General features: G+C 36.6%; 5 protein-coding genes and 1 pseudogene across 5 annotated transcripts; all 6 read right to left on the bottom strand.

Annotated features, from left to right (window-relative positions):
- Positions 1 to 2,815: 2,815 nt before the first annotated feature.
- Positions 2,816 to 4,765, bottom strand: LOC122589526 (L-type lectin-domain containing receptor kinase IX.1-like). The gene has a single exon (XM_043761828.1). The coding sequence runs from the start codon at positions 4,763 to 4,765 to the stop codon at positions 2,816 to 2,818; it is 1,950 nt and encodes a 649-aa protein (XP_043617763.1).
- Positions 4,766 to 18,399: 13,634 nt separating this feature from the next.
- On the bottom strand, positions 18,400 to 20,343 carry LOC122589515 (L-type lectin-domain containing receptor kinase IX.1-like). Its single transcript, XM_043761818.1, has one exon. It carries the CDS (start codon positions 20,341 to 20,343, stop codon positions 18,400 to 18,402), a length of 1,944 nt encoding a protein of 647 aa, XP_043617753.1.
- Positions 20,344 to 43,143: 22,800 nt separating this feature from the next.
- Positions 43,144 to 49,853, bottom strand: LOC122589497 (L-type lectin-domain containing receptor kinase IX.2-like). Its single transcript, XM_043761796.1, has 3 exons — positions 49,683 to 49,853; positions 47,032 to 48,491; positions 43,144 to 43,462 (listed from the first exon to the last, which is right to left on the bottom strand). The coding sequence occupies exons 1-3, from the start codon at positions 49,851 to 49,853 to the stop codon at positions 43,144 to 43,146; spliced, it is 1,950 nt and encodes a 649-aa protein (XP_043617731.1).
- Positions 49,854 to 50,143: 290 nt separating this feature from the next.
- LOC122589487 (L-type lectin-domain containing receptor kinase IX.1-like) lies at positions 50,144 to 52,177 on the bottom strand. Its single transcript, XM_043761785.1, has one exon. It carries the CDS (start codon positions 52,175 to 52,177, stop codon positions 50,144 to 50,146), a length of 2,034 nt encoding a protein of 677 aa, XP_043617720.1.
- Positions 52,178 to 53,336: 1,159 nt separating this feature from the next.
- LOC122589478 (L-type lectin-domain containing receptor kinase IX.1-like) lies at positions 53,337 to 55,420 on the bottom strand. Its single transcript, XM_043761774.1, has one exon. The coding sequence runs from the start codon at positions 55,418 to 55,420 to the stop codon at positions 53,468 to 53,470; it is 1,953 nt and encodes a 650-aa protein (XP_043617709.1). The 3' UTR covers positions 53,337 to 53,467.
- A 10,689-nt stretch (positions 55,421 to 66,109) lies between these two features.
- Positions 66,110 to 68,102, bottom strand: LOC122589468 (annotated as a pseudogene).
- Between the last annotated feature and the right edge of the window lie 3,987 nt (positions 68,103 to 72,089).

The following is a 72,089-nucleotide window of genomic DNA, read 5'->3' as shown; positions in this document are numbered from 1 at the left end:
ATAATCAACATAGGACCGATTTATGAGTATAACGAGACTAAACTGACCTACAATCTAAATACGTGCCGGATACCCTTTAATTACCATCAGTCCAAATAATAGTCTCTTTTGACTATTACCCCAGGAATTAATCTCCTTTTGGTCTATTCTCAACTTTTGTCTATTTTTAGACTATTACCCCAAGAATTAGTCTCCTTTTTTACTATTACCCTAGAAACGAGTTTTACACCAGAAAAAAACTCTTTTAAGACCTAATTGATGATTTGGCACCGTCAATTGCCCCATGAACGAGTTGTTAACAAAAAAGTATCATTAGGTCACATTAAACAACCAATCCTAATATCAAAACTCAATCAACTTACCACAAATGATTATCAACAACCCCAATTCATTCTCCAAACCCTACGACCCGAATTAAATCCATATAATTGATTCATATGATCAAAAATCAAAGAACAATAATCTATATTACCTGTATATAGCAGAAAGGTATGCAAAACATGATCAAAACACTCTCAAATCACCTAATCAACGATGAAATCGAATAAGGAGTTGATTGTGGCAATGAGGGAGGTTAGGGTTCACGGAGAACTGATTATTTTGTGTAATTAGAGGCTAATGACAGCTACCAAATCCTTAATCCCACTTTTGAGGTTTCACAATTGGCAAGATTAGTCCCTAGACTTTTAAATGCTACAAATTAGGCTAAAACCACCTATTGGAAACACTTACAACACATTAAATACTTCGAGCACCTCTAAAGGCATATAAAATATACCTTAAACATATTAACACATCAATCATTAATACATTAAAGCCTTACACATATAACACATTAAACACATCTAAACATTAAATCTCCTAGAGACTTAACGGACACGTTGTGTTGACTTAACGACTCAAGTGAACTGTTAATTAAAAAGTTTGGGATGTTACAAAAATCCAAACTTTTCTGAACTTCATTAAACTCGCTTAGTTCCTAGTCTACAGTCCTTGTGTTCAATCCTAGACTAACTGATAACTTTACTATACACGATAAGGTACACTGCATGTGTGTAGAATTATAACTGTTAGTATTTTCTTGTTTATAAATTTAAGAATAGATTTTGCACATCAGTACTCGTATTTAACTTGAACAAAAAAACTACAATTTGAAAAGGATTACATAATTTCTGCTTGTAAACTGAAACAAGCAGGTGTGAGAACATTTGCAAGCGTGTTGTACATAATAATAAAGGACTCTCAAACATTCACATGACCTTTTCGAGTTTCTTGACATTATCGGACATCCAAATATAATTTCTATATAAACTAATACTAATTGGTAAAACAATCACAATAACATCAAACCCATAACAAAAAACAAGCGATGACAATATGAGATACATTAAATCTATAATAAATTTCATTAAACGTTACTTTGAGTACGTTAAGAATTACAAAAAGAACGAAAGAAATAAAACAAGAATAAACAAAATACTGATCATACCAGCAGAAGTTACAATCAGCGGTTATGTTTGTTTAAAAGGCGTAAAACAAAGACTGCTTAACAAATCTCTACCGATGGATGTAATTCAACTTCATTACAAGGACTAAGTAGAAAAATACAATAAACTAATTTTAGCTAAACATTGAAACATTTGCCATAAGGTTAAACATGGCAAAACTGGTGATTGTTGAAAAGAAGGTAGCAACCCAAGACGTTGTGCAATCCAAAGCCATGTTGAATATTTTTTAGAAAAATACAACATGACCTATATGAACAAGTTAAACTATCATAATACAAAGGAAGCAGTAGTGGAAGAGAATGCTACTATTTAGTATAACTAAAAAATGGTTAAGTAAAGGCATTTAAACTTGAATTTACTTAGAATTTGGAATTTGGTCAGACAAAATCGAATGTAAATGAAATTTGGGATGAAAAAGAATTGAATTCGGAAATTGGTGAGACAAAACCGAATGTAATTAAAATTTGGGATGAAAGGGAATCTATATATATAGACAAAAGGGCCATTTGAATTACGAATTAATTTAAGTGTAGTACACCAAACAGTAAGATATTTTTCTGCACAAAATCATATACAAGATATTGTTTGTTCTTTCCCTTTATTGCTCATTATACAAACAGCCGACGGTATATACGCAATCACTTACATGACATAGGCCAAAGTGTGTATAAATCGATGTGGATAGGCTAACAACGTGCCAAGTCAGAAATTATGATGCAAGGAAAAACCCTACTTTACTATATGTATCGATATAGAGGAAAAATAATTGTAATACACATGGAAAAAAAGGTACAAAAGTACACTCCACAACTATTCGATCAAAGCTTTGGATTGTTCAGATCAAGCGTTCCTCCTCCTTCTATCTCCTTCTCCGGCTGCTGCGGCACCTTCTTCTCCGGCGAGACTGCCGCCGCCAGCCACCCCCTCCTTCTTCTCCGACTAGAAAACCACCGCCACCACCATCATCTCCGATCACCCCAACCACGGCGCCGACAGCAAGGGATTCACCTGTACTGTAGCAAGGGCGAGACAACTACCTACTTCTTCGATCGCCACCCATCAAACCCATACTATTCCCATATGCCCATCAAGTCACCGGAGATGTCACCGGAGGTGGTGGCGGTGGTTGTCTTTCCGGAGAAGAAGGAAGAAGGATGAGGTGTGGCGGTCGCTAGAGGAGAAGGTGATGGTTGGCAGGCGGCAGTCTCGCCGGAGAAGGAAGAAGGAGTGTACTTTTGTGCCTTTTTTCATGTGTACTACAAATAACCCTCCCCTATATATATATATATATATATACATATACACATTTAATTGAAGAGCAAAGGAGATGGAGAAGTAGTCGAAGAATCACTAAGTAATGAAGGAGTTGGAGGTGCATTAAAAGCAATTTTTGGCATTGATGGGAGTATTGGCAGGGAAGCTTCAGAGTTCAAGACTTGAATGGCTTGCCTCATTGATGGGCGTAGGTCTGCGTGAGGGTGTGCACACCATAACCCAACGATGACCAACCGCTCAATTTCTTCTGTGTAGTTTGAGCCAAGAGATGGGTCAATTGCTTCTAGAAGAGTTCCAATCCAATACAGATCCCAAACCCATTCAACCAAAGTTGTTTGTCTTTCCTCATCAGCCTTGTACCCGATTGCTTTTCGCCCACAAGCTAATTCAAGTGCAACAACTCCAAAGCTATATACATCAGTTTCTTTGCTTGCTTTTCCAGTCATCGCGATTTCGGGAGCCATGTAACCAAATGTCCCGGCCAACATGGTTGTCGTAGAGCTTTTGTCATGGTCAACCAACCTAGCTAACCCAAAATCACCAAGCTTTGCATTAAAATTGGAGTCCAACATAACATTGCTCGATTTGATATCCCTATGCAAAATACATTCCTTGCATTCTTCATGAAGATATGACAAAGCAGAGGCCAGGCCATGTGCAATTCTTTTCCTCTTGTCCCACGTCAACAACATGCTTTTCTGCTTAAACAAATGTAAATCTAAGCTTCCATTTTCCATGAACTCATAAACAAGCAGGAGCTCGCTTTTCTCATGGCACCAGCCCTTGAGTTCCACCAGATTTTTGTGCCTCAATCGGCTAATTATTTTAACTTCCGCAGTATACTCCCTAATCCCCTGTTCAGAAGTCTTGGACACCCTTTTGACCGCAACATAGGTATTTAGATCTTTCAAAAAGCCTTTATAAACCCCTCCAAAACCTCCCTCCCCAAGCTTGTTCGTCTCTGCAAAACCAGCAGTTGCCTGAAGAATTTCGTTGTAAGAGAATCTTTTTGGTCCAGTTCCCTCTTCAAAATCTTTGTTCATCTCCTCATCATATCGCACTTCATATCTTCTGTGTTTGTTCCTCCTGCATATACAATAATAAACAAAGACACCCAAACCAGAAAGTACGGCAACAACTATTCCAAGTATTAATCCCACCATATGACTTGGCCTTTTTTTCGGACCAGGGGTCGGTGCTTGTGCCTTTTCTTCATCAGCCTGTAGTTTTGAACTATTGAAACTCCATGATGTTACTGTTACTTTCTCAAACCGAATTCCAGCTCCTGCTGAAAACCCAAAAGTAACCAATTCGGGTAATACATCCCTTAGATCAATGATGTAACTAAGGTCAATTGCACCATTTACATCGTCAGTAACAGAAACACCAAGCGTTTTAGACACAGAATCATATGTTATGCTAGCTTGACAGTGTGCTCCTTCTGTTATATTGATCGACCATTTCTTAAACACGGAAGAATTAAGAGAGTTAACATTGATGCCTGCGTGATAATCATTTAGAGAAAGAGATGCCGGATCCCATTCTTTGTTCCAGAGAGTATCAAACTCAACTGCAACAAATGGATATATAATTTTATATGTTGAGCTATCAATCGGAAGACCCAGGGCTCCACCAGTTGTTGCCACTGAATTATTCTCAGCAAGGAAGAATGTGAAACCATCGGCATAATAATCTTCAAATGTACTTGACTCAATCACGAATGAGAAAGTGGTCGAAAAGCTGGCTAGCTCACGAGAGGCTTTGTCCCATATATGAAGCAATCTCTTGTAAATCCCCCGGCCTGCTATAAAAGTGGTATGATCAGGAATCAATTGCATTCCATTATCAGAGATAAAAGCAGCATCCATAGTAACTATATCTGTGTTCTGATTTTGTGGACCGAGATATCTAAAATCGAAATTGATTGGATCTGCTTCATTAGGGATGATCAAGACAAGAAGAATGCATAGTAAAATGGCCATATATATGATATATGATGATTATGGAAACTCGCAAGCTTTTTAGTTCATATTGTAATTAGCTAGTTGTTGGTATAAGCATTTTGTTTTTTATAAACATCATATATATGAAGGTTGACTATTTAAAAAAAACATTACAGTCCCTTTTGAGCTCATTTCCCAGGCACTTCAAAATCATAGACAGCTGTTTGCATACCTTACGTTAAATCTAGTTGATATTATTTGTCACTCTCGTTTAAAAGCTATACTTTAATGTATGCAATATTATTTAATTTCTTAATTGTTATTAAAAACATAAGATTGTGTTTCAACGTTTACTTTTACCAAATCCAAATTTCATGCTACTTTGTTTGCATTCGTCATCGCATCTTGCCATTCGTATCCTGACAAGCAGAGGCGAACTTACATGTAAATTACTCTCCCTAGTGATAAATATAAAAAATGCATACTGTATAGTGTATACATACCCGTATTAAAAAAGATATAGTATACTCTTATTACGTTGCAAAGAACTAATTAAAAAGTAAGATAAATTCATAACTACGAGTAATTTTTTATTATACACAACGTACAATCACTAATTCACTATTTGGATTTTGGACCATATGGAGGTGGAGAAACATGCTAAATTTGATAAGGCCAGCAAATGAATTTAGTAAGATTAATTAATATAAGAAAAATACTATCGTTTAACTTTTACAAGCAATAATTAAGCTTACACAACACACATCAGCAACACAGTACATTATCTCATTAGCGTTTTCCAAAAAGCTAATTAGCCGGAGATATGAATAGACTAGACAGACTTGACTTCAATTCTGGCTTCCTCACCTCCTCTTTTAGCACGGACACACTTAAATTTCTAAGAGAAAAAGATTGGGATTGGATTTTTAGGGTGCGTTTAGTTAGAGAAAACACTTTTGTTTTCCATTTTTTGTTTACAAGAAAACATGAAAAACATAAAACGCGTTCAAATTATAGTCTTCCAAAAATGTTTTTCATGAATACAGAATACACTGTTTTCCACTTTTCTATGGAAAAATACAAAACACTTCTGTTTTTTTTTTTTTTTTTTTTTTTTTCGTTTTCCATTTTTCATTTTCCATATTCTAAGTTTTGAAAACCTCAAATTATTTTTCATTTTCTAGTTTTTGAACGCGTTTTCAAAATTTTCATTTTTTTTAGAGATGATAAACTCTTTTCATTTTCTAAAACTAGAAAATATTTCCTACAACTAAACTTATCCTTAGCCTTAGAAAACATTTCCTACAACTAAACTTATCCTTAGCCTTCTTTTGAGGAAGCTTGAACAGATAGGATTTCTCAAAAGTTCTAGATAAACTTCCAAGTACGGGACATTGCAGCTGCGCGCGCATTGACCTTGGTCAAGATGGTAGGAAATATCAACTTTGGGCTGTTTTCTTTTATTGGGCCCAATAGACAGAGAATGAACATTTTTGGGTCAATGATGATAAAAATGTATTGTAGGATCAATGTTTACACAATATAATTTAATTCACTTATTGATATATTAATTTCACTATATATCTCTTTGATCATGCATCTTTAGCATTATCATGTATTTTAGTTTCTTAAAAAAACATGATTAATCCTATAAGTTTCAAATGTTATCATATATTCTAGTCTTATTTTCAAACATATCTTAACACCCTAATAAAGCAAATGCATGTTTTCTAGAGGGCTAAATTCTGTTTTTGAAATACCCTATGTAATCCTTGGAAATTTTCCACCTCTTACGATTCGCACTGCCCTATACACAACACAAACCCTATACACATGCTTCCCCCGCAGGCTCCACCACTCCACCACGTCTTCGCCACCATGAACACACCACCACCATAATCCTTCCGTTCTTATATTGTGACGATCACGCTGGATAGTTTATGGGTTTAATCTCATTTTCAAATCAGACTTCAATTATCACCATCTAAGTGTTAGATGTAAGGTTTAAAAGAATTCTTTCAAAATCTTTTATATCAAAAACAGTACATCGATAAATTATAAAAATTATATGGGTGTTCTTAAAATTTCATGTTCTTTCATTAGAGATGTCATTCGATATACTTTTGATGAATTTTTAAATCCGAGGTTGGACCCGTATGGCTAAGGCATTTGGCTATGACACTCGACATCTAACCTCCTATGACCTATCACATTCTATGACCTATCACCCTTATCATCTCATTGCCGCAACACGCGGGTGCTTGCTCTCGTTATTCTTGATTTATAAAGTTCCTGTGATTTTTAGGGTTCCTAAAATAAATTTATATTTATATTTATATTTATATTTATATTTATATTTATATTTATATTTATATTTATATTTATATTTATATAACTAATAAAAGAGTAGTTATCCTAGTTTTTTTTAAGTCATCCATATTAATTCAAAATATCTTTAGATTTTGCCACGTAAGATTTTTTCTACATGTCACCTCCATATTTTTTCCACAATATTTATTTTTATAATAATAATAATAATGCCAGTAAATTTATCTTTCATAGATTGTGTTTTTACATTCAGAAAGAGGTGAGGGCTCAACTTGTGTCTAAACTCCCATCCAACTTTATGTCAAAGTTTTTTTTTAATATATTGAATTAAGTAATAATAATAATAATAATAATAATAATAATAATAATAATAATAATAATAATAATAATAGTTTTTTGTCGGAATGGATATAAAAAGAGGGTGTTAAATGAAACTAGTTTTTTGAGAATTTTTTTTTATCGATCCGGCAATGGAAATGCCGGTTTGGTACATAAATCCTGGTATTACTTTTTTGTCAGCCAACAAATAAAAACCACAAACAAAATTTTCTTTTATCATCTAAAAGCCAAACTGGCATTAGGAGTGCCGGATCAGAAGCAACTACACGTTTTGCGAAAGTTTTGCCACGTACAAAAAGTGAACCAATCCGGCTTGCCTTGCCATTTTTCTTTTTAATCTATTACTTGTAAAAAAACAAGTATTGGCATTCCATTAAAACTTAAAAGAACTGATTTCTAGTTAGCTAAACCGATAAATTTAATTATTTGGCACTCCCTATTTAGAATAGTTGATTACACGCAATTTACCTGCTTATGTGGTCATCCCGTGGAACGTATTTGCCACTGCCGCTCACTACCACCAACCGTCACCGCCGCTGCCGCGCCATTACATCACCACCATCCTTGCCACGGGCGGGTACCGTTCTGTATATATAAAGTCTAAAATTTAAATACACATTATTTATAAGAAAGCTTGATAAATTGAATATTGCTTATTTTGTATGCTTGACGTTCTGGTTCATCATATGAACTTCATATGGTGAACTTTTCAGTTTTCAGTATCATATCTTGTACGTACAGTGCGTGAGTACATAAATGCATTCAATTATTATATTATACTTAACAAAAATGTGAAGGTCGTTGAATTAATGTTGACAACCCATATACATCTATATTATCTTACTACAACAAAATAGGCTTTTTAGGACCTTTTCCTGGGACGCTATTAAAAGAGAGTCCTAAAAAAATATGTAATAGGACCAATCAGTGTTTGAGGTCATATTATGATATAAGCAATTAAACGAGCGTCCTAAAAAACTGTGTAATAGGACAGATGGATGTTTGTGGTCCTATTATCATATAGCTTAATAGGACACTTAAAATGTGGGTCCTTAAAATGTGCAAGGCACGTGGGGTTACTTATCGGCATACCTGAGTTCCGTCAGCTTCAGGTATGGTCCGAGTGCGAATTTGTAAATCATGGGCATCATTAGCGTAATTTCGATATTGCAGGTATCAAACGAGTGATTTTGATCAAAGCTTTAGTAATTTACTCTATATTCTAATTGCTAGATACGAGTAGCGTGATATATGTGTATGTATCTATGTTCAAACTTACTATCTTTTTATAACTAGTTTTTTAACCCGTGCATTGCCGCGGGATATGTTTTTTACACAACAATATTTTATACTAAAATTTAATTATGTCTAATATTGTTGGATCAGGGATTCGCTGAGGGACTCAGCGAGCGGAGCTCATATATCTGCAAGCATAATCTATCTTCAAAGTCTAAAGGATATGTTCAATGACTCATCGTCCAGTATTTGTAAGTCAAATATGTGCGGGAATTTGAAGAATAGAAGAATGGTCCCAAGGACATGTGTTGAAAGATCAAGATAAAGACATGTGACCTGGTACTACTTCGGTGCAATGCAGTTTCTCTTTCAAACCGCTTTTGGAAAGAAACAAGATGAAGGAAAAAGACCTCTGCAGATCTGAATGATCCACCAATAGATAGTTAACAACCTTCATGTGTCAACATCTACTAGAGTAGTCATGTGATTCCTTATCTGCCTATAAAAGGAATCACTTGACCTAGCCACAAAACTAGTTGGTGTGTTCCACAGTTTTATTTTATTCTCTCTAAGTAATTTGTTAAGTTTTTGTGTGTTCAAAAACTTAACATATTTTTCTGTTTATTGTTTATTATTGTTATCAAACAACCATCCATGTTTTCATCGTTTAGTTTGAAATACATATAACTAAACAAAGTTCTTTACATCTCATCTCTATTCTTGTTACTTCGTAATTATATTACAAGTTAGTTAATAAAACACAAGTAGTGCATTCGAGGACCATCAAGTGGTATCAGAGCCACCGTTCCTAAATTATTGGAACAAGATCTGTTTGCCTCTTGTGTTTACATTATTGTTTTTTTTAATTAAATCTTAAATTTTTTTTAAAATGATGTCGTCTGTACCCACTTTGTTTAACACGCGTGACTTTGGTTACGTCTCTATTCCTCCAAAATTTGAGCCAAAAGACTTTGGCTCATGGAAGGAACGAATGTTACTACACATAGTGGGTGTAAAACCATATCTTATGAACATCTTAAATGAAGGTCCTTACATACCCATGTATGTTCAAAGGACACCAGGTGCTACACCTGATGCTCCTGAAATTGTGACTGATCTAGTTAAGCCTAAAGTCCAGTGGACTGAAGAAGAGCGAAAGCTCGTCAATCTTGACTCAAGATTGAAAAACATGATCATCACCACTCTTCCCACTGAGGTGATGAAACTAGTCATTAAATTCCCCACTTCAAAAGAAGTCTGGGAAAGACTAGTAAGCACTTATGAAGGGTCAGCTGACTTGATTAAAACCAAGAAAATTGACCTTACATGTGCTTATGAAAATTTCTTTTCTCTTCCTGATGAAAGTCTCGAGGGAACATATACCCGGTTCAAAGGGTTGCTCAATGACATGACAAATGTTGGTATTACCCATGACAATTTTGAGGTATGCCATAAGTTCATCGATTCTCTCCCTCTCAAATGGCAGAATCTTAGACAAATCCTCCGTACCACTAAAAAGATTCAAGAACTGGATCTTGAGGAATTGTTTGGCACTCTTCAATTTGAAGAGAAAGCCCTGGCTCAAAACATTAGACTTCTGCAGAATCTAGGAGACATGCTAGCTCCTCTTCTGCAACTAGCACTTCTGCAGACCCTTTAACTGACCCTCTTGCTCTCATCTTTACTGAGCCCATCTACCCAATGATGGTGCCAGCACCTCTTTTCTTCCAGCATCCTTTCAAGCTCTTGTTGAAGAGCTTGATGCTGAAGAGAAACAAGAAATGTTCAGTGATTTTGTGGAATTTGCCCTAATCGCTGGAAAGAAGTACTCCAGGAAATGGAACAACCGTAAGTTGGTTGCTCTATATAAGCCTCCTGTGGATAAATCACAGGAAGAATACTGGAAATGTGGCAAAAAAGGCCACTATCAAAAAGAGTGCAGGGTTTCTATCCCAACTCCTGCTGCTCCAAAATCTAACTCTTCTAAATCTGTTGATGAATACAGGAATAAGTATTATCAGCTCAAAGCCAAAATGGCTGAAACTAAAGAAGCCAAAATACCAGGCAAAGGTCTGGTCGCTGAAGAGCATGATTAGGCTGATTCAGATGACTCCGATGACGAGGAGTATGTTGACACCATGTGTCTCATGGCTCTGGCTGATAGTGATGCGCTGACAAAAGACCAAGTCTCAACAGGTCAGTGGGTCAACGTCACTATCAAAAAGGTACATACTCTTCTTTCATCTGCTGATGAGGACAAGACCAAAATTCTTGAATCCTTGTCATGTGATCTTCAGTTCGTAGAAACTCTGCGTGCTGAAGCTCACTCAAAACTCCTTTCAGTAAGTTCTGAATTGAGTGAAAAATCTGATAAACTCAACAGACTAAAGAATGTTCATGTTGAATTTCAGTCACATGAGTTGATGACTCAAAAGCTTCAGCTTGAGAATGAAAAACTTAAGCTTGAAGTCCTCAATCTCAAAAAGATTATGACCTCTTGGTCAAAAGCTTCTAAGTTTCATCATCAATGTCTTAAAGAACAAGTCCCTGCACAAGTTCAGGCAGTGATAGGTGGAGATTTTGAATCTGCTGCCTGTATCGCTGACATGTTTAAAGATGATGTGAAACCTGAAATCTCAATTCCTCCATCTGGTATTACTTCTTCTGAGGAAATGAAAAAGTGGTATTTCGTTAAAGGAAATGATTACCACACTGAAATGGACGCTGGATCCTCCACATCTCTCTCCAGCGACCCTTCAAATTTCTCTGAAGCTAAAGTAGTTAGCTCATCCTCATCCTCTAATAACATGTTTTCCCATAGAACATGGAACCTGCACAACCTGTGCACAGCAACCCTCAGAAGAAATATCTGCCGGGTGTATGGAGGCTGCTGTTCACCCACGTAATTCAGTGTCTGAGTGGCAACAGTGGCTCTTTTGATCAGGCCACTGCTGCACAAATGCAGATGATTTATGCGCTGGCTAATGGTCGCAACATTGACTTTGCCAGCGTAATTTTTGAAGACCTAAAAGGGAAAGTCACTCTAAAGAACAGATCAAGCTCTGTCCCCTTCACACGCTTTCTCTCTCTGATCTTCAAGAAGGAAAGGTATCTCCCTGAAGGGGCTCAATTCATTCTCTTTCCTAGGGTTGCAAGCTCTGTTTACAAGATTTCAGCTTGTGATCCTGAGCAGTTCGATTCTAAGTACGCTGTGCTCACTCCAGCATTGAAACATGTACTTTATTATGTTTATCCTGATGTCTATAGACCCAATCCTGCTGGAGCTGGTATGCTGATAATCCCCTAAGGAACCTCCAAAGCTCCCAAGAAAACCAAAACAGTTGTTTCTTCTTCCACTTCACCTCCCGCTGCTTTCCCAAAATAGCAGCAGCGAGTATCAAAGGGCAAAACTACTAAGGTTAAGAAGTCCTCACTGCCCAAGGATGATAGAAACCCAGCCAGCCCATCAGCAGCCTCAAAAAAGGCTGCTGACGAGAAAAAGGGTAACCGCAAGTAACCACCTCAAACTTCTATAGGCGAGGTTGGTGAAGATCAAGGGCCACCCCAGCCCATTAGAGTTGAGTCCACCGAACTAATCATTCCCTCTTCTTCTCAACGCTCTGAGTCGTTGTCAGCAGCCATATCACAGGTGATCCTAGAGACAACAAAGTCTACGGCTGATGATGCTTTGGTGATACAACACACTGAAGCTGAGGCACCCGGTTCCCCTACCCCTTTAAATTTTTCTGTGGAAGAAAGGATGGATGTTGAAGGTGGTATTGTAGAGGAAGGAGAAAATGTTGAAGATGGTGATGATGAGGAGAGTAATCTTGATTTGGGAGAGTTTGTGGCTGATGAATTCCAGCTGGATTCCTCCACCCAGGCTGATGAAATGGAGGCAAGTGATATGGAGGTTGACGAAGAGGCTGCTGTTGCTGATGAAAATGCAGCAGCCATCAATGATAATGTAGAAGTTGCTGCTGCTGAAAACATTGCAGCAACGACTACCGAAAATGTACAAGAAGCTGCTGCTGATGACAATGCAGCAGCTAATACTGAAGAGACTGAAGTGCAACCTCTTGCCACACCTGTCGATTCTCAGATTGTTGACAGGCTGGCCCGAGTTGAACACCAGCTAAATGATCTCACCAAGGCTGCCACAATCGCTGTTCAACTTAAAACTCATGAAGATGACAGATTGGTGAAGATCTTGGAGAACTGGTACAACAAGCAAAATGAAAACACTGCCAGCATTGAGACTATAAAAGAAAAATCTGTATCTATGGCTGCTGATCAAGAAAAACTACGCACCTATACAAATTCTATCAAAAAGGATCAGCAGGTCATTCGTGGACTCTCTCGATCGCTGTGCAAGATTAGACCTGTTGTACGGTTCTCAGCATAAAAGGCATGCAGCAGCAGTGAATCCGCTGCTGTTGAAGTAAAAACAGTGGCCGACCTGGTTTCTCGTCTTACCACCCAGGTTGAAGACAACACCAAGGCTATCAATGCCTTGGAAACCACTGTGGCCAGTCTTCCTCCCCCTCAAGTATCATTTACTGAGAAAGATCGTAAGTGCCAACAAAAACTGGAGCAAGAGGTTGGGGATATTAAGAAGATGCTATCCTAGCTTCTACAACAGCAGACAGCTCCAACGGCGATGCTGGAGGTAGTAGTTAATGTTACTACCTCCAAGGGGGAGAAAGTGGATGCTGCTGTAATGGCACTTGTCAGTGAAGTCGTGAACAAAGCTTTAAATGATATTTATGAAGCTTCAGCTGACAAGGTTGTAAATGAAGAAAACACTGAAGCGGCCACTGATGAACTGGCAATAGTGGCCGTCAGTGAAGAAAAGGTGGATTCTCCCCCTGCTGCTGCTGAGGGGGAGACAAGAACTGTTGAAGTTCTCCCTGCTAGTGTTGAGGGGGAGATGGTTGGAGAAGCATCTGCTGAGGGGGAGCAACAATTGATAGTTGTTGAAGCTCCCCAAACGGAAGAAGAGGAAATGAGTCCTCGTGCAGTCAGGACAGCTTGGGAAGCCGGTTTTGCACATGAAATGGCTAGGGACACATCCAGGGAAGTGCTCAATATTTTCCATCCTCGCTTCCTTGGAAATGCTGAAGTCTCTAGAATAACAGCAGCTCAGAGGAAGCAGCTGACTGATACTAGCTTTTTCAAGAGTCCCTCGCCGCTGACTGCACAGAATGTATCCATCACATCCCAGCAGGAAATCAATTCCAAGTCATTGACATATTATCAATTACTGCTGAGGGAAAAACTCAAGAGGAAGCCCTGGAGGAGCTGGATAGGCTGAAAGCTAACAAGGAAAATGAGAAGAAAAATCTCGAGTATATCAAGCAGCTGGCCCTCTTGGAGAAAGATGAGATGGATGGAGAGCAAAGAATGCTGTTGACCACTGGTGGGCCTGAAGCTCTCTACAGACAAAAGCAAGCTGATGTAGAGCAGCTACCGAAAGAAAAGAAAGAAAAATTTGAGGTGGAAAAGGCCAGGTGGTTGAAAATCATGAATGATAGGAAGAGGCCAGAGAGAATCACAACAGCTGAAGTTCATAAAGCTGCCATGGGAACAAAAACCAATCTGAAGTTCCTGAGAGAAGGACACAGTGCCCTAACCAAGATTGAAGATGTAAAGTTAACCAACTTGGGAGCTTCAGAATGGTATGAAATCTATATGATCATCAAGGATAAAAAGGCTGCCAGCTATGAATAACTTCAGGGGATGCTAAAAAATTATTTTGAAAAGGCACTGAAGTTTGAAACAAAGTTCAAGGCAGACCTTCCCATGCTGAGAGCAGTCTTTGGGTCTCCAACAGCTGTCTCCTCCTCAGCAGGCAAGCGTGTCTTAAAAAGAAAACTTGCTACTCAACCCTTGCCTGTTGACCTTCCTCCTATCTCCAGTGATGCTGCATTGAATCTGAGGCTTCCTCCCAGGTGTTCTTTTGAAGAAGGGAAAATACTTGAAGACCCTGCTGGCATATTCTTCCAAAACTTTAGAAATGATCAACTCTTTTTTAGACTGGCAGAAATTGAACTAGCATCCACTGGTTTCCTGATCAGCATCAGAAGAAGATTCGCAAAGATGATCAGTGCAAGATCTGTAATCAGCAGGATTGATGAGGAATTGATGAAGCCAGCAAGAAGAGATGATCTAGTACTGAGAATTGCCAAGCAGGAAGATGCTTGGGAGATAGAGGCTGCAAATCTTTAGATGTCTATTCTGTAAAAGCTTTATGCTTAGTTTGTAATTCACTTAAATGATATAAAAGACATCTTTAGTTCATATTACATTCTTCTTACTTATTCATAAAGCCTTCTCAGCGAATAGGGGGAGATTGTTGAGACCTGAATTCGCTGATAAGACTTACTCGCTAATATGAATAATCAGCAAGTCTTCAGTGAAGTCCAGTAACTCTCTTCAGCGGGATGCATGCTGACCAAAGTTCTTCATGGCGGGAAACATTCAAATTACATGAAGACAAAAAGGTCACAGGATGGTTGACCAACTGTAATTTGCCCTGAATGATAAATGTACATGTTGGGACCAAAGCAAGGGTTCTTTCTCTCTCTTACCCGATTTGGTATAAAAGATAATGGGCACATGATTCAAGTACAATGAGCCAATTGGAAGTCGACAACCACCATCAAGTCACAATCAAAGTAGGTTGTGTTGTCCCAAGTATCCCCTATATAAAGCAACACAGCCACATTGTATTATGTGTATTAGTCACCTTAAAAGTGTGTGTCACTTGTAATTGCTTAAGTTTTTAGTGTGTCTAGACTTAGCAATTAGCTTTGTTCTTTTGTATTCCTGTAAGACAAGTGTAAAATCAACCATGTATTCATCGTTTAATCAATGATACATATGATTATCCTTGCATTGATGTATTACAATTGAACTTTACATTGTTCTTGTTGTTTACTTGCTTGCTTACTTTCTTGTTAATTTAATTAAAACATAAGTTGTGTATTCGTGGACCATCAGTATCATTCATTCAGTTTTGAATTCTCAGACGTACACTTAAAAATCGTTTTCAGACCAACTGCACACGTTAATGCAATTCGACAATTATTTTCATACTTAACTTTAAATCAAGTTGATTTCATCTGTCACTCTCGTTTGAAAGCCATACTCTATCTGAATAGTAATATATTCAATATTAATTTCTCAATACAACTTGTTTTTAGAACCAACGTTTACTTTTACCAAGTCCAAATTTCTGAATTCCCTGTAACCAAAAGAGAATATAGATGCTATTAATTTTGTTTGTATTCTTGACATTCAAATCCCAACAAGCTAGTTAGACCGATTCAGGCTTTCTCGATCGGTCTGCTAAAAAACCAACAATTATCTAATCCTTTCTTTCATGGGGTATAAGGTAGTTGAGATGTGACAGGTATATCTCCCTAGCTACTAAAAGATAATTAAGAGACAGCTTCCAGTAGACCTCAGAGTGAGGATCGAACTGTTTCCAAACTTTAACTAATCCAGCGATGTTCTCGGTCTGCAAATATATACGAGTATGTTTGTTCGACTCCAGTGAAAAGTCCGTTGACATTGTCAAACTCACCACTAGTTGCTGTGGGGCTGTGGCCATTAATTACTAAGATATACGGAGTATAATTTAGGAATATGTCAATAAAAGTGGGTAAAATTAGATATACATCCTTGATCCTTTCTTTTTAATCTGACATAACTTTTTCCTTGTCGAGTCTTAGTTAAAATGCATACAATAGTTGCATCTTCTGTTTAAAAAACTTGATTTCATTGAAATTTTTTTAAAAATAAACATAATTTAGTGTGTGTTTGTCAAAATAGTTTTGGTAATTTTTTTTTTTGTGAATCTTGTAAATCCGATAATTCGAAAACCAGATTCACTTTTTTTTGGTCCAATCCGGTGATTGGAAATCCACCATTGAAATTCAACAATAATAATGCAAACGAGTGAGATAGTGTGGCGTCAGCAGATGATGAGGAAGTAGTGGAGGAGGTCGCGACTCCTGGTTGGAGAAAAAAGGCGAAGAGTTTTTGTAAGGAGGTCGTTTGAGTTTTTTCACTTTTGGTTTTTCTTTCTTTTTGCATATAGTTTTTGTGAAGAGTAACCACCAGCGTGGCGAGTTGCTATTCGTTCATGTCACACCTTGGATTTTCACTAACATCCCGTTCAGGTTTCTATTACGGGATACTTTTTAGTTCTTGTACACTTTTAGACAAACATATTCATGATTGAATGATTTTTAGTTAAGCGGTTGAAGCTTCAACACAAATACTTAAAAAAGAAAAACGTAATTGTTTCAACAAGACAATTAAGGTCCTGCAACGCGGGATGTGAAATTTACCAGTTAAGATTAAGATAGTAGAATAGTATGATAGGACCTTGCTAACTATAATCAGGATATGATTAACACTTAACACACATAAAAATACTTGAACTGTGAAAAAAAAAAAACACCCTTACTAGTTAAGGTTAAGGTCATGTTCTTTTTTCACTTAATATACTATGCATTTAGTCAAAATTTATATTTTTATACTTAATAAACAAAAATAATCGTCAATTATAAAAAATTTTACTTAACGCAAATATATTATTTATATATTCAGTCACCTAATACATTCAAGAGTAACTTAAAAAAAGAAAAGAAGCATGGTGCCTGAGATAGCAAATACTATGATAAGACCTTGCTAATTAACTATAACCAGGGTATGGTTAATTAACACACATAAATAAAACTATAAAAGTACCTTATATGAAAATAAGAGTTCCTTACAAATAATAATCGATCATTAATCAATCATAATATCAATCTTTTTTAATTGTGAGAAATAATTTTAAATGACTAATACATATATTAAAACTAGATAGGCACTGGCATAATGTGGCCGCGTTGGCAAAGATGGATGATGGTGACGACATTGGCATGAAGTAACAGTTTGATTATTAATATAAAAGTAATTTATGTAATTAAAGAGGGTATTGTAGTTATTTCAAAGGTTGATGGATGTATGTTGTAAATAATCTAAATAAGGATATTTATAAATATATTAGGTAAAAATATTTATATTTAGTTATATCTAAAGGAAACTTAGAACATATATATATACTTAATGAAAGGAAAATTATCAAATCAACATTAGTTAGTGGAGCGATAAGGTGGATGTTGTATAAGCCATATATAGCCATATAGGCATCAAGCCTTTTCTCCTACAATTATTTTTCAAGATTTGATCAAATTTGAGGGTATTTTAGGCTGAAAAGTTATAAAGGAGAGAGTGTTATTTGCAGTATAGATATAGATGAAACAAATATATATGCTAGTCATTACAAACAGATTGAGATATTCTAAAGTTATTTCTAACTTTACTATTAAAGTTGGAAATCTTGACCATTAGATTAATATTAATGGTCAAGATTCAAAGATGATTTTTTGAATTATGACAGTTGATTGTAATCCAATGGTCAAGATGTCTGAAATAACTTTAGAGGTCTTTGATCCACTATAAACACGTAAAGAAGTACTTACAAACATTTATTCAAATCAAGCATTCATTTGCTACAAACACGTACTAATTAAGTTTTCAGTGGACAATTACATGAATTCAAATCAAAGATATGCTAATTAGTAATGACATTGAACATATAAATTCCTCCAATTACATTTAACCACCTAGCAACGCAGCTGTAGAAGAAGTTGCTGATGACGTTGGGAGCTTTGGGGGAATTGGCGTGCTAGAATGAGAACTTGAAGAAGAAGTTATGATTTTAGAACGCAAGTATAATAAACTACTGGAGGATTTGGAGGAAGGTGAGAAGTGATTTCCGGCATCCTTGATGGGAGTTTACTCAGTTCAGGTAGGGAAGCATCATGGTTCAATACTTGAATGGCTTGCTCCATTGATGGGCGTTGGTCTGCGACAGGGTGTGCACACCATAACCCAACGATCATCAACCGCTCAATTTGTTCCTCGTTGTATGAGCCAATTGACGGATCAACTGCTTTTAGAATATCTCCAGTCTCATAGAGATCTCTCAACCATTTTACTAATGTCACTGGTCTGTCCGGAGCCTCATACACGATGGCTTTTCGACCACAAGCTATTTCAAGTGCAACAACTCCAAAGCTAAATACATCCGATTGTTTGCTTGGTGTGCCAGTAGACGCATATTCAGGAGCCATGTAACCCCAAGTTCCGGCAATAACTAGTGTTTGCTGGGAGCCCTTCTCATGGTCAACAAACTTAGCTAACCCAAAATCACCAAGTTTTGCTTCGAAATTTGAGTCCAGCATGACATTGCTCGATTTAATATCTCTGTGCAAAATACATTTCTTGCATCCTTCATGAAGATAAAACAAAGCGGAGGCCAGGCCATTTGCAATTTTTTTCCTCTTGTCCCAAGTCAACCGACTTTTCTGCTCGAAGAGATGTTGATCTAAGCTCCCATTTTCCATAAACTCGTAAATAAGTAGGAGCTCCCTTTTCTCATGGCACCAACCCTTGAGTTCCACCAGATTTTTGTGCCTTAATCGGCTAATTATTTTAATTTCCGCGGTATACTCCTTGATCCCTTGTTGAGAAGTCTTGGATACCCTTTTGACTGCGATATCCGTTTCACCATCTTTCAAAAAACCTTTATAAACCCCTCCAAAACCTCCCTCCCCAAGCTTATTCGTCTCTGCGAAACCATCAGTTGCCTGAAGAATTTTCTTGTAAGAGAAACGTTTAGGTCCAGTCTCCTCTTGAAAATCTTTGTTCATCTTCGCATGATTACCCAGTTTCTGATTACCCAGTTCAGGTATTTTCTGTTTGTTCGTGCTGCATAAATAATAGAAAACAACGATAGCCGAAATAGAAAGTACAGCAACTACTAAGCCAGCTATTAATCCCACCTCGTGACTTGCCCTTTTTTTCGGGGGTGGGGGTGGGGATGGTGGCTGCACCTTTTGTTCATCTGCCTGTAGAGTTGAACTGTTAAAGTTCCATGATGCTACTGTAACTTTATTATTCCAAATTCCGGATCCTGATGAAAACCCAAAAATAACCCATTCGGGTAATATATCCTTTAGATCAATGATGTAACTGAGGTCAATTACACCATATAAGTCATCACTTACAGAAACACCAAGGCTTTTCGAAACTGAATCATACGTTACGTGAGCTTGAAAATTCGCTGTTGTTGTTGCATTGATGGACCATTTCTTGAACACGGAAGAATTAAGAGAGTTAACATTGATGCCTGCATGATAATCGTTCGAGGAAAGAGATGCTGGATCCCATTCTTCGTTCCAGAGAGTATCAAACTCAACTGCAACAAATGGATATAACACTTTATATCTTGAGTTAACCGGAAGACCCAGGGCTCCACCGGTCGCTGCAACTGAATTATTCTCAGCGAGGAAGAACGTGAGGCCATCGGTGAAACCATTACCATTTATCACGAATGAGAAACTGGTAGAAAAGCTGGCTAGCTCACCAGAGGTTTTGTCCCATATATGAAGCAATCTGTTGTACATCCCTCGGCCTGCTGTATAACTCTTAGCAGGAATCAATTGCATTCCGTCAGTAGTGATAGTAGCATCATCCGTAGTAACTATATCAGTGTTCTGGTTTTGTGGAGTGATATACTTAAAATCGAAGCTGATTGAATTTGCTTCATATGGGATGATAAAGACAATAAGAAAGTATATCAAGATTGCCATATATGATATATGGAAATTAACTTGCAAGCTTTTTTATTGTTCTTAGTTGTGGTGATTGGTATAAGCACTTTAATTATTTTATATGGGATGTGATTAACATGGTCGAACCAGCTGCTAACTCGATGCACCAACTATTAGTATTATTTTCTTATAAAAAATAAAGTACTCCGTAATATAAAGGCTGTTAGGTACCTAAGCTTAGATGAGAATATAAGACTGTTAGGTACTTAGCACTACAAGAAATCCGGTTTTTTGCGACGAAATGGTTTTCGTCGCAAAAAACCCACTAAACGACCAAAAGTTTACTTTTTGACTTTCGTAGTCAAATTAAAAGATTTGTGACGCATTTTTTGCGACGAATGGGTTTATTGCGACGAAATGATTATATTTTTGATTTTTTTAAAAGAAAATGTTTATTGCGACAATGTATTTTCTAAACAGTTTTTTACTTTTATTTTTCCCGCCGGGTGAAAAAAATTTCCCTCCATGTTTATTGCGACGCCATTTTATTTTCCATTTTCTTGTAAAAAGTGGGACCCACAAAACTTCATCGCAAAATTCGTCGCAAAATGTTTTTTGCGTCCACTTTTTCGCGACGAAAAATTTCGTCGCAAAAAACCAGATTTCTTGTAGTGTAACCTTATATGCTGGACACTCATTTATTAATTTTTTAAACCATAAAAATTGTGGGGTCCAAGCATTTATTCATTAAACAATAAAAAATAAAATATTAGTATGTGAGGGATTTTACACCTAAGTTTAGGTGTCGGACAACCTTAATTATATTCTCTTTTCCCATAATATAATCCTATGTTTCACCAATATATATATAACGAGACAAATTATCCGTGTGTTGCAGCAATAAGATGGTGGGGGTGATAGGTCATAGGAGGTGATATAGATCGTAGAGTGTGATAGCCAAATGCCTTAGCCGCCCGAACTCCATATTTGAATTTAAAAATTCGTTGAAAGTATATCGAATGACATCACTAATGAAAGAGCATGAAATTTTAAGAACACCTATATAATTTTTATAAGTTTTTTAGATAAAAAGATTTTTAAATAATTAGAGGAATAAAATAATTTATGAAGAAGGGAGAAAAATGATTGGTTGAGATTAGGAGAGAAAAAAAATGAGTGGTTAAGATTTGTTCTAATGATATTATGAATAAGTGATAAGTTATTTTTGGGTTTTTAGTTAGTTAAAGTTGAAAAAATCAAAGAAATAAATGCTTTATAGTGTAATGGAGATAGTAAAGATAGGGATTATATTATTGACCTTCATCTATCTAACTTGAACAACATGTTTTTCAATAAGTGTTGTTGTAGCCTATTTGCTAATATATATGCATCATGTACGTACACCTAAACAACTATCATTTGACCCCTTAGTTAAAATCAACTTGATTTCATCATCTGTCAGACTGTCATTGTCGCTTGAAAGCCATATACTCCATCTAGTATTCAACAATACTTTCCTAGTTCCACTAGCTGGTATTTAAAGCTTAATTAATTAAGATTGTATAATTCGACGTTTACTTTTTCCAAATCAAAATTCCATGCCATTCTTATTTCATTGTTTATCGCATCTTGGCATTCAAATCATGAGAAGTTAATGATTCATGCTTCTAAAATTTGATGAATTTTTTTTTTTTTTAACTCCCACTGAAAAGTCCTCATCACAAGTTGCATGTGGGTTCTCGGTCTCTACATGTAAGAGTGAGAATTGATCATTTGAAGTTTATGCTGGAAAAGAATAATGAATTTTATGAATTGTCAGAATAAGTGGAGGTGTTTCACACCCAAAGTCTTAGAGGCTTCCGAATGGACACCACTAATCCACCTAAGACTAGTCCCTGTCAGCGTCAAATCAGACAACTCAGCAAAAAACACTCCAACGACTAACCCTCCAAAATGCACCCAATGGACTCATCCACCAAAGACTAGTCTTGGACCCACCAATTATTTAATTCTACCCATTTATCCAAACTTTACACTTTTAACCCTCTAAACTATTAATAAAATACATTTTTAGTCCATTAACACAAAACACACAAGTTTATTATAAATAAAAATACAAATACATTACATTTAGAACATAAAAAAAAAATAAAACAAATTACACACGGCATTTTTATTTTTTTAAACTAAACCTAAACTAGTTGGGACCAAATAGGAAGTCTTTGTACCCCGCCATAAGTTTCTTCTTGGCTTCCTTGATGTAATTCTTCTCCTCCTCATCATCACATTCTCTTTTGTCCATGAACGAAAGACCAATATACATGGTGCGCTTCCTTTCTTTCTCACGAATGGCAGCCAAAGATAGTTGTTGTTCATCCAACACCGCCTCTTTTTTACACCTAAGTCGGTCGAGTCGGGCGGCTAGGTCGGAAGCTGAAGAATGAGCAGACCCCGCATCGGAAGAAGCAGATGTTCGTGATGCTTTTGCCTTACTAGGGGGCGCGTATAAGTATCCTGGCCGAAGAAGTCATTATCACGAAGGTCCACCAGCTCGAATTGGGTCCCCTCCTCCTCCTCATCTTCACTGTCAACAACATTAAGAACGTTTTTCCTTTTATGCATGTTTCGACCCAGAACATCATGACCGGATGGAGCGAAGAACTTTGGCTTATCTTTCACAAGCAACCAACACTCGTACATGGTAAACTGAGTTTTGGTTTGAGTAAAGTACTATGAACGCGCTTCCTCCATGACTTAGGCATCGTTCTCACTACTGCACCGATGATCATCATAGCCTTTCCAGATTGCGTTGAACTTTGACACATTTGTTCTTATCTATCTCCACTTGCCACTTATCTGATTGTGGTTTCTTGGGTTGTTGGGAAATCTTGCATTGTACTTGTCTATGATTTTCCCCCAAAAAGAATCAACAGATTGGTCTTTGCCGACGTATGGATCTTCTGTAGCATCGATCCAACACTCAGTGAGAACTTTCATCTCAAGCTCGGTCCAGTTTGACGAGTTTGGAGCAGGTTCTTTTAGTTGTTTGCTTTTCTTGGTGCGTTTCGACATGCTTTTGACCCGACCCTTCTTTGGTTGTGCTTCAGGAATGGATTGGGGGTGGGAACATATTCGGGCGTGGGAGCAGATTCGGGTGTGGGATTACATGGTGGTGTGGGAAATGAGTGTTGATCGGGTTGTTGAAATTGTGCAACTGACGATGACCCCCCATGGTAGAAATTAGGGGGTTGTGCAACGACAAATGAAGCATAATAAGCTGCCATGAATTGAGCATAATGGGGGTCATTTGGTTGTGGGATGAAGGGTATTTGTGGTGGCTGGTTAATGTACGATTGATTAAAATCGTTCACGGCGTTGTTCCAGAAGTCGTCGGCTTTTTGGTTGTTGAAGTTCGACATGATTTTCTGCTTAAAATGGTTTTGAATGTGTGAATATATTTGAATAATGCAAGTGTGGTGTGTTCTAATGCTTATGGTGGTGTATATATAGGCTTTTTCAAAAATTAACCGTTAAAGGACTAAAAGTGTAAAGTTTTTGAACTGCAGGTAGTCAAAGAAGACGTTACAGGGAACTGTTTTGCCAAATTTTGAAAGTTTAATTTTTTTGTCTTCTTCCTTAATTTAGCCGTTGCATTAAAAAAAAATAAAAATAAAAAATTAAACAAGTCGTTGCATTCGTCCCTGCAGGAATGAGACACCCGGACTAGTCCCCCGAACGAACCAGGGACGAGTCTCACCTAATGGCGTGGACTCGTCCGAGGATGTCGAACGAGCGAAAGAACGAGTCCATTTGGAGCCTCTTATGGGATGACATAAGTGGGTATTCATGCGGATACCAGGGGTCCTTCATTCTAACCCCCTTTTTTTAACAAGGGAGGTAAAACTAAATTCTTTTTAATCTAGCGTATAACTTTTTATTCGTATTGAGTTTCTAGTTAAAATGGATACCATAAATACGAAGTATTCCACTCCCTCATAAATCATAACATAATAAAGGGTATTGCGCTAATAGTTTGGCCCAAGTTAGATAAAAAGAAAAAAGAAAAGGAAGTCCAATAATTAAACGAAACTAAAAATGGTTGTTGCTCCTACTGTGACGCTGTGCTTGTAGATGTGGTGAGGTGGCACAAAATAGTTGGCTGGTCAACCAAACAAAATAAACTGAGAAGCTGCTAGCCTGCTACAGTATGTTGTTTTCATGCACTCTCTTCTATAGTTCTATCCAATAAAAAGGAAAAAAAAAAAATAGAAATAATTAACTCCTCAATGTCGCCTTCTGCGGGTTTTGAGTCTCAATACTTTGACAGTGTATGGGGGAGTTTAAGATGTAAGCATACCTTACCTCTATCTAAGTAAAGAAGCTGCTTTCAGTTTCTACCTAAATGGTATTAAATGCCCTCCAACCTTTATATTGGATGAGGATCGAACCCATGACCTCTTCTGTAGTTCTATCCAATAAAAAGGAACCAATAATAATTCTATAGTGGAGGGGAGTTGGGCTCGGGTGGGCTTAGTCATGGCTGGAACGATAGTCCACAAAACAATATCCAAATTCAACTAAAAGCAATTTGGCTTGCGATGCTCTGGGTGACTTCGGTTAAAATAGAAAATGGCTCTTGGTCAAAAGCAATCTACTAGATCATAAATTCCTCTACGCCCTTTTGTATTTGTTGCTATAATTTCGTTCCCACGGCAATAATCTTGACTTCACCCGGACATCATTTTGAGTCATTTTCCGCCTTTTTTTTTTTTAGCACCATTTAGCTCCAAAAACATAAAAGTCATATAATTGACCTACAACAAGCTTGCGTAAATGATAAGAAACTAAATTCATAATAAATAAACACAAAATGTATACAAGTTTTGGATATTAGACAGCAAATAATGATGCAAAATATGTATAATTAAGCTAATACCAATTTTACTTTTACTCCTAAATTACATGTATGTTTAAAGATAAAACCCAAAGGTTCTCAAAAAACCCTTATAAATATACCCTCACAAATGGTGGAAATGAGACTAGAACCACGATGGATCCTCCCAAGATATATATATATATATATATATAGGGTAAAGTTATTTTGAGACCCCTTTTTTTGCGAGAATCTTTGAGAACTTTTCAAATCAAGCCTAACCAATTATTGTTCTTTACATAAAAAATGTTTTTTGATTTTTTTTATGAATAACTTATGTGTAATTTTGAAGTTTATAATTGTGTGGAGCATGGATTATCATCTGTTAAACAATTATGTAGAGATTTGAATTCTTGATCACATGTGCACAAATTATTGACATCTGAATTTCACACTTATGCTACACATGATTACATGTGCTCAATTTAGTTAATACATTGAAATTTATAATCATTTGTGATCCATGAAATTTGTGATCATTTGCTGCACACGATCATTTGCAATCATATGTGATCGATGTGAGCACATATGAATCGATATATGTGATTATATGTGATCATAGTGAGTATATCTCTCTTAGTATTTATAGTCTTTAAGAACAGTTTAGTTTTGTTAAAATATGAATATAAGTATGAAATGCTCAAATGTGCATATCTGCTTCTATATGAATGATTATATATATTCATTGAGAGCATATAATCACACTTTAAATGATTATATGTACTTAGTGTGTTTCTATCTAATTAGATATATAAAGGATTATATGTACTCAGTGTGATCAGAGCATGAGCATAAGTGAATCGATATGTGATAATGATTATGTGTGATCGGTGTAAGCATGTATGATATTTGTGATCAGGGGTAAAATAGTATGCTAGGAACCATGATTATTTGTGATAGGGGTAAATTAGTGTTGAGTTATGGATTCGCTGAGAGACTCAGCGAGTGACTCGTTCAGCAAGCTCTCAGCGAGCGCCTGCATCTGCAAGCACGATCTATCTTCAAGTCTAAAGGATATGTTCGATGACTCACCGTCCAGTATTTGTAAGTTAAATATGAGCGGGAAATTGAAGATAAGAAGGATGGTCCCAAGGACACGTGTTGCAAGACCAAGATGAAGCCATGTGACCTTGTACTATTTCTGTGCAATAGAGTTTCTCTTTCATACCGTTTTTGGAAACAAACAAGATGAAGAAAAGAGATCTCTGCAGATCTGGACTATCCACCAATAGATAGTTGACAACCTTCATGTGTCAACATCTATTAGGGGTGTCATGTGATTCCTTATCTGCCTATAAAAGGAATCACTTGACCTAGCCACCAGTTGGTTGGTGTGTTCCACAGTTTTTACTTTATTCTCTTTTGTTATTTGTTAAGTTTTTGTGTGTTCAAAAACTTAACATATTTTTCTGTTTATTGTTGTTGTTAAACAACCATCCATGTTTTCATCGTTTAGTTTGAAATACATATAACTAAACAAAGTTCTTTACTTCTCGTCTCTGTTCTTGTTATTTCATATTTATCTTACAAGTTAGTTAATCAAACACAAGTAGTGCATTAAAGGACCATCAAGTGGTATCAGAGCCACTGTTCCTAAATTATTGGAACAAGATTTATTTGCCTCTTGTGTTTACATTATTGTCTTTACTATTTAAATCTTAAAATTTTTTAAAAGATGTCGTCTGTACACACTCTGGTAAACACGCGTGACTTTGGTTAAGTCTCTATTCCTCCAAAATTTGAGCCAAAAGACTTTGGCTCATGGAAGGAACGAATGTTACTACACATAATGGGTGTAGAACCATATCTTATGAATATCTTAAATGAAGGTCCTTGCATACCCATGTATGTTCAAAGGACACCAGGTGCTACACCTGATGCTCCTGAAATTGTGACTGATCTGGTTAAGCCAGAAGTCCAGTGGACTGAAGAAGAGCGAAAGCTCGTCAATCTTGACTCAAGATTGAAAAACATGATCATCACCACTCTTCCCATTGAGGTGATGAAACTAGTCATTAAATTCCCCACTTCAAAAGAAGTTTGGGAAAGGCTAGTGAGCACTTATGAAGGGTCAGCTGACTTGATTAAAACCAAGAAAATTGACCTAAAACGTGCCTATGAAAATTTATTTTCTCTTCCTGATGAAAGTCTAGAGGGCACATATACCCGGTTCAAAGGGTTGCTCAATGACATGACAAATGTTGGTATTACCCATGACAATTTTGAGGTATGCCATAAGTTCATCGATTCTCTCCCTCTCAAATGGCAGAATCTAAGACAAATCCTCCGCACCACTAAAAAGATTCAAGAACTGGATCTTGAGGAATTGTTTGGCACACTTCAATTTGAAGAGAAAGCCCTGGCACAAAACATTAGAGCCTCTGCAGAATCTAAGAGACATGCTAGCTCCTCTTCTGCAACTAGCACTTCTGCAAACCCTTTAACTGACCGTCTTGCTCTCATCTCTACTGAGCCCATCTATCCCAATGATGGTGCCATCACCTCTTCTCTTCCAGCATCCTTTCAAGCTTTTGTTGAAGAGCTTGATGCTGAAGAGAAACAAGAAATGTTCAGTAATTTTGTGGAATTTGCCTTAATCGCTGGAAAGAAGTACTCCAGGAAATGGAACAACCGTAAGTCAGTTGCTCCATATAAGCCTCCTGTGGATAAATCACAGGAAGAATGCTGGAAATGTGGCAGAAAATGCCACTATCAAAAGGAGTGCAGGGTTTCTATCCCAACTCCTGCTGCTCCAAAATCTAACTCATTTAAATCTACTGATGAATACAGGAACAAGTATTATCAGCTCAAAGCCAAAATGGCTGAAACTGAAGAAGCCAAAACACCAGGCAAAGGTCTGGTCGCTGAAGAGCATGATTGGGCTGATTCAGATGACTCTGATGACGAGGAGTATGTTGACACCATGTGTCTCATGGCTCTGGCTGATAGTGATGCGCTGACAAAAGACCAAGTCTCAACAAGTCAGTGGGTCAACGTCACTGTCAAAAAGGTACATACTCTTCTTTCATCTGCTGATGAGGACAAGACCAAAATTTTTGAATCCTTGTCATGTGATCTTCAGTTCGTAGAAACTCTGCGTGCTGAAGCACACTCAAAACTCCTTTTAGTAAGTTCTGAATTGAGTGAAAAATCTGAAAAACTCAAAAGACTAAAGAATGTTCATGTTGAACTTCAGTCACATGAGTTGCTGACTTAAAAGCTTCAGCTTGAGAATGAAAAACTTAAGCTTGAAGTCCTCAATCTCAAGAAGATTGTGACCTTTTTGTCAAAAGCTTCTAAGTTTCATCATCAATGTCTTAAAGAACAAGTCCCTGCACAAGTTCAGGCAGTGATAGGTGGAGATTTTGAATCTGCTGCCTGTCTCGCTGACACGTTTAAAGATGATGTGAAACCTGAAATCTCAATTCCTCCATCTGGTATTACTTCTTCTGAGGAAATGAAAAGGTGGTATTTCGTTAAAGGAAATGATTATCACACTGAAATGGACGCTGGATCCTCCACATCTCTCTCCAGCGACCCTTCAAATTCCTCTGAAGCTAAAATGGTTAGCTCATCTTCATCCTCTAATAACATGTTTTCCCATTTGCCTATTGTTGGCATGATGCCACACGAAGGCAAAATTCAATACTCTTTAAATGAAACATTTCATGGAGACATTTCAAGTGATGGGTACAAGTCCATTGCTCCTCAGCCACTTACTTTGAATATGGCTGAGACTTTTAAAAGAAGTACCGTTGCTGCTCCCTATGACTATAGCACGCCTCAGCGAGCTGATCATACTAAACAGCAACCTCAGTCAATCTCATCTATTTCTTTTCCTTCTAAAGTTTTAAATGCTGAGGAATCTCAACATGAACGTCTCATGGTGAGACGAGTAACGTTTGGAGATGCTAGGTTTCAACATGAAAGCTCATCTCAAGCTAAATCTGTTGTCCATCTGCAGGCAAATCATCCATCTCCGCCTCGATCAATTCTGAGACACCCAACTCCTCAAAGAGGTAAGATGCCTCAGTCGGTCAACAGACCAACCACTCCTCAGCGAGGAAACATTCCTCAGCAACAAATGAGGAATACAACTCCTCAGCAAGGAAACATTCCTCAGCAACGAATGAGGAGTGTTACTTCTCAGCGAGGAAATGTTCCTCAGCACCAAGTAAGGAGTGTGACTCCACAAAGGGGACACTTGCCACATCAGCAAGTGAGATCCTCCACTCCCAATAGAGGACAGTTGTCCTCTCAGCAGATACAATCTTCTACTCCTATTGGAGAATATCTCCCTCACAGGCAAGGGAGGTCTGTTACTCCAAATCGTTCCTCTAGGTCCACTACTCCCAGCAGAGTTCTTCAACCTAGGACTTCCTCTTCTCAAACTAATCTAAAACAAGCTTGGAGTGTTTTAAGAGGCTCACAAGTGACCTCCTCTTCCACTCCTCGTCTAGATGACCCCACTGGTCAATCTCTCTTGGGTCCTCCTCCACTCTCAAGGAATTCTCGCAAGCAAAAATCAAAGCCTAAGTCCGAGGCAAAGACCAAGGCTTCAACCTCTTCTGACCCCAAAATTGTTGAACTTGCTCAACAAGTCAATGACTTGTCATCTCAACTCAAGGAATTCCTTCTTAGCAATCAACAAAATAACTCCTCAAACAGGAAATGCTATCTCTATGGCATGAGAGGACATATTGCAACTAATTGCAGCTGCTCAAGAGATGCTCCTGAAGTGGTTGTACAAACAAGTGCTCACACTTCAGCCTGTGCCTCATTATTTGACCCTGTCTCATCTTCCAGGATAAGTGAGAGCCCTTTTGATGAATCTTTCATCATAGACTCTGGTTCTGTCACTAACTCCATTGGAACTCATCAAACTAACCTAGCTGACTATGTTGCTTCTCAACGCATTGAGATTCCTCATTCTCAGAGTGTCATCTCCAATTCCTGGGGACGACCAGCAATGTTGGTTAAGTTTAGTGCTCCCAATGTTGTCAGCAACTCAGTTGTTCTTCAAGAAAATGGGAATAACATGATGCCCACTGATGAGAATGATAGAACTCATATCCTTGCTGATTTAGGAAACCATTTCACTCTTGAGGAAACTCTTTCCGCTGAGTCATCCACTACCACTGATGCACCTATCTTTAATTCTACCGACATACCTGTCAGTGAGTTTGAAAGTAGACCAAACTAAAACCTTCTGTCTTATCCTTGCAGGGTTCACTGGGAAAAGGAGTGTGGTATTTGGACAGTGGATGTTCAAAACACATGACTGGCTCAAAGACCTTGCTGGATAACTACGTAGAGGCTGCTGGACCTACTGTGGTGTTTGGTGATAATTCCACCGGACAAACTGAAGGTTATGGTCTCCTCTCAAATGGGTTAATCAAATTCTCCAAAGTTGCCTATGTGAACGGATTAAAACACAATCTTATAAGCATTAGTCAACTTTGTGACGTTGACTACAAAGTCATTCTTGATAAACATCAAGGGACTGTTGTAAATATCAACAAGGAAGTCGTATTGGTTGCTCCCAGAAAATGAGATGTATATCTCGTTGACTTCACTCCTATCAAAACTGATAGCGAGACTTATTTCTTTGCCAAGTCAGCTGCTGAACTAAATTGGTTATGGCACAAGCGTATGTCGCATATGAACTTCAAACTCATAAATTCACTAGCTAAGAAAAACTTGGTTTGTGGTCTTCCTCATCTATCCTTTGAAAAGGACAGACTTTGCAGCGCTTGTGAAAAAGGTAAAGGCTATAGAGCTTCCTTTAAAACCAAGCAAGCCAACTATGTCAAAGGATGCTTTCATCTCCTTCACATGGACCTCTTTGGTCCTGTAAATGTCCAAAGTCTAAAAGGTAGCAAATACACCTTAGTTATCATGGATGAATATTTGCGATACACTTGGACTATCTTCCTTCACTCCAAGAGTGATGCTGCTGAAGAGATTATAAATTTTATTAAGAAAATGGAAAATCTCAATGGCATAAGGGTTAAAGAACTCAGAAGCGATCATGGAACTGAGTTCCGAAATAACACTCTTAAATCCTTTTGTGATGATCAAGGGATCTCACAAAATTTCTCGTCTGTTAGAACTCCTGAGCAAAATGGTGTCGCTAAAAGAAGGAATAGAACCCTTATCGAGGCAGCTAGAACAATGCTCAGTGAGTCCTCCCTTCCAAACAAATTTTGGGCTGAGGCTGTCAACACAGCTTGTCACACCCAGAATCGCTGTCTGATTGTCAAAAGACATGATAAGACAGCATATGAAGTCTTAAGAGGTAAGAAACCTCAAATCAAATACTTTCATGTGTTTGGATGCCCTGTATTCATTTTGAATAATAGGGATCACCTAGGTAAGTTTGATCCCAAAGCGGATGATGGTTATTTTGTAGGATACTCATCTATAAGCAAGGCATTTAGGGTACTTAATGTTTGCCTTCAAAAAGTAGATGAATCCCTTCATGTCACTTTTGATGAAAGTTCATCTGCTTTAAAAGACATACAATCCTCTTCTTATGAAGAAGTGTTCAGTGAGTTCACTAATCCCTCCAATGAGGAAGCTGACTCATTTTCCGATGCACCTTGTACCTTACCTGAATGTCTTCAGCAGACATCTCAGGATACATCAGTGTGTACTGATGAGGAACAAGTTGTTGCTCATGTTTACTCTATTGAGCCAGTTGAGCCTATTTTGAGATCAATTCAGGCCTCCTCAGCCAACAATAAATCGTTGACTAAGGATGTTCATGCTGATGATTTCGCTGATGATGAGTTTCATGATGTCTTAGCAAATGCTGAGGATATGGAGTCTGCTGATGACTCCAACATCAATGATAACTCAACTCAGTCAAATGACTCAACTGATCATCCTGTCGCTGAACCCACTGTCACCATCGACCTTTCTTCTTACAATCCTCTCCCTGTTGTACCCATCACTCCATCTTCTGCTGATACTCAACTAGATTCTTCAAATGTTCCTGCACTCAGGTGGACAGCGAGTCACCCCGCTCACCAAGTCATTGGTGATCCCCAGAAGGGTATTGTCACTCGATCAGCGACAAGAAACACATGTCTTTATGTAAACTTCTTGTCAATGATCACTCCCAAAAATATTGGTGAGGCAATGGTTGATCCCTCTTAGGTAGCTGCCATGCAAGAGGAATTAACTCAATTTCAACGGCAACATGTCTAGTTTTTGGTTCCCTTACCACATGGTAAGGAACCTATTGGAACCAAATGGGTATATAGAAATAAAATGGACGAAGACGGTGTTGTTATACGTAACAAGGCTAGGCTGGTTGCACAAGGTTATCTTCAAGAAGAAGGAGTTGACTTTGATGAAACCTTTGCTCCAGTGGCCAGATTAGAAGCTATACGCTTTTTTTTGGCACATGCTGCTTATCGAGACTTCAAGGTCTATCAAATGGATGTTAAGAGTGCCTTCCTAAATGGAAAACTCGATGAAGAAGTCTATGTCGAGCAGGCACCTGGTTTTGAAGATCCAGCCAAGCCACATCATGTCTATCGTCTTCATAAGGCTTTATATGGTCTTAAACAAGCCCCAGGGCTTGGTACGACACCCTCTCTAAATTTCTCCTCTCGAACAACTTTCAGCGAGGATCCATTGACAGCACTCTTTTCATCTTTCGAAAAGGTGCTCATATACTGTATGTCTAAATTTATGTTGATGACATTATCTTTGGATCCTCTAGCACTAAACTATGCAAAAATTTTAGCTCCCTTATGTCATCTCATTTTGAAATGAGTATGATGGGAGAATTAACCTTCTTTCTTGGTTTACAAATACGTCAACTTGCTGATGGTATTTTTATCAATCAGGAAAAGTACATTTGAGACATGCTGGTTAAGTTTGATATGTCTGATATTTCTCCAAAGCCAACTCTCATGTCTCCTCCCAATAATCTCCATGCTGATCCTGATGTCAAGCATGTGAACCCCACTCACTATCGTGGGATGATTGGCTCGCTAATGTACCTTACAGCGAGTCGTCCTGATATCATGTTTGCCACTTGCTTATGTGCAAGATATCAAGCATCTCCTAGAGAATCTCATCTTCTTGTTGTTAAGCGAATCTTCAAATACCTGAAAGGTACCATGACCTTAGGTCTTTGGTATCCCAAGGAGTCTAATTTTGATCTTGTTGCTTATTCTGATTCTGACTATGCTGGCTGCATGTTAGATCGAAAGAGTACCAGTGGAGGATGTCAACTGTTGGGGGGGGGGAGGTTAACTAGTTGGTCTAGTAAGAAACAGCATACAGTGTCCATCTCCACTGCTGAAGCAGAATATGTGTCGGCAGCGAGTTGTTGTGCACAAGTCCTCTGGATGAAACACCAACTCGCTGACTATGACTTAGACTACCCTAAGATCCCCATTATGTGTGACAATACAAGTGCAATTGCTATCACACATAATCCTGTTCAGAATTCCAAAACCAAACACATAGACATCAGGTATCATTTCATACGTGACCATGTCATGAAAGGAGATGTTGAAATTTATTTCATCCCCACTGATGATCAACTCGCTGACATCTTCACAAAACCCTTAGATGAAAAGAGATTTAAAGATCTTGTCAGTAGGTTAGGGATGTTGAATGGTGACTCAGCTATTTAACTTACATATCATTTGTAAGCTTAAATGGAGTCAACAAGTTTAAGTTTGTCTTGCTTACTAAACAAAATAAAGGCAATGGAAAGCCAAAAGTTTCCATCTAGTCCAATAGCAAACGGTTATTGGTAAAGACTTCTAAAATCTGTTGATCCCTGTTGCTTTGGGAAAAAGCAAAATAAAGGCAATGGAAAGCCAAAAGTTTCCATCTAGTCCAATAGCAAACGGTTATTGGTAAAGACTTCTAAAATCCGTTGATCCCTGTTGCTTTGGGAAAAAGCAAAATAAAGGCAATGGAAAGCCAAAAGTTTCCATCTAGTCCAATAGCAAACGGTTATTGGTAAAGACTTCTAAAATCCGTTGATCCCTATTGCTTTGGGAAAAGCAAAATAAAGGCAATGGAAAGCCAAAAGTTTCCATCTAGTCCAATAGCAAACGGTTATTGGTAAAGACTTCTAAAATCCGTTGATCCCTGTTGCTTTGGGAAAAAGCAAAATAAAGGCAATGGAAAGCCAAAAGTTTCCATCTAGTCCAATAGCAAACGGTTATTGGTAAAGACTTCTAAAATCCGTTTATCCCTGTTGCTTTGGGAAAAAGCAAAATAAAGGCAATGGAAAGCCAAAAGTTTCCATCTAGTCCAATAGCAAACGGTTATTGGTAAAGACTCCTAAAATCCGTTGATGGCTGACAATTTGCCAAAAATTGTATCTCAGCGACCATATGTGTGTCATATGCTCGCTGATATCTAATATAAAACATGTCCTTATCGATAGGTTCACTGAGACATGTTCTATTTAGATAAAATAAAACATATTAAATAAAACATAGGACTGGATCTGAAACTCACTATTTCGGATGTAACTATGTTGGCAACGTGGCAGTCTTTTGTACCACATGTTATACACTTTTACAAAAAGTTACCCACTTGTTTTACTCAAGAACGTCATCTGTCCACTTGAGACTGTGACTGTGCCTCTGATGGTCTGTTCCTGTCAGACGCATACAGCGCACACTCAAGTATTTTGTAAATATCTTTTTTTTCAAAATGTTACTCACAGAGTTATATATATATATAGGTTTACAGTTGTTAAAACAACTGTAGATGTTGAAAATGAGGAGAGAGAAAAACTCTCTTTTGTCTTTTCGTTTCTGACCAATCATATTCCTTCACCACACCCTATATATACAAACTCATACTCATACTTTCATTTTCACGCTTTCTTTCAACTATTCATTCTCTTTCCAATCTCTTAAAATCTCTCAAAAATTGTTCATCTCCTCTAAATCTTAATCTATACTTCCTCCGTTCTTTGCATCTTCACATCTCTGTACTAAAATCAAAATGGCTTCATCATCTGACACTCCATCTGCTTCCGCCGCCACTCAGAAATCTTATCTAAATTCCTCTTCTTTCTCTCCATCTTCCAATATTGTAAAATCTTCTAAGATCTCTTTCAATGCTTCTGAGATGGTTGTTAAGCCTAATAACCATCTCGGATCGTCTGACGTACCGAAAGGTACAAAAGGATATAAGCCTATGTTGGATTTTATCCATGCTTCCCCTGCCAGTCTTTGTATAATGGCAGATCCGGAGAAGATATTTGTTCATCTTCTTCGTGAATTATGGTGGACATGCAACTATGATGAGTCCACTCAGTCGATTGTGGGTACTGTTCGAGAAGGGACGAAAACTGTCACTATCACTCCGGCGTCCCTTCGCCAAATTTTTGGGTTTCCTCAAGAAACAAATGAAAATAACTTTGTGGAGCCTGCTACTGAAAGTGAATGGAAAGCATGGCTGCCGTCGATTGGGTATAACTATAATCTAAAGAACCCTCCTTCCACGATCCCCAACAATCCTCTTAAGCAAAATCTTCCAGGGATCTGGAGAGTTCTTTTTACCCATGTAATTCAATGTATGGGTGGAAATTCTGGGTCATACAATCAGGCATCCACTACTTCTATGCCTATGATTCATGCGCTTGCAGAAGGGAGGTTTGTTGACTTTGGGCTGCTGATATTCAATGACATGAAGAACAAGATCTCCATGAACAATAGGTCACATACAGTACCTTTTGTTAGACTATTCTCAGTAATCTTCAAGGAAGCTCTCGGTGATGCCTACTCGCTGCCAGACGCTTCAACAATCCCAATTGCAATGGTTGGGAACAACATATATAAGCAGCCAGCTGAACATCTTGTTGCAAGGCTCACCTCTCACATGAAAGAGGTATTATTTTCTTTAAACTCCTCTCTATACCCCAAAGACAGCGACATGGAGGTAGCACTTCTTTCTGATGAAGTGGCTGATACGGTCGTTGTGGATGCCCAAATGCCTTCGGAGGCTGGTTCGCTGAAAAACCCCCCAGCGACCTCCAAAGCCCCCAAACAAGCCAAAAGAAAATCTAAGGCAGCATCCCCAACTAAAGATATTCAATCTTCACCCTCCGCTGTCGTCCCAAAACGAAAGCGGAGTAATACAAAGGGCACACCAAAGGTTAGGATGTCCTCTACGCCCATGGACACTAGTACCCAAGCCACCCCATCAGCAGCCTCCCAACAGGCTGTTGACGAGTTAAATGGGAGCAGCAAGCAGCCACCTCAAATTTCTATAGGAGAGGTTGGTGAAGATATATTGGGTCACCCCAACCCACTAGAGGTCTAAGTCCAAATCCACCCCAAATAAATATTCCCCCTTCTTCTCAAATACCTTCTGAGTCGTTGACAGCAGCCAGATCACAGGTGATGCTAGAGTCAACATCCTCTACGGCCGATGATACCTTAGTGCAACAACACACTGAGGTTGAGGCACCAGGTTCCCTTTCCCCAAACTCTATGAATGTATCGGAAACTGTTTGTGCAGGGACCGAGACTAACTTTTTTGCAGACTTTGAAATGGAAGACGAGTATGGCAGCGAGTTTGATCCACAAGATGCTCAAGCAGAAGTTACACTCGCTGCCGCTGAAGAGAGTGAAGAAGAAGTGGTTGTATGTGAATTTTTGGAAGGTGATATGGGCTATATAATTATTGGCGAACCTCAAAATAATGAAGAGATGCCCGAGATGCTTGCTGACATACCCCCTCCTCCTTCTTATTCTCCAAGGCCCACAGCAATTTTTGAACCTGTGGGACACTTTGGAGAGTTTAAGACTGAGCTTAATAATGAAGAATTGCATAGAAGGAAGGAGCTATGCAAGAATCAACGCATTAGGCCGGGAGTGTATGTTGAAGTGGAAGAATTGGATGATGAAGTGATCATGGAAGTACCCGCTATGCATCATCCAGATTTCTTTGGCACTCCTTGCTCCAAGTACCCAGTCTCTCTAAGAACTCTAAGGATGCCAGATCTTGACGATGCTGAAAGGATGTACACTGCAGTTGACTTGCCTGGGCTTGATTATGTTGAAACATATCAATTGCAAGAACTGTTAAGAAGAATACAAGTGTGTCAAAGTCAAGGAAACAGGCATGGGTACTTGTATGCATGGTTGGTTGATCAGGTTTCCCAAGTACATTTAGAAGCGCATACAAACTTTCAATACTTGGTGCATAGCAGTGATAATCTTAATGATGGGCTGGCTGAGCAGAAAGATGTGATTATCATAATGATTAAGGCCCAGCAGCAACACACTACATCAAATGAAAGGCTCTTCAAGCAAAATCAAACCCTTCTAAATGCAAGTATGAATCGGGTTAGTGTCTCAAACTCCTCTATCTCTGCCTCGCTGAACAAACTTAAAGAACAAATTGCTAAGTCAGCGACGGCTACTGAAAGCACTGCCCTTCTCTCTTCTCTTCAACAACTCTCCCAATCAAATATTCTCTTCACTGCTCATCTCAATCATCTTCAAAACTCAATCAACTCCTTCTCAAAAAGTCAAAACAATTTCCTCTCAACTCTCACAAATGAGATAGCCTCTCTCAAATCTTCTTTAAACTTCTCTTCATCGGCTGTTGATAAGCTAATGATAGATGAATCCATCAGCAGCCAACGCAAGCTTAAAAAGGAGGTCTCTGACCTCAAACAAATGATGAAGGAGATGATGGGTCTCCTCAAAAAGGATAAAGTGGAAGTAGCAAGTAATCCAGCTACTTCCAAGGGGGAGAAAACTGCGGTTAATGAGGAGACCCCAACTGCTGAAAGTGTCCCCCTTGCTGCAAAAGACAATGTATAGGTAGCAAGTGTTGAGGGGGAGCAAGCTGAAGAAGAAATTGCAAAGCCCGCTGAAGTTGTGCCAACGAGGCCAATAAATGTGTCCTCTTTCAAGCCAACTGATGAGTTTCATGCTGCCCTTGTAAAGAAGTATGCTGATAAGGGAAAAGCAGTAGCAGTAACTCAAGGCAAACCACCTAAGGTTCCCATCTCAGCAACTGCACAAAAAGACAAGCTCATGTCTGGTGCTCTTCCCAAGACTTCTTCAAAAGCATCTGCTGAACTCACTCCCACTGAGACAGTCATCCAAGAAGAGTTGAGGAAAAAGAAAATTTAAGAAGAACTATCTCAGAAACTGATAAGTGAGCTGATTGTCAATGAGGAACTTGAGGGTGCTGATGATGAAACTAAAAGGTTAGCCGAGCAGTCTGGTGGCTTGGAAGCTCTGAAGAGGAAAGAGCTTGAATTCTTTGTGAGTAAGGAGAAGAAGCTTGAAGAAGCACGCCAAGCCTATCTTACTTCAAGAGAGGTGAGGCAAAGAAAAGAAGAGATCATGTGGATCAAGCCTGCTCTTACTCAACAAGGAATGAACCTTCAAGTTCAGAGGAAAGGTGTGCCCAGGATGTTCACTCTTAAGAATGTCAAATTTGACACCCTTGGGCCCACTGAGTGGATCGAAATCTATAAGCTCATCAAAGACAACAAAACACCGGTCTTTGATCCACTCCTAAAGATGGCTGGTGATCAAATCAAGCAGACAAGGAGGATGGAAAAGAAGTACAAAATTGAAGACTCCTTGCTCAGCGCTGCCAGACATCCATATTCTCCTCCTCCTCAGCAACCCAGAAGTGGTGTCAAGAGGACAGCTTCTGGTCAGGGTACATCCTCTCTCCCCACCATGCTTAGAGCTTTACCAAAGTCTGATATTGGGGAGGAATCATCACTCAACCTTCGCATGCCTTAAAGACTGCTATTTGTAGAAGGGTTGTACAGTGAAGATCTGGGAGGTTTTTGCTTTACAAATGTTCATGGTCATGAGCTCTTCTTCAGGACCAGTGAAATCTCCATTGCTCCCTCTGGATTTCTTGTTAAATTAAGAAAATATTGCTCAAGGACTTCAAACAATCCAAGATTCATTCAGCTGATCGATCAAGAGCTAATGAAGTCCGAGAGACAAAAAGATAAGGCGTTCATAGAAGCAAAACAAGAATCCGTGTGGGAGTAGATTAATACTTGTAATTTGTTTACTTTGCTGTATTTGTAAATTGTTCGTCATATATAAAATCAGCATTGTACCAAAGACCTCTTGTCAAATATTTATGATTGCAAACCTTCTATTCAGCTAAGTCTCCTCAACGAATAGGGGGAGATTGTTGGATCAGGGATTCACTGAGGGACTCAGCGAGTGACTCACTCAGCGAGCTCTCAGCGAGCACATATATCTGCAAGCATGATCTATCTTCAAAGTCTAAAGTATATGTTCAATGACTCATCGTCCAGTATTTGTAAGTCAAATATGAGCGGGAATTTGAAGAATAGAAGAATGGTATCAAGGACACGTGTTGAAAGATCAAGATGAAGACATGTGACATTGCACTACTTCGGTGCAATGGAGTTTCTCTTTCATACCGTTTTTGGAAACAAACAAGATGAAGGAAAGAGACCTCTGCAGATCTGAATGATCCACCGATAGATAGTTGACAACCTTCATGTGTCAACATCTACTAGAGTAGTTATGTGATTCCTTATCTGCCTATAAAAGGAATCACTTGACCTAGCCACCATTTGGTTGGTGTGTTCCACAGTTTTTACTTTATTCTCTTTTGTTATTTGTTAAGTTTTTGTGTGTTCAAAAACTTAACATATTTTTCTGTTTATTGTTGTTGTTGTTAAACAACCATCCATGTTTTCATCGTTTAGTTTGAAATACATATAACTAAACAAAGTTCTTTACTTCTCGTCTCTGTTCTTGTTATTTCATATTTATCTTACAAGTTAGTTAATCAAACACAAGTAGTGCATTAAAGGACCATCAATCTTTTCTTTTTTTTGTTCACTGTTGTTGTAAAACAACCATCCATGTTTTCATCGTTTAGTTTGTAATACATATAACTAAACTAATTCTTTACTTCTCGTCTCTATTCTTGTTATTTCACATTTACATTATAAGTTAGTAAATCAAACACAAGCAGTGCATTCTTGGACCATCAATTAGTATGTGTTGAGTCTTGGATTCGCTGACCAGACTTGCTCGCTGACGTGTGTCGTCAGTGAGTCTTCAGCGAGTCCAGTGACTCTTTTCAGCGGGTTGTATGCGGCCCAAATGTTTGTCATGGCGAGAAGAATTCAAACCAGATGAAGACAAAAGTCACATGGTGGTTCTTCCAACTGTAATTTGCCTTGTATGGCTAAGGTACAGTTGGGACCAATTCAAGGGTTTTCTCTTTCATACCCGATTTGGTAAAGAAGACAAAGGCTCTTGCATGCAAGTACTTCGAGCCAATGGAACGTCGACAACCACCATTGAGTCACTATCATTGTAAGGTTGTGTTGCCCTAATTCTCCTCTATAAAAGGCAACACAACCGCAACATAAAAAAGCGTGTTAGTCACCTTTAAAAAGTGTGTGTCACTTTTCTTGTAATTGTATAAGTTTGTAATGTGTCTAGACTTAGCAATTACTTTATTCATTTGTATTCTTGTAAGTCAAGTTTGTAATATCGACCATGTATTCATCGTTTAATCAATGATACATATGATTATACTTGCATAGATGTGTTACAATTGAACTTGTTATTGTTCTTGTTGATTACCTTCTTATTTACTTTCTTGTCTAGCTTAATTATAATATAAGTTGTGCAATCTGTGGACTGTCAGTATGCTACATGATTATTTGTGATGAGGGTTAAATAGTATGCTAGGAACCATGATTATTAAGAACCATGATTATTTGTGATCAGGGGTTAAATAGTATGCTAGAAACCATGATTATTGATGATCAATGTGCTTGTCATCCGGATTTAAAAACGATCGTATGACAATCTAGTGTGTACAGTGATTATTTGTGACCAGGTTGTTTATTTGTGATCAAGGGTTAAATAGTATGCTAGGAACCATACGATCAAGTTGTGGAGCCGGTGGATAGCAAGCAATCATCGAATGACAATCTGGTGTGTACAATGATTATTTGTGCTAAACCTTTGTATATATGTGATCAAGTTGATTACCTTTGGTTGTAAAGGGTAAAATATATGTGCATGTACTGCTTTTTTATTGATGTTTGGAAGTGCAACAAGTAAGTGGGATGCATATATTATTAGTAGTAGAGAGTATAATGATCATGTGTCCGTTTTAATATGTCCATTTCAAGAGTATAATGCAGTTGTGGAGTCGATGGATCACAAGCAATCAACGAAGAAAATCAAAACAGGTGCCTGCAAGTGTTTGGAGTAAAAAGCATAAGTTAGAAGATGAAGGGACTAGCAAAGCACCCCAAAAAAATGAATTAATAAGGTACATGGGAGCAGTGTTAGATCATCTAGGTTGGCAGGCTTCATTTGATTTTGACAGACTAGCTTGCATATTAATTTTGTTGTACATTAATGGTGTAGAAGAATGTGGTGGATGTTTTCATAAGCCACTCGTTGGACATTTGGTTGTTTAATGTTATGATTTTTTAATTTATTTGCGAGATATCCAGATTTATTAGCTAGCCATTGTTATGTTTTGTCGATTTGATATGAAATCAAAACGATTGTATCGATCAAGCGATGATATTGGTATTTGTTCAGTGCTTCAATAATTTCTTGATAGAATTGGAGAAATTTAATAGCTATTTAAAGGCTACCGAATGCTTCACTAGATCAACAAATGTTATGGTTTTTTATTCAACATGAAAATAAAATCTAATAATGATGGATATAACCATATCTAAGATAGTTTCTAATGATAGAAAACACATACTTGTAGTTTTAAGAGTAATAAAAAGAGCGTTGTTTGGAAGAAAAGAGGTTAACGATGAATTAAAAATCAAAATTGGTGGAAGAAGGCTAGTGATTTTAAAAAAGTCATAAATGAAGGAGATAAAAACCGGGAGATGATTTTCTATAATTTTGATTAATTTAAATATTCATTAGTATATTACATTACTACCCGTAATTAAAAAGTTTCCTAAAAGTTCTTGTTTTTTTAAAGGTTCTCAATAGAACTTTTCACTATATATATAACTTAAAATGACACAAGCCACGTAAATAGTTAGCCATGTGTCGATCAAAAAAATCCACAATCATGTTTTAGTTTAGTGGTAGGAATGTGTTATTATGCAACAAATTATATGTATGTTAACTTATGTAATTTTTTTTATTTATTTATTCATGTATAAGGATTCTTTTGAATTTGAATATGTTATTTACTAGCTTGTTGTCGCTGTTGTTTTGCAAAAGTGCACGAGGTTCATCTTTTAACATATTGTCCACTTTGAATGTCATTAATGCATTCAAATTATTAACATCTAATACTTGTCATTTTTTTTATAAAAATAGAAAAAAACAAATTCTTGAGCTTTCGATCCACTTTCAAGTTAATGGCTCATGCATCTTTAAATTTGAGAAGGAATAGGGTTTTTGTTGTTTACTTTTTACTCTTTTAGCCCAACAACTTCGTCCAAACCCATTTCAAATATACATGTTCATGTATTTTTCAGAGATAATCCGAATATCCGAAATTTTTGAAAACTTCATCCAATATCCGAATTTGAATATTATAGAGGAGATAAAATGAAGTAGAGATAAAAGATTTTGAATAAAGTATAGGAGAGAAAAAAATTAGTGGATGAGATTTGAGGAGAGAGAGAAAAATGAATTGTTGAAATTTTTTCCAAGGGTATTAAGAATATATGACAATGGTATTTTGGGATTTCAACTACTTAAAATTGAAAAAATAGAGGAAACAAATGTTTTATAATATAGTAGAGATAGAGATAAAATTATATCTAATAATACATATAATATTTATATGTTAATATTTCTTATATACATGAACCTTACCCTACACACATATATAAACATCACTTCATGCTAACAAGTAAATGCTTGCAATTACATTTAATTGAATAGCAAAACAGATGGAGAAGTAGTCGAAGAATCACCAAGTAATGAAGGAATTGGAGGGGCATTAAATGTTGTTTTTGGCATCTTTGATGGGAGTATCGGAAGGGAAACTTCAGAGTTCACTTGCCTCATTGAAGGGCGTCGGTCTGTGCAAGAGTGTGCACACCATAACCCAACGATCACCAAACGCTCAATTTCTTTTGTGTAGTTTGAGCCAACAGACGGATCAATTGCTTCTAGAAGAGTTCGAGTCCCATACAGATGCCAAACCCATTCTAATAAACTTGTTTGTCTTTCCTCATCTGCCGTGAACCTGATGCGCCCACTGTTGAAATATAACATGATTCAATTCGTAATATACACGTACCGTGAGATCCAGAAGAACCTGTAAAGGCATTAAACATATTTGTCATTGATTTCGGGTTCCCAAAATAAGATGATTGATTTAGGATGGAGTGATGAATTCTGATCTAATGAATTCAACAGAGAAGATGGACGAATTATTTGATATGGGGGGCTGTGTATTTCGTTGTGATTAACCACAAATTAGGGTTAATTACTCTCTATATATATAAGGAGAGTATTTTCATATTAAGTCCCTCTGGTGTTTAATTCGTGCCTCATTAGTCCTCTCAAGTCCAATCACCTAATGGGAAACCCTATAATATGTCTTTAAGAGTAAATACGTCCATCGAATATTTACTTAGACATAGGGATTTCATTATCGTCAATTATCATATCAGGAATGACACATGATCAGTGACGGTCACACTAACGTGGTTCCAACACCCACAAGCTATTTCAAGTGCAATAACTCCAACGCTATATATATCAGATTCTTTGCTTGCTTTGCCGGTCATCACATATTCAGGAGCCATGTAACCCAATGTCCCGGCCAACATGGTTGTCTTTGAGCTTTTGTCATGATCAACCAACCTAGCTAACCCAAAATCCCCAAGCTGTGCATTAAATTTTGAGTCCAACATAACATTGCTCGATTTACCATCTCTATGCAAAATACATTCCTTCTTCATGAAGATATGACAAAGCAGAAGCGAGACCATATGAAATTCTGACCATATGCAATTCTTTTCCTCTTGTCCCATATCAACCAACTTTTCTGCTTAAACAGATGTAAATCTAAGCTCCCATTTTCCATAAACTCGTAAATAAGCAGGAGCTCGCTTTTCTCATGGCACCAGCCCTTAAGTTCCACCAAATTTTTGTGTCTCAGTTGTCTAGTTATTTTAACTTCCGCAATACTCCTTGATCCCCAGTTCAAAAGTCTTGGACACCCTTTTGACCGCGATATACATATTACTATCTTTCAAAAATCCTTTATAAACCCCTCCAAAACCTCCCTCCCCAAGCTTGTTTGTCTCTGCAAAACCACCCGTTGCCTGAAGAATTTCGTTGTAAGAGAATCTTTTTGGTTCAGTGCCATGTTCGAAATCTTTGTTCATATCCGCATCATATCCCATTTCATGTCTTCTGTGTTTGTTTATGCTTTCCAAGTTACCAAAAACGTAAGGTTAGGATGTACACTCTTATATATCTTGAATGCTTAACACATGTATCATAGAGATCAAATCCTAACTCTGTTCTGTTTTCTGCGCTGATCTACCTTTTCTTGATACACCAACTTCATTTTCATTCTGAATGGATCTCCGAGGGTTTTGTACCGTTATACCTGTGCCTGTGGTCAATGAAGTATTTTTATGACCAAAGTTCTAAAAAATTAGACCAAGTATATGATGAAGGTAATATGGTTGACTTTGGGCAGATCTGTAGATATCGCGACAGCTTCTTGCAATTTAGCAAGACCATAAAGCTTGCTGGTAACAAATGAGTATTGGAATGGTTTTAACATGCTCCAAGAGTCATAAAAATCTTCACCCAGAGTGGATGTGAGATTAACGGCCCGATTGCAGCACACTTAGCCTGTAGAACTAGCTACAGAATACTTAACCTTCTAACAGCAGTTTATCCTAATTTTACTACAACAAAACTCACCTTTGGAGCAAACCAAAAACGGCATCTTTGACAACAAACAACTCTCTGGCAACTGTATTTAACCCCAACACAAAAAGACTGACCATATTGACTTTCTTACAAACACAATCAAAATACAACATTATAGTGTTTATCAATCAACACAGCCATGATTCAAGATAGCAACATTATTTAGCACATGCAATTCACAGCTCAGCTTTTCATGATGCCTTTCCCACCGTTTGTCCATCCTTAGCTTGTGACATGCTTGGACCTACATCCATAACATCTATAAAAGTAATCTAATGCTTAGTGAATGTATAAGCAGCTAAATAAATGAATTTACAACCATAAACTGCCATATGATCCGCCCACTTGATTAAGCCATCAATGGATCCATTCGGCCATATAAGAATCCCCGCCTTTCTCATAAACAGGGAACTCACACAATTATGTCAATCCTAGACATATAACAAGTAATTCAAAAAACAGGTAATCAGCCAACGAAGATTCGTATCAGCCTCATAATCATACAAAGCCTCTTACACGTATGTAATCTGACTCTATATAACCCACCCGATTCATTTAGGTCCTATATACTCGCCTTTGGTTCAAAAATGAACACTTACGGACATACAAGTTTTCACTCCTTAGCAGTTAGCTCCTATAACAACTAACAAGCAACACATAAACAACCACATATGTTACTAATGATCGACCTAAGATGGTCATTTTCACTTTTACGGTTTACTAGCTAACATCAAAATAATCCTCTTTTAGGTCATTAAAGGTTTGACTTTTAAAGTCAATCTAGTCATGTTCTTCATAAGAACTACCAAAACCGAACCAGCTTTGATGGCATCACTCAACATGGTTTCAACACCTCCAATAACAATTAATGCACTTATGTTAAGCAGTCAACTAGTCTGCCTCAAATATACATATAATCAAATTTTGTATAAAAGTCACATTGAAATTGAAACTTGATTTTCTACAAAGTAACCTTTACATCAAAAATTCATATATCTCATATCAACAAAGACATCAATTAAGACGAACCTCACTTTATTAATCATCACTTAAGATTCAACACTCAACCTAAATCTTTAACCAGTTTGACTTTTAAAATCAACCTTCAAAATATTTAACACTTGAAATTTTACTTCTAGGAATCAAGTTCCTTAATTGGATCGGTTTCTTCTTCCTTCCTCGTACTTGCTACCCCCCCCCCCTCTCTCTCTCACTAGAATGTTTTAGTATGTGGGCGTAAGTGAGCGTTCGGTGTAGCTTGTGTTTAGTTTATTTGTGATAAGCTTAATTTCTATGTTTTATTCTAGATTTTATTAATTTGATGACTTCAATATAAAACATAAGCTCATTAATTAGAAAAAAAAAATTTAAAAATTGCTTATGGAAAATAAGTTATATGATAATAAGTTATAAGCTTCAAAAATAACCTAGCCGAAACACCCCTTAAGTATAAATTAAAAAAAATAATCATCTTTGTGTTCTCACAGTTTTAAATTTTTCATTTTAGGGATATCATCCGTACTGTGGCAGCATCCAACCTTGGTACTTCCCCTCCCACACACTAAAAGAATCACCAAATAACATAGGAGTTGGAGGTACATATAAAGCAATTTGTTGCATCTTTGATGGGAATGTAGGTAGGGAAGCTTCAGAGTTTAATACTTGAATGGCTTGCCTCATTGATGGGCGTTGGTCTGCGTGAGGGTGTGCACACCATAACCCGACGATCACCAACCGCTCAACTTCTTCTGTGTAGTCTGAGCCAAGAGACGGATCGAGCGCTTCTAGAAGAGTTCCAGTCCCGTAGAGATCCCAAACCATTCTACTTAAGTTGTTTGTCTTTCCTCATTAGCCGTGTACCTGACGGGTTTTCGCCCACAAGCTATTTCAAGTGCAACAACTCCAAAGCTATATACATCGGATTCTTTGCTTGCTTTGCCCGTAATCACATATTCAGGAGCCATGTAACCTAATGTCCCAGCAACTATGGTTGTTTGGGACCTTTTCTCATGGTCAACCAACTTAGCTAACCCAAAATCACCAAGTTTTGCATCGAAATTTGAGTCCAACATAACATTGCTCGATTTGATATCCCTATGCAAAATACATTCCTTGCATTCTTCACGAAGATATGACAAAGCAGAGGCCAGACCATGTGCAATTCTTTTCCTCTTGTCCCATGTCAACATGCTTTTCTGCTTAAACAAATGTAAATCTAAGCTCCCATTTTCCATAAACTCATAAACAAGCAGGAGTTCGCTTTTCTCATGGCACCAGCCTTTAACTTCAACCAGATTTTTGTGCCTCAATCGGCTAATTATTTTAACTTCCGTAGTATACTCCTTGATCCCCTGTTCAGAAATCTTGGACACCCTTTTGACCGCAACATAGGTATTTAGATCTTTCAAAAAGCCTTTATAAACCCCTCCAAAACCTCCCTCCCCAAGCTTGTTCGTCTCTCCAAAACCAGCAGTTGCCTTAAGAATTTCCTTGTAAGAGAATCTTTTTGGTCCAGTCCCCTGTTCGAAATCTTTGTTCATCTCCGCATCATATCCCACTTCATGTCTTCTGTATTTGTTCCTCCTCCATAAGTAATATAAAATAACAATAGCCGAAAAAGAAAGTACAACCACTAATCCAGCTATTAATCCCACCTTATGACCTGCCATTTTATTTTCATCTACAGGCATATGGTTTGTGGTAGGTGGTAGCAGGCTATTTTGAGTATTGTTTTTCAGTCTAGTGGCTGGTGGTTGTGTCTTTTTTTCATCAACCTGTAGATTTGAACTACTAAAACTCCATGATGATACTGCAACCTTCTCAAACTGAATTCCGGATGCTGCTGAAAACCCAAAAATAACCCACTCGGGCAATACATCCCTTAGATCAATGATGTAATTAAGGTCAATTACACCATATACAATGTCAGTAACAGAAACACCAAGGTTTTTTGACAGAGAATCATAGGTCACGCTAGCTTGACAGTGTGCTCCTTCTGTTATATTGATCGTCCATTTCTTGAACACGGAAGAATTAAGGGAGTTAACGTTGATGCCTACATGACGATCATTTGGGGAAAGCTCTGCTGGATCCCACCAACTGTTCCAGTAAGTATCAAACTCCACAGCGACAAAAGGTTTCAACTTTGTATAGGATGAGTTATCAATTGGAAGACCCAACGCTCCACCGATTGTTGCCACTGAATTATTCTCAGCAAGGAAGAATGTGAGGCCATCAGCATAATAATATTCAGTTATACTCGCCTCGATCACGAATGAGAATTTGGTAGAAAAGCAATCTGTTGTATATCCCCCGGCCCGCTGTAAAAGTTTTATTATCAGGAATCAATTGCATTTCGTTTATAGTGATAATCGCATCACCCATAATATGTATATCCGTGTTCTGATTTTGGGAACTGAGATTTCTAAAATCGAAACAGCATATGATTTTGGAACTTGTATATATATATATATATAATCTGCTTCATGAGGGATGATCAAGACAAGAAGAAAATATATTGAGATGGCCATATATCATATATGATACAGCATATGATTTTGGAACTTGTATATATAATAATATAATACTAATAATATATGAACATGTTGCCTACTTAAAAAATATCATTCAGTCCCTTTTGAATTCTTAGACACTTTGAAATCGTTTTCAGACCCACTGCATACATTTACATATCGAGGACTATTTGCATACCAAACTTTGAATTAAGTTGATTTCATCTGTCACTCTCGTTTGAAAGCCATACTCTATGTCTCTATCTAACGTAAATAGCATTAATTTCTTGATACAACTTATTTTTAAAACAAAAGATTATGTTTCAGCGTTTACTTTTACCAAATCCAAATTTCATGCTATTTTGTTTGCATTTGTTATCCCATCTTGTCATTCAAATGACGACCAGTTAGATGATCCATGCTTCTCACATTTGATGATCGATCTGCTAAGTTATCATATGTATTTGTTTGACTCCCACTGAAAAGTCCGCCGACCCAGTCAAACTCACCACAAGTTGGATCTGGGCTTCTCGGCCTCTACATATATATTGGCCAATTGGGCATTTCAAAGAGTTACAAGTTCAAGTTTGGATATTTTTAAAATAATTAGATTGAATCCTGTGTCAAAGTACACAAGAGGTTAATGATATTTTTAAAATAAAATAAATTATATACTTGCAATAACATTTATTGAAAAGCAAAGCCGATGGAGAAGTAGTTGAAGAATCACCAAATTCTGAAAGAGTTGGAGGTGGGTTAAAAGTGATTTTCGGAAACTTTGGGGGGAGTATAGGCAGGGAAGCTTCGGAGTTCAATACTTGATCGAATGCGACGAATGGCTTGCCTCATTGTAGGCCTTTGGTCCGCATGAGGGTGTGCATACCATAACCCAACGACCACTAACTGCTCAATTTGTTATGTGTTGTTTGAGCCAAGAAATGAATCAACTGCTTCTGGAAGATCGAGTTCCAGTCCATAGAGATCCCAAACTCATTCTACTAAAGTTGTTTGCCTTTCCTCATCAGCCCTGTACCCGATGGGTTTTCGCCCACAGGCTATTTCAAATGCAACAACTCCAAAGCTAAATACATCGGATTCTTTACATGCTTTTCCCGTCATCACATATTCAGGAGCCATGTAACCCAACGTCCCAGCCAATATGGTTGTCATCCTTTCTCATGGTCAACCAGCTTAACCAACCCAAAATCACCAAGCTTTGCGTTCTAATTTGAGTCCAACATAACAATGCTCGATTTAAAGTGACTTTTACATTAATTGAAATGAAACATAAATATTTGCTAGTTGCTACAAACACGTAAAGTTTTAAAGTGACTTTTACATTTATTCAAATCAAACATTCGTTTGCTACAAACACGTACCAAGTTTTGAGTGGACAATTACATGAATTCAAATCAAAGATATGCTAATTACATTGAACATATAAATTCCTCCAGTTACAATCAACCACGGAGCAACGCAGCTGTAGAAGAAGTTGCTGATGACGTAGAGAGCTTTGAGGGAATTGGCGTGCTAGAACGAGAACTTGAAGAAGAAGTTATAATTATAGAACGCATCGTATGAAAATCTTCTGGAGGATTTGGAGAGGCGTAAGAAGTGATTTCCGGCATCTTTGATGGAAGTTTACTCAGTTTGGGCAGGGGAGCATCATAGTTCAATACTTGAATGGCTTGCCTCATTGATGGGCGTTGGTCTGCAAGAGGGTGTACACACCATAACCCAACAGTCATCAACCGCTCAATTTGTTCCTTGTTGTCTGATCCAAGAGACGGATCAACTGCTTTTTCAATATTCCCAGTCTCGTAGAAATCCCGAACCCATTTTACTAATACCACTGGTCTTTCCGGAGCCTCTGGTCTTTCAGGGGCCTCGTACTCGATGGCTTTTCTCCCACAAGCTATTTCAAGTGCAACTACTCCAAAGCTATATACATCGGATTCTTTGCTTGCTTTTCCAGTCTCCCCATATTCAGGAGCCATGTAACCCAATGTCCCGGCCAATTTGGTTCTCTCAGAGCTTTTGTCATGGTCAACCAACTTAGCTAACCCAAAATCACCAAGCTTTGCATTGAAATCTGAGTCTAACATAACATTGCTCGATTTGATATCCCTGTGCAAAATACATTTCTTGCATTCTTCATGAAGATACAACAAAGCAGATGCCAGGCCATTTGCAATTCTTTTTCTCTGGTCCCATGTCAAGCTTTTCTGCTTGAAGAGATGGAGATCTAAGCTCCTATTTTCCATATACTCGTAAATAAGCAGGAGCTTCCTTTTCCAATGGCACCAGCCCTTGAGTTCTACCAGATTTTTGTGCCTTAACTGGCTAATTATTTCAACTTCTGCAGTATATTCCCTGATACCTTGTTCATATGTATTGGATACCCTTTTCACCGCGACATCCATTATTGGATCTTTCAGTAAACCTTTATAAACCCCACCAAAACCTCCCTCCCCAAGTTTGTTTCTCTTGGCAATACCATCAGTTGCCCGAAGAATTTTGCGGTAAGAGAATTTTGTTGGTCCAGTCCCCTGTTCGAAACGTTTGTTCATCTTCGCATGATATCTTACTTCATTTCTTCTGTGTTTGTTCCTCCTCCATAAATAATAAAATATAAGGATAGCCACAAAAGAAATTACAACAACTAATCCAGCTATTAATCCAACCACATGACCTGCCATTTTTTTCGGGGTTGGGGGTGGTGCCTTTTGTTCATCTACACGTAGATTTGAACTACTAAAACTCCATGATAAAACTGTAACTTTCTCAAACCGAAGTCCACCTCCTGCTGAAAACCCAAAAATAACCCATTCGGGCAATACTTTCCTTTGATCAATGATGTAATTAAGGTCAATTGTACCATATACACCGTCAGTGACAATAACACCAAGGTTATTCGACACAGAATCATACGTTACACTAGCGTGACAGGGTGTTTTTTCTGTTATATTGATCGACCATTTCTTGAAGATTGAAGAATTAAGAGATTTAACATTTATGCCTGCATGACGATTTGGTGAAATCTCTGCTGGATCCCATCCTATGTTCCAGTAAGTATCAAACTCCACTGCAACAAACAAATTTAAACTTGTGTAGGTCTTATTATTAACCGGAAGACCCAGGGCTCCACCGATTGTTACTACTGAATTATTCTCAGCAAGGAAGAATGTGAGGCCATCAGCATAAATTGGATCAACTATATCTGACTCGATCACGAATGAGAAATTAGTAGAAAAGCTGGCTAGCTCACCAGAGGTTTTGTCCCATATATGAAGCATCTTGTTGTATATCCCCCGGCCTGCTGTAAAGTTTTTATCCGGAATTAATTGCATTCCATCAGTAGATATAAAAGCATCAGCCGTAGTAACTATATCAGTGTTCTGATTTTGTGGACTGATATTTGGAAAATCAAAACTGATTGAATCTGCTTCACGAGGGATGATCAAGACAAGAAGAAAGTATATTAAGACGGCCATATATGTGATATATGACTATGGAAAATTGCAAGCTTTTTTTGTTCTTAGTATATAAGCTAGCTAGTTCTGGTATATAAGCTTTTTTTGTACATTGCCTACTTAATGAATACATTCTGTCCCTTTTATATTCTCGGACTTTGTTAATCGTTTTCAAACCCACTGCACACATGAAATTTCGCAGCTATTAGATTTCAACGTATTGTCACTCTCGTTTGAAAGCCATACGTACTCTATCTAATGCATCTATTCAAGGACAATTTAATTTTTTATTACAACTTGTTTTTAAAACCTAATTAAGATTGTGTTTCCATGTTTACTTTTACCAAATCAAAATTTCTTGCTATTTTTTTTGCATATCTTTGTCATTACTCAAATCCAAATTTCATGTTATTTGGGCATTACTAAGTTCTTTTGAATTCTCAGACACTTCAAAATCATTTTCAGACTCACTGCATATACATTACATTTCGAGGACTATTTGCATACCTAACTTTGATTCAAAAGTTGACTTCATCTTCTGTCACTCTCAGTTGAAATCCATACTCCATCTAATGTGTATATAACATTTTTACAACTTGATTTAAAAACATAAGATTGTGTTTCAAGTTTCAACGTTTACTTTTACCAAATCCAAATTTCATCCTATTTTGTTTGCAATCTTGTCATTCAAATCCCAACAATGAAGATGATCCATGCTTCTAAAAACCTGATAATTGATCAGCTTATATATTAAGTTATCATATATATTAGTTTGACTCCACTGAAATGCGCGTCAAACTCATCACAGGTTGCATTTGGGCTTCTTGGTCTCTACATGTAAAATGGCCATTACTCTGCTCTTTAATACTTTTCTCTTAAGTAGGAAGTTCTTTTTGGAAGAAAATAAAAGACTTTTCTCTTATTGACGATGTTGCCGGCAATGGCGCCACACCGGTGATGGCAGCCGACTTCCGGGGAAGGACAATTTTTTATCTAGTGAGAAAATTTCAGATGACTAATACAGGGATTAAAGTGAAACAAATATATGAATTCAAATGACTATTACATTAATTCAAATCAAGCATTTATTTGCTACAATCACGTACTAAGTTTTCAATTGACAATTACATGAATTCAAATTAAACATATGCTAACTACATTGAATATATGAATACCTCCAAAACGAAGCTGGAGAGAAGTTGCTAATTATCGACGTAGTGAGCTTTGAGGGAAGCAAGATAGAACCAGTACTTGAAGAAGAAATTATGATTTAGTGGGGAATGCAGCAGGAGAAGTTAATTGCTAATGAATTTATGGAATAGAAAAAAACTCAGGATCGTGAGGATTTGGTGGAGCGGATGAAGTGATTTTCGGCATCTTTGATGGGAGTTTAGGCAGGGGAGCATCATCATGGTTCAATATTTGAATGGCTTGCTCCATTGATAGCCACTGGTCTGCGAGAGGGTGTGCACACCATAACCCAACGATCATCAACCGCTCAATTTGTTCCTTGTTGTATGACCCAATAGACGGATCAACTGCTCTCAGAATATTCCCAGTCTCGTAGAGATCCCTCACCCATTCTACTAATATCACTGGTCTTTCCTCATCAGCCTTGTACTCAAAGGGTTTTCGACCACAAGCTATTTCAAGTGCAACAACTCCAAAGCTATATACATCGGATTCTTTGCTTGGTGTGCCAGTAGACGCATATTCAGGAGCCATGTAACCATGAGTACCAGCAACTATGGTTGCCTGGGAGCCTTTTTCATGGTCAACCAACTTAGCTAGCCCAAAATCACCAAGTTTTGCATCGAAATTTGAGTCCAACATGACATTGCTGGATTTAATATCCCTGTGCAAATTACATTTCTTGCATCCTTCATGAAGATAAAACAAAGCGGAGGCTAGGCCATGTACAATTTTTTTCCTCTTTTCCCAAGTCAACCAGCTTTTTTGCTTAAAGAGATGTAAATCTAAGCTCCCATTTTCCATAAACTCGTAAATAAGCAGGAGCTCGCTTTTCTCATGGCACCAGCCCTTGAGCTCCACCAGATTTTTGTGCCTCAATTGACTAATTATTTCAACTTCCGCAGTATACTCCCTGATCCCCTGTTGAGAAGTCTTGGACACCCTTTTGACCGCGATATATGTTTTTGGATCTTTCAAAAAACCTTTATAAACCCCTCCAAAACCTCCCTCCCCAAGCTTATTCGTCTCTGCAAAATGAGTTGTTGCCTGAAGAATTTCGCTATAAGAAAATTCTTTTGGTCCAGTCCCCTGTTTGAATTCTTTGGTCAACTTCTTATGATTTCTCACTTCAGGTCTTTTGTGTTTGATCCTCCTCCATATGTAATAAAAAACAACGATAGCCGAAACAAAAAGTACAACAACTAAACCAGCTATTAATCCCACTTTATTACCTGACTTTTTGCTACCCTTTACAGGATTCTGGTTTGTGGTTGGTGGTTGTGCCGTTTGCTCATCAACCTGTAGATTAATTAAACTATTAAAACTCCATGATTTTATTGTAACGTTCCTTAAATAACTTGCAGTAGATGCTGAAAACCCAAAAATAACCCATTCTGGCAACACATCCCTTAGGTCAACGATGTAACTAAGGTCAATTACACCATTTACATCGTCAGTGATGGAAGCACTAAGGTTTTTCGACACAGAATCATACGTTACGCTAGCTTGACAGTGTGCTCCTTCTGGTATGTTGATGGACCATTTCTTAAACACGGAAGAATTAAGAGAGTTAACATTGATGCCTGCATGATAATCATTTCGGGAAAGCTCTGCAGGATCCCATTTTTCGTCCTGGTGAGTATCAAACTCCACTGCTACAAATTTATGTAAACTTCTCTGGGTTGACGTATTAAACGGAAGACCCATGGCTCCCTCGATTCCTGCCACTGAATTATTCTCAGCAAGAAAGAATGTGAAGCCATAAGCATTAAAGAACGACTCCTTCATATCCGACTTAATCACGAACGAGAAGTTGGAAGAAAAGCTGGATAGCTCACGAGAGGTGTTGTCCCATATATGAACCAATCTGTTGTACATCCCCCGACCTGCTCGTATCCCTTGATCAGGAATCAATTGCATTCCATCGTTAGAGATAGAAGCATAATCCGTGGTAACTATATCGTTGTTTAGATTTTGTGGACTGATATTGCTAAAATTGAAACTGATTGAATTTGCTTCATGAGGGACGAATAAGACAAGAAGAAAGTAGTAGTAGTATATAAAGATTGCCATACATATATATATATGGCTTATGGAAACTTGCAAGTTAGCTTTTTTGTTCTTAGTGTGAATTAAGAATCAAGATATATATATTTGGTTCCCAGAATCAGCATTAATCTGCAAAGAAATTATTACTCGTACATATTATTATTGCTACGAGAATCAAGAACCAATATCTGGTTAAAAAGATTATATTATATCCAGATTCACAAGAACCGAATATATCCAAGAATAATAATATAGAGAAAATGGAGAGGATGATCGATATGTATGGGAATGAATCGAATATCTCGAATGAAGATAACGTTAATATTACATGAGAGTGTCTAAAGAACCCCAATATACTAGATACATACCTATGTAATCATTAATTTAACTAATTATCTCATTAAATATCTTTTTTTTATTCCTAATCATTAAATATCTTATTAGTTAAAACCTCATTTGTTATCTTTTACTCTAATCTAACCATCTTTTAACTTTATTTCATTAATTAACACAACATATATATTTTTTAATAAACTTTTTTTTAATACTTTATATAAATATCTTTTTTATCTTTATATATAATTATGTGAGTAATATTATTAATAAAAGTTTTTTTCCATAAAAGTCCACTATTAAAAAAAAACTTATTAAGATATATATATATATATATATTGTGTTAATGAAATAAAATTAGGAAATTTTTTTTTTATGTTATGGTATACATATTATTCTTTTATATAAAAAATGTAAAAATCAAACATGTAACATAAATTAAAAAAATAAATTATTCAAAAACAATACCAAATATAATGACATTAAAATATCAAATCACTTACATCGATAAAAACTCTTTCATGCGGACAAAGTTAATCATATAAATCTAAACGTTGTATAGGCAAAACAAAAAATTAAACTTACAAACTAATTCATATTAGTATATATGAGAGTACTTATAATAGGTTTCTTTTATTAACATAATTATTTTTTTTAAATATTTTAATATCCTATATATTCACACTGATTGATTTTTGAAAAAGAAGTTTTGGTCTTAGCTTTGTAATCAATCCATTGATCTTTCACATAACTTATAATAATAATAATAATAATCATAATAATAATAATAATAATAATGATTAAAAATAATAATAATTAAAAAAACATAAAATTTATATAATTGTATTATTAATATTATTAAAGATATCTAATTAGTTTTAATTTGATGTATTAAATCATTAAATGTAATGTTTGAACATAATTAATATGTTGTATTTAATGCTAATGTTTGATATAATTTTTTTTAAATATAACATTGAAAACATAAATGAATAAAAAATTTGACTAGAAATTAATGTTATAGAGTTTTCTTAGTAAATGGGTGTTTCTATAGCATGTCCCTATTACATATATTTACTTATTGAATGACACTCCCTAACTTAACCAAACTGATGGTTCGGTTGTTTAAACCGGATTTTGTTTATCACGAGCTGAGCAACAATATAAAAGCCAAAATTCCACTAAACTCCCCTAACAAGTGGGATAAATAGAGTATGAATTTACACCTCATAAAATTCAAACTTCCGCCTCATGCGTATAACCTTAAGTAGAGAAGGTCATGTAAAGTTCAATTTGACAAGTAAAGATTACAATGTATGTTCAATGTTTGACCATGTCTTTAGCGGCGATATTACTGCTAATGCTCCTTTTATAAAAATAAATATGTATCAAATACAAGGGAGATATTTATGAAAAATTCAAGACAAAATGAATTATTTTATCTAAGCAATTGTAAATTTATTTCGTAAAAATATAAGAAACCAAAGTGATAATTTAAATATAAATTATGTATTTAAAAATCTATCAATTTGATGGAAAATATATCTAGATAAATATTATAAGGATTTTTAATGTTAAATTGCATATAGATTAATGACATAAGCAAGTCTTAAGTTCCGCATTGGTTAACTTATAATCTATAAATGAATTTCAAATATTATTAATCAATTTACTAGGACCATTGGAATAGATTGATAAGGCATATAAGTTAAAATAGCAAATTTTCAAAATTTAAATAACGATTTGTATATAATATAATTAGTCTTCCACCTCGTCCGATGGACGGCTAGTCTCAAAATATATATTGTTTATCAAAGGGAATCAAAATGATAACATGTGTTAGATCATCAACCAATCTTTTTAGGTTTTTTTATGGAAAAGAGAGTAATATATATATATATATATATATATGAGACAGATCAAATGAAAAAGTGAGTTAAAAAGAGAATGGAAAGAAGGTTTTCTAACCAACTAGAAGTTGACATGTGTCTTTTTAGCTGACCTAACCCAGCCCTAAGCTGACCCAAACCCAAACTGACTCAACCCAACCCTAAGCTGACCCAAACCCAAGTTGACTAATCCAACTCTAATGACGTAGACAAAAATTTGGGATAGATAATCGAACATGATTAAAAAAAATGCCAGAAAGAATTATTCTAATATTTGTTAAATTAATGTTTTTTACCTTTTTCTTCATATTTTTGTGAAAATAAAAAGTTGGGACCACATTTAAAAAAACGTGCATAAAGCATAGCACAAAAGTATTCTATTCATAGTATACGTACAAAATTTGGGTTTTCCTAGATGTTTGAACGGGAGATTCCCATGGTAACCATTGTCTTTTTGTGAAAAAAATATTACTTGTATAGTATTCTTTTTTATAGGAAGGGTGTGTATGGACTATGGAGCTTAACCCTTCGTTAAAGTCGACGAAAGAAAATACTATAATACTAGTAACACGTGAGAGTGCACATGATTCCACGAATTCATTACTCCCACCGAAGAGTCCGTCGATCTAGTCAAAGTCAGCACAAGGGCACAAGTAGCCTGTGGGCGCTAGAAACAAGTAACATTTAGATAAAGGAAGTTATATTTGTACCATTTCTTTTGATAAATTTACCACACCTATGCAGTACAGGTGTGTACAATCGTCTCTAAAAGTTATATATTGTGGTGCATCAATCAAAAAACATGATACAAAAATCACCTCCCTTAACATAATAATCCGTAACAAAGTACATAACAAATAAGGTGGAAGCGGATTGAAATGGTGTAATTTTAGCTGGGGTGAAAATGTAAAATTAAATATATCCATTCGTTTTAATCTATCAATAACTTAATTTTTTTTCTTATTGAGTTTCTAGTTCAAATAGATTTTAAACCAAATCAAGTGATTAACCCCTTTAATTTTGGAAAAAGATTTCAAAGTTTCTATTTTCATGTCTTTCAAGACCGGAGGTTTTTTTGAATATTAGATGATACCTGAAAACAACTTTTATATTTTAGGAAGAATAAGGACATAAGGTTGTCTATATCTCAAACTCCAACGTATACCATCGTGATATTACAACCCAAAACACATAAAATACAGCATGAGTGTCACTTACTTACTAGTTGAAAATTGAAATAGATTCCATAAAAAGTATATGGCATTTTTTTTTATTTATATGTACAATTATGTTATAAATATAATTACTAATACATATTGTTAATACTCTGTATAACATTGTGACATCATCATGTATGACAGATCAATACAAAGGTTACACATATACATATTTACACCGTTTATAAATAAGTCGACAAATTTATTGTAGAGTTACACCCGCAGTAGAGCGCAGGGCCACATCCATCGTCGTACAAAATAGGAGTAACTCGAAAATAACATTACATACATTTTTTTTATAAAAGTAACTTTTATTCTGATAAACCCCGCCAAATGCTTCACTGCCCAAAATACATATTATGTTACATCGAATTTACACCAATCTACCCAACTAATGTTGTGGTTATCTGTTCTACACTAGTACCACAAATAGCTAGAAGACTTAATGTTGAGATTGATCGAATCAACCTTAATTTTGATCCCTGAAAATTTATTCTCATTCTTTGCTTTCCATATATTCCAGCACGACACCCATATATATTGTAACAACCCTCAATTTCCAATTAAAACTATTTACTTATACTTATCTAGGTATCGATCCGTAGAAGTTTATTAAGAGAATTGTCGTCTAGACATTTGGGGCTTAGTGCTAAATGCCCTCTAGTACAGTGAAATGCCTTAAAAATGCTATAAACAGAAACTATAATCATTCAAGACAATCTCATACTATATTTAGTTCTAATTGAACTTCATGAAAATGTCAGTGAACCAAAAATTTAATTTCAAGGAGTTAAATCATAAGAATAACTATGTAAGACTCACAAGATGAGATAACAACCCAAAAATTTCTTATGGATATCCAACAGTTCAAACACCAAGTTAATTAAAGTACATATGAGCACAAAAATATAATGACCATCTCAAAAAAAAATTATTTATAAATCTTATTCATGCAAAAGAGTGGAATAATAATAAGTAAATATATGTTTGTCTAATAAAAATGCAAGATTATAACTAAAGAGTTAAGTAACAAATCCAAGATATAAAATGCATATACACATACACGGATATATATATATACACATATGAACACAAAATATATCTTAAAAGTCTTCTACCTAGTTAATTTAAATGTCCATACATGCATCCATACTTACATACATGTTATACAAATACATACACACTTAAAATACACTCCAAAAATTCAAAATCCCTCCTAAAAACACCACCCTAAAACCAGCCCCCTCCTCCCCATACACTTCACCCAATCAAAATATAACTAGATGTTTCATCCTTACACTCCCAAGACACCTTTGGTTACTACAACACTTCACACCATCCTTCACACTCCACCATCCTTTTCACTCTCACCAACACACACAATATCTTTCTCTCTCTCAAATTTTCTGCACTCTTCCTCCATTCTCTTCTTCAAATTTTCAGCTCCAATAACAAAGAAAAAGGCAAGAGAAATCAATCTAAAGTTATAGTAATAATAAGGGTTTTTAAAGGATTAAACAAGGGTTGATTCAAGATAGTTTTAAGGGTTATTTCAAGCTTGGAATAAGGGTTGTTTAGAGCTTATAGGGCCACGAAATTTCTGCCCAAAATCACTTTCAAATCCGAGTTCATCAAGGGTATAAATTTTCATCTCTTTGTTTAATCTATCTTGTTTTTGTATATACTAAAATATCTTTATCAAAAGGTTATATTTTCTTCATGTTTTCTTTGAAAAACACACTTGATGAAGGCAAGTTGATAGAATCTTCTTCCTCATGCTCATGCATGTCGAAATTTAGAAGAAAGATTCAAGGATTCAACAAGTTTAAGACCCAAAAGTGTTGTTATAGATTAAATAACTTTTAAAGTGATTTTCCTATGCAATATGGTCATATTTTTATATATTTTGATGAATATATTTCTGGAGTTTTTCATAAAAATATGTTTTTAAGTTGTTAAATTGAAGATGGATAAAGATTTGTTGTTAATGTGATGAGATGATTACATGGATGCTTAGATTTGCACTAGTTTAATTTGGTTTTGATATGGGACTTGAGATGGATCTTCTAAGGATGATTGATGAACTTGAAATTGATTGAAATCTGCATATTTGATGTTAAGAGATACAAAATAAAGTAATAATTTTGTTAGTGGGAATCTAGAGGTTAAAGCAAGCAAACAAAACCATTGGTGAGTTGATATAACCAATAAACTTTCTGACAGAATTGATCTCCTATCTTAGAACGGGTAAACTGAATATGTGAGGACATTTTCAAGAAAAACTATCAAAATAAAAGTTGTATACAAATGAGTTAAGATTAACCTCCAACTGGAATTACTCAACAATACTAAACCAAACGAAAGATATGATTTTTCTACTAAAACTGGTCAAAACTGTAATTTTGTATGAATATTTTATACACTTTAACAATTTTTATCTCCTAATCCATAAAGTTCCAGGAGGTCATACTTGGTGGAAAGTAATTTCAATGTCTTGTGAACTTAAAATAAAATCATGGGATTTTTCTAACAATCAGAACATCAAGAACTTTTACAAAACTTCTGATGTCGCAAGCAGTGCCCATTCGGGACAGTTTGTGTTTGGATAATTTTTAAGGACACCAAACATCATCTAAAAATTCACCAAAAATTCACAAAAATACTAGATACATATAAGTCACTGTGTAAAAATCATGAAGGTCCAAATAATTTGTCTTGACCCCAAAATAGTAGCTAACATTTCTTAAAAATAAAGTATAAAACAGAAAATTTGTAAGTAATCTTATAAATGGCATAATGGGCTATGTAATGAACTAAGAACCATAATGGGCTAACCCGGCCCAAATAATGAACCCATAAGGAACACAAATCAGTAGGCCCACTTGGCCCAATAAGCCTTATAGCCCAATAACCACTATGACCCATTATGCACCTAACCCAAATAAGGTAAAGCTCAATAACTAATGTAAGCCCAAAACATTTAAAAGCCCATGACACTTAAGGCCCAATTGATAATGGCCTATAACACCTAAACGAATTTCATGAGATAAGTGTAACAAAAATAAAACAAAGATAATTAAGTGAGATAGGAATAAGTAATTATGTTAACCAAGTTATATACTGATATCACAAATGTTAATTCGCGCTAAAATCGGTTACACAACAAATGATGAATAAGGATAACATAGCTTAATATGATATTTCTACATGATAACCTAAGATGCTAAGTGAAACCACAAATGAAGCCAAGTTACCAAAAATCTAACAACTTATAACTACGCATGTAATTAAAGTAACCTTTTTCACCATCAATCGCTACAACCAAAACAATGCGAATGTTAGCAATATACTTGGATTCCACAATTGATAGCAACATAATGAAAGCGGCATTTCTAAGTGATGGCTTAAGATAGGAACTTACGTATATTAGTCCTATCGTAGGGATAGTCTTGGCTTGAAAAATGATGGAGGAACATAATGGATATATGGTCAGGGAAGCTATAGATGGGAAGTACCCATTTTGGATAGATGAGTATAATATGCGGCATATCAAGGTGAGTCATAGCCCCCTTTCAAACTATTTTATGTGTTTAACTATCGGGGTGAAAAGCATGATATATAAATGAAAATTGCTTTTATATACATATATATATGAAATGATTTTTGATAATATGATTATGAAATGAAATTGTTTCGTATGTTCAATGTGATAAATGTTTCATGATGAGCTTGAGTTCTGTCAACCCGTTTTCTTTCGGTACACTACTATTTACTCCGAAAGTGGAGGCCTGTAGTTAGATAGTTGCGCAACTAGGAGTCGTCCACCCATCCAGAGCGTAACGGTGGAAGGTTGGTTGCCTTCGTGATGACCATCACTTCCAGTCCGACCATTAGGGTGTTCTAGCTACGTAAGTTTAATCGGTCGTCCTCATGACACGACCCCAAGTAAGTAAGGCACTTGATTGACAGCTTGTGCAAAGATAAGAAGTATTATAATGCTTGGACTTGAAAATGGTAGTAGTGGTGGCTCAAGCATTTACTCATCAAAATTATGTAAATTATGCCTTTGTGGCTAAATGAAATTGATATTGAATTATGCCCTTGTGGCTAAGTGAAATTTATATTAATATTGTTGATAATTGGAAATTGTTTGAACATACGGATTGGGTATCGTCCCTCATATGATATCTTGAAAGACGTTGAAATTGGTGATATTGAAATGATTTTGGTATGATATACGAGTAATCGATTTATATATTTTTTCTCTCATGATGATTTGACAAATGAGAACCTGAAATTTTACTATAGATTCTCCAAGTCTTGATATGACATTATGGTATTTGGAAACTTGATAACATGATATGAAAATTTTGTCAATCATATGGTTGGGATATTTCGAAATGTAATAGAAATCAGTTTTTCTAAGTATTAAAACGGTGATGTACAAAGATTTATAGAAAAACCTATGCACTCACCAACTACGTTTTCGTAGTTGACACTTTTTCTTCATGCTTTTCAGGAAATAAGCTTAAGCATTGAGGATTTATATGCTTCATGATTATTTGCATAGCACTTTGGAGTCAAAGATCAAACTTTGTGATAGGCAATGGAATCCGCCTTGATCATTGTAGTTTACTATTTCATGTGCTTGTTATTTGGTTCGTGGACTTAATATCCAAGTATGGTGGACGCATTTGTATTTGGAAATTGGTTCACATGTTTGTACATTTGTAAATTCTTTTATCAAATAAAACTATGGTGAATGTTATTTATAATCCTTTGTTTTGAATACTCGACTTTCTGTACATCTCATTGTTCCGCCTTATTTTGGGTGTTACATATATAACATTACCCGCATATAACAATAAGGACCAATAGAAGATACTGTTAGAAAAAGTGAGTATTTCCTAACTTTGGACATCGATAAATATATGATCGAGTGACATATATCAAGATACCTTTGGTGGTTGTGTAGTCTCTAGCCAAGACTATACAATGTACTAAGACATGTCCAAAATTGAGTTGAAGGTGAATGAAATGTCAATCTCAAAGTATTATTAATTGCAAAATTGGAAATAAAATTCCATAACGTATTATTTATGTATATCATATATAAGTGCAAGAGTTGAAATTGAAATTCTCTTATACGTATTCCATAACGTATCATAAATTGCAATTAACATTACATCAATTTATTGATATTGATTACGAAATGAGTTTCATTTCTATTTGGTGTGTATAAAAGGACCATTTTGGTTCTTGGAATTATACATGAAAGAAATATGAACTATATGAGAAAAACACACTCATAGAAAAGTCACTACCATTCTCTGAAACAGCATCCCATCCCCATGTTGTTCATCTTTCAGACAAGTGTTAAAGTCCGGTAGTACTCTACTTTAAGCCAGTGTACCCTGAGAACAGACAACGAATCTGTTTAAGAGAATTATGTCAAACACAAGCCCGGTTCCTTTACGGTTATTGTTACTGTTTTGTTCTCTTCTGCAGGATTAGAATCCGTTGTTGCTCATATTCAGTTTCACATCATATTCTTGTTATTTTACTTTGCTTATTTATTTTTATTGTATTGTAATTAGTAAAGTAATGACAAGTATTTTATTCAGAATTTTCAACAAACTTAAACAGATTGATTTAATAACACGATTTGTTATTAACTTGTTCCAGTGTTCTTCTTTCAGAATGGAATCTCAACCCATGTTCTCTGTTATTCCCACTACTGGTGTTCCCACTTCTGGTGTCTCTGCAGCTTCGAATGTGTCTGCGATTATGACATCTGCTATCTCTGTTACCTCCATGGTAGTTCCACCATTGCCTACTGCGGTGGCAACTCAGGCCGAAAAACCTGAAAAATATGATGGTGGGAACTTCAAACGTTGGCAACAAAAGATGTTCTTTTACTTGACAATGTTGAATCTTGCGAGGTTCCTGACTGAAACCGCTCCCCAAGTCTCTGAAGGGGAAAATGGATGCTCAAATTGTGAGCGCGATTCAAGCTTGGAATCATTTTGAATTTTTGTGCCGCAACTATGTCTTGAATGGCTTGGTGGACTCGCTTTATAATGTTTATTGAAAAATCAAGACTGCCAAAGAATTATGGGAGTCATTAAAACGTAAGTATAAAACAGAGGATGCTGGCACCAAGATGGTTGATTCAAAGACTGTCATGAGCCAAATTCAAGATTTGCAAATTATGCTCCATGAAATTCATGCCGAAGGAATGACACTGAGCGAGACATTCCAAGTTGCTTGCATGATAGAGAAACTGCCACTAAGTTGGATTGATTTCAAGAATTATCTCAAGCATAAGAGAAAGGAGATGACCATTGAAGATCTCGGTGTTCGTCTTCGTATTGAAGAAGACAACAAATTTGCTCAAAAGCAAAGCTATGTCCCAAACTCAGCAAAGGCTAATATTGTTGAAAGTGGTCAATCTTCATGAGGTAACAAAGGCAAAGGACGGGTTGAGAAGAAAGGCAAAGGAAAAGGTCCAAAAATTAAAATTTTAATTTTTGGTTAACCTTGAAATCGAGATTAAGGTAGCAACGGACTCATAATATACCTTCAATTAATTAATCAAATGCAGCGTCACCTTTGACCGCTTTAAACTTGACGACTTTAATTGAGCATTCGTTGTTTACCCTTAATTAGTAGTACTCGTATTAAACATGTAGGTTGTGCAATAACGAGGTGAAGCTGCATTTCAACCACAAGTTTTGAACCGTATAAAATAAACCCAAATGTAGGAGTAGACCAGAAAACCCCTTGATCATCAGTGATTTTGCTTAAACTATGATGATATTTATGTAAATGGCCCGGTGATTCAAACTTCTATTTGCTAATGGCAACAAATTTTGTGACTAGAACAAATAGCATAAAAATCGAGGTCACGCGCATTATCGCGAGGCCCATGAAAATAACCGTTTCTTAAAAATTATATATCTATGAGAAATATTTTAAATAATGACTAATATAAAATAAATTCAATGACGTGAAATTTTCAAGTGACTTTTACATTCATTCATTCAAATCTATCAAGCATTCATTTGCTACAAACACGTACTAATTCAGTTTTAATATGAAAATTACATGAATCAAATCAAACATGTGCTAACAACATTGAACTATTGAATACATAAAGACCTCCAGCTACGTACGTACATTTAACGCAGCTAGAGAAGAAGTTGCTGATGATGTGGTGAGCTTTGAAGGAATTCAAGCATGCTAGAACCAGTACTTGAAGATCGATGAAGTAGTCATGAATTATTGAGCAATGGAGCTGGAGAATTCGGAGCAGGAATGGAATAAAACACTTGAGGATCTGGAGGGGCGGAAGAATTGATTTTCGGCATCTTTGATGGGAGTTTAGGCAGGGGAGCATCATCATGGTTCAGTACTTGAATGGCTTGCTCCATTGATGGGCGTTGGTTTGCGAGAGGGTGTGCACACCATAACCCAACCATCAACAACCGCTCAATTTGTTTCGTGTTATATGAGCCAATAGACGGATCAACTGCTTCTAGAATCCTATTGGTCCCATAGAGATCCCAAACCCATTCTACTAATATCACTGGTCTTTCCGGAGCCTCGTACTCTATGGATCTTTTCCCACAACCTATTTCAAGTGCAACCACTCCAAAGCTAAATACATCGGATTCTTTGCTTGCTTTGCCAGTAGACAAATATTCAGGAGCCATGTAACCCCGACTCCCAATAACCATGGTTGCCTGCGAGCCTTTCTCATGGTCAACCGACTTAGCTAACCCAAAATCACCAAGTTTTGCATCGAAATTCGAGTCCAACATAACATTGCTCGATTTGATATCCCTGTGCAAAATGCATTCCTTGCAGCCTTCATGAAGATACGACAAAGCAGATGCCAGGCCGTTTGCAATTCTTTTCCTCTTGTCCCATGTCAACCAGCTTCGTTGCTCAAACAGATGTAAATCTAAGCTCCCATTTTTCATATACTCGTAAATAAGCAAAAGATCGCTTTTCTTATGGCACCAGCCCTTGAGTTCCACCAGATTTCTGTGCCTCAATCGGCCAAATATTTTAACTTCCGCAGTATACTCCTTGGTCCCCTGTTGAGATTTCTTGGACACCCTTTTGACCGCGATATTCGTTTTCTTATCTTTCAGTAAACCTTTATAAACCGCTCCAAAACCTCCCTCCCCAAGTTTGTTCGTATCTGCAAAGCCAGCAGTCGCCTCAAGAATTTCCTTGTAAGAGAATCTCTTCGGTCCATTGCTCAGTTCGAAATCTTTGTTCATCTCCGCATCATGGCCCGCCACTTGATCAGGTCTTCTGGGCTTGTTCCTCATCCTTCTCAAATAATAAAAAACAACAATAGCCGAAAAAGCAAGTGCAGCAACAACTAATCCGGCTATTAATCCCACCATATGACCTGCCTTTTTTTTCGGGCGTGCGGTCTGTGATGGTGCCTTTTGTTCATGCACCTGCAGATCTGAACTATTAAAACTCCATGTTCTTACGGTAACATCCGTTAAATAATAAAAGTTTGCCGCTGAAAACCCAAAAATGACCCATTCGGGCAATACATCCCTTAGGTCAACGATGTAACTAAGGTCAATTACACCATTTACATCGTCAGTGACAGAAACACTAAGGTTTTTCGACAGAATCATACGTCACGCTAGCTTGACAGTGTGCTCCTTTTGATGATATACCGATCGACCATTTCTTGAACACGGAAGAAGTCAGAGAGTTAACATTGATGCCGGCATGATAATCAGCCCCGGAAAGAGTCGCCGGATCCCATTCTTTATTCTGGTAAGTATCAAACTCCACCGCCACAAATTTATGTAAACTTCGATGGGTTGAGCCATCAACCGGAAGACCCAGGGCTCCACCGGTTGCTGCCACTGAATTATTCTCAGCAAGGAAGAATGCAAGGCCATCCGCTAAAACTTGACCACTTACATCTGACGAAATCACGAACGAGAAATTGGTAGAAAAGCTGGCTAGCTCACGAGAGGTGTTGTCCCATATATGAAGCAAGCTGTTGTACATCCCCCGACCTGCTCGAAGCCCTTTACCGGGAATCAGTTGGATTCCACCGGTTGTGATAGAAGCATCATTCGTAGTAATTATATCGGTGTTTTGATTATTTTGTGGACTGGTATTGCTAAAATTCAAACTGATTGAATCCGCTTCACGAGGGACCAACAAAACAAGAAGAACCAATATCTGGGTACAAAAGTTAAACTGATTGAAACTGATTGCCATATCTGATATATATATATATATATATGACTTATGGAAGCTTGCAAGTAATTAGCTCGATCTTTTTGTTCTTAGTGTAAATTTTTAAGTATATATCAATATGCAAAGAAATTATTACATATGATTATTGCTATGTGAATCAAGAATCAATATCTGGGTTTAAAGATTATATTAATTCAAGAGTAGTTTTATAGAGAGGATGATCGATGTATGTATGGGAATGAATGAATATCTCGTAATATATATCCTTTTTTCGACACCTCTCACCGTCAAATGAGGCCTTCACCTCCTACAACCCACGTGATTCCTCCGTCTCATTTGCATAAGTTTTTTCTTTCTTTTTAAAGTATAAAAGTGATATAATATTAACAAACTACTTTTAAATTCCTACTTCCATAAGTTCATGTAATCACGTACCACAACAAATGCAAAATACGTCATCAACATGACGTAACAATTAATATGAACGCCATGCAATGTTATATGGAAAATAACAACAGAATCTGTCCTTATTTTAGTTCCAGTGCAACGATGCCACTAGATCTGTCCACATGCAAACACGCATATATATTACGCCTCTTCTTAAATCTCCTCTTCACCTTTTCCTCATTGTCACGTCAGTTTTTTCCTTTCCAAAAACTACCTCTCACACTAAGGCCTCTTCTTAAATCTCTTCCTCGATCACCTCTTACTCAAACAAAAAACATTAAAAAAAACTCCACCTCTCTCTCACAATATCTCTCTTCCGGACGCACATTTCTCGTCCACCTTGTTCTTAAATAAGAAGTATATGATTCTCGATTAGGTGGAAAGGAATAAGGCAAGCACTAATGTCCTGGAAGGAAGAGGAGGAAGAGATTGTGGATGAGTCTCGACGGACATTACTACGAGAGGCCTTAGGCCTGAGCCAATGGATCGAGGACACCATCCTGTTTCTTCCTCACTGTCACATCAGTTTTTCTCTCTACTAAATCACCTCTTCCTCACTCACTACCAACCTTACCTCTTACTCACCTCTTCCTCACTTACTACCAACCCTAAACTACATACAAACCAAAAAAAAAAAAGCAAAAGGTTGTTTTAGACCCACAAGCTCCTCCACTTCCTCGTCATCCTCCTTCCACCCAACGAACTCCTCCCATCGATGAACACCACGAACGCCTTACTGCCATTGGTGTCCTCATCGACGGATCCGAGGAACACCCAACGACGACCCCGTTGGCTCAGGCCTTATATTGACATAGCCATTATAATGATATTATATTGAGCATCTCCAAATGAAAGACTTTCTCTTAAAAAAAAGTTTTTAACATTACAAAAAAAAAAAACAAAAATTTAAATGAATTGACGTACGTTTTTCAATTTAGTTAAAAACGATTTTTTTATAAATAGTAATTTAATCCCTTCAATTGTACTCTCTCCCTTTTTTTCATTTTATTCTATTGAAAAAGATTTTTTTTTTCTAATTTACTTTTTGGAGATAATATATATATATATATATATATATTTAAATGAATATATTGAAAAGAGTTCTTAAATAAGGTATTAATGTGAAAAGGATGTGTCAACTAACAAAAATTAACCATTTTCAGTTTCATGTTCTATCCCTATATATGAAGTGAAAACTAAAAACAGGTTAGTGGAAAAGTGATGGTTAGTAGAAACTAACTATCATCATATTATAATCTAATGGTAAGAAGGTAAGTTTACTCTTGGGTTTGAATCTATTCATATTAATTTGAGGGTGATCAAAATTATTTAATTTTTACCTATAATATGCATGGGTAATTTTTTCCATCCAGATTTCTAGGTTATAGAGTTCTCATCGACAGGTTTAAATTAGTGATATTCTAGTCAAGAAGCTCTATACCGTGGACCCGGTTTAAATAAGGTATGTTAGACCTTTCATCAATTACCAGTAATTCACACCATTCAAAATAAATAAACTTTGAAAAAAAACAACTATGACTTAATGCCAATATGAAACTAGCTCATTTGGTAGAGACTTAAAGCCTACTGATGTACCTATTTTACTCATTTCATTCACTCGATTTAAGACCTCCTCCAAATATACCGATAATAACCTTAATGAAATAATTTAAAACATAGATTTTTCAACCCTTAAAATAAATACATTACCCTTTTTTACATTAATTACTTTTACATTAATAACCACACAACCACCCACTACAGCCGGCGCCTCTGCCACCCACTACCACGGCCACCACCACCTACCACCACTACACCTTCGTCGTTACCATCATCGTCAAAACATCACGCGGTCATGCGTCTAGTAATTTAGAAAGCATGGGCCGACAAAAAAAAAGTATAATTATTAATTATGTTAATAATTATGAAAATGTCTGATTAATTTACATTTTTTATTTTACTTTACTAATTTACATTTTAACTTTTTATTATTATTTATAGTTAGATTATTAAAAACAGGTCTTACTGTACAAAGAAAATCTAAACTCAATAATGATCATCATCATTCAGATCCTAATAAATTTACATCAATTATTATATAACAAAACAATTATTATATAACAAAACGTTTAATTTAAAAATAGAAAAAAAACTTCAATAAGTTACAAATGGACAATATTTTAAAGATATAATATTACTATTTCGGTTTGTTTAATAATTTTATCGGTCAAATGATAAAAACAAACAAACAAAAAAATTTGTTAATTTAAGTGTCATTTTTTTTAATATTATTATTAGACTACATGACATATATAAACATTTTCTAATATATCAAATAAATGTTTTTTTGATATCCAGCATAATAAGCGAGTTATTATGCTAGTTTATATATAAAAGATAAATGTTACACGTGGCAGGCTACAGACTTCCCAACCTAATTATTCGTGCTACCTTTTTCATTTAAACCCTTGTTATTAACTTCAAATCTACAAGTATCCCCCGTTTAGAGAGGTTTCCACCTAAGCAATAAAAATACAGTACTTTCTAAGAATGAGAAGTTGAAGGTGACCTGTGTTAGGGCCGATGGTTCGAAGTCCAAACTGGAAAAAAACAAGGGTACCTACTTTGTGAAACTTTAATACAGTTTTACATTCAAACTGATGAAATTAGACTTATGCCCATATAATGCGGAGGCAAGGGCGGGTGACGGAGATGGTAGTGACAACGGTGGCGGCCGTGACGGTGTTGGGGGCGGCAATGAGGCCGGGCGGCGGTGGTGGTAATTAAAGCAAAGATAATCTAAGTTAAATGTGTTAGTGTAGTTATTTTAAAAGTTGAGATATCTGTATTGTAAATTATTTCATTAAGGGTATTATCGGTATATTAAGTGGCGATGTTTAAATATGTGAATAAAGGAGATGAGTTTTTTTGTTCTTCAAAGACTGAAAGTCTAAAGGGAAAAAACCGATTTGTTTTATTAGATGGTAAAGATAGGTTCTTCTTTGTTGTAAAATTGGTGATTTTATTTGTGAAGATTACACAAGTGGAAGCAAATTGTGGTATGAGAGTTGTAGTGATGATGTTATTGATATCATTTTAAAATGATGAATTTTTAGCTGGTTAACTAAGTCCCTTTGTTAATATCAAATTACCATTAATATGTGTAGCAATTTATTGTGTTACTGCAAATAGCATGTGCAAAAGGGTTGACTTAATAAAGTCAAAAATGTTATAGAAAATGAAATGGTGTACGTGCAAGAGACACATGATTAAGGAAATAAGGAAGTTTGAATAAACAATATTAAGCTAATTATGGTAATGGTGGGGTAACTAAAGTGTTTTAGCCACTGAATGCCCCTTGTCTTAAAAAAAATTATGCTTCGTTTTATTAAATAATCATCCGGTACCTGTTTCCTCTTGTTTGTTGTGCAGTAACAAAACAATAGGAAACTTCAACCAACATGGTTTGCATAAAAAAAAGCAAGAAGTGTGCATTAGATAACGTCCATAACGGATGATCCGTAAAGTTATAGTCGCATGACCCAACGACGACTTAATTAA

The sequence above is a fragment of the Erigeron canadensis genome, chromosome 1 (genome assembly GCF_010389155.1).
Source record: "Erigeron canadensis isolate Cc75 chromosome 1, C_canadensis_v1, whole genome shotgun sequence".
NCBI lineage: Eukaryota > Viridiplantae > Streptophyta > Magnoliopsida > Asterales > Asteraceae > Erigeron > Erigeron canadensis.
Note: the sequence above shows the minus strand (reverse complement) of the source record. Positions and strands in the feature narration are given on the sequence as shown.

Coding starts and splice junctions, on each gene's coding strand:
- LOC122589478 (XM_043761774.1), bottom strand. CDS start 55,420: ATGGCAATCTTTATATACTACTACTACTTTCTTCTTGTCTTATTCGTC.
- LOC122589487 (XM_043761785.1), bottom strand. CDS start 52,177: ATGGCCGTCTTAATATACTTTCTTCTTGTCTTGATCATCCCTCGTGAA.
- LOC122589526 (XM_043761828.1), bottom strand. CDS start 4,765: ATGGCCATTTTACTATGCATTCTTCTTGTCTTGATCATCCCTAATGAA.
- LOC122589515 (XM_043761818.1), bottom strand. CDS start 20,343: ATGGCAATCTTGATATACTTTCTTATTGTCTTTATCATCCCATATGAA.
- LOC122589497 (XM_043761796.1), bottom strand. CDS start 49,853: ATGACAACCATATTGGCTGGGACGTTGGGTTACATGGCTCCTGAATAT. Junction 48,492..49,682: donor AGGAAAGGCAAACAACTTTA/GTAGAATGAGTT, acceptor AAACTTTTACAG/CGGGCCGGGGGATATACAAC. Junction 43,463..47,031: donor TGTGGGCGAAAACCCGTCAG/GTACACGGCTAA, acceptor TGGGCGCATCAG/GTTCACGGCAGATGAGGAAA.